Consider the following 72089-nt stretch of genomic DNA (forward strand, 5'->3'; position numbering starts at 1 on the left):
TATAAAATACATATACATTTTAAGTTATTAAAACATGTATAAAATCGTTCATCCAGCATAGAAAGCAAGTATTCAAATAATATACACACATACCACATAATTTATATAAAATACTTCATATCTATGTGTAAGATGAAAGTAACTATCTAGTCACCTGCAATGGTGGTGACTCGGTACTCGGACAGCACTTCGTTTACTTTAAAACGAATTTTCGTTGACAAAACCTAGTATCATTTCCACTAGAGTTTAGTCTAACGTTCAACGAGACTAATTAATAGTCTAACTATTATTACTATTATATAAGCGTTAAACAATACTCTTCACCCACTATGTACAGACAGGGGCCAGACATGAAACACCCGAGGGCAGGATCATTTTGGCATATTGCACTTTTGAAATCCAACAACCCAGGCGGCCCGTCAAACAGGATTCCCCGTACCGCGAGTGGTTAAAAATATATTATAACGACACTTATATAACCCGTAATAATAGCTCAAATAATTATTATAAGGTCCTAGTAAAGTTACTATATTTAAATAAAAGCTATATTAAAAATTAGGTAGGCGTATCTTACCTACGAGGGGGTTTGGCTAGAAGTCGCGCTCTGCAGGGGCAGAACTTCCGAGCCGAAAGCTCTTCTTCTCGGAGCCGTCGATCACTCCGGGGCTTCCGCCTCGTGCTAGGGAGGTTCCCTAGGCTTTTCGGGGGGTTTGGGGGGTTAGAGAGAGAAACTAGTGAGAGAAAGAAAGAATGGGAAATGTGTGAAGAAAATGAGGGTGTTGAGAGGTTCTATTTATAGGGTGAAAAATGTCTGAACTTGGTGCCACATGTCACCATCTAGTGGCAAGCCTTGGAGAGAGAGCAATGGCCAAGATTGTGCCACGTCACCCCTTTTGCAGCAGCACCCTGCCGACTTCTAAACCCCGTAACTTTCGCATACGAGCTCCGTTTTCGACGTTCTTTATATCCACGCGTAGGTAAAAATAATATCTACAACTTTAATTTTGACTCTGTCGGCTAATTCTCGACCGATGTTAAATTTAACAGTACGAGGAGATTATACTGTTAAATGTCAGCGTAAAATTCATAACTTCTACATACAGACTCCGTTTTCGTCTGTCCTTTTACCGTTGAGTTCTTATTAATGAGATATTCAATTCTCATTTAGGTCGCTTAGGCCAAAAACCGCTCGAACTAAAATTCGAGTTTGGGGTCGTGCACTACTAAGCCAAATCTTAGAAAATTCATAATTTCCTCATACGAAGTCAGATTTGGGCGTTCTTTTTTTGTATGTTCTCGGTTTAATGTATATTACAACTTTTGTTTAGTTCACTAAGGCTAAAAAGTCATCTATCGTAAATTCACTATTTACGTCTCCTGGTGCCGTGCCGGTTTTGTCGCGAAACTTCGACAGGTCATAACTCATTCGTTATAACTCGGATTTCGGCGTTCTTTATATGTACGAAACCCTTGTAACATATAATATAGCTTGGTTAAGATTAATCCTTCTAAATAATCTTCCATCAAAAAGTCATTTTTGACGCTCATTGTCTCTAAACTGACTAGCCCGAATCTGCGGGCGTTACAATTATCTCCCCCTTAGGATGATTACGTCCCGAAATCATCAACAAAACAGGGCTTGTATAATGACTACATATGTTATATCTTCATCCTAGGTAATAATCGTAACTTCTATGTTCTTTTGAATGAGTATCTAACTCTTGGACTCCTTGACTGCAGGCGGTGGTCGATCTTGCACTTGCTCCCTATCTCACGTTAGACTCCAAATTATGACCTTCAAGTCACAATCTTGATCCTCACTGGATACGAACTTAAGATAAGTTCTTTTACTACTACAATGGAACGATGTGTCATATTCTAATGACCTATCATCCTATGTTACAACGCTTAGACTCGAGTCTCTTAGAGTCTTCAAGAACAGACTATACTTTCCTTCATGTTCTAATCTCATCTTAAAAGGTAGTATTTATAGCTACAAACAACTTTTCGCGATACCTCTACTGATCGCTTTTTATTTCAATCTTCCGTCTTAAGTCAGATGCTACATCGAACTTGATTCTCTGAACCACATAACATACTCAGCGTAGTCGGAATCAATTTGATATGACAACTAGGGTCGGAATAACAATCATCTTCTTAGTCATTACCGAAACGATGGTAACGACATACATGAATAAAACAAAATCAATTACTAGCTCCTTGGTAACCTTGTAACTTTCCCTGATCCAAGCGTGATTCCTGTGCTTCCGGTAGTATAGGCCTCTACTACCATTCACACCTACTCATACTCGTCCCAAGTATTGACTCGCAGTTTTCCAAGTTATTATCACAAAAATAATTTTAACACATACCAATGTGTCCAAACAATCATATAATTTTCTCTAGACTCTACTAGGACTTCTTCTATGCGTATCTTCAATCATCAATTCTGTTTCAACCCGGTTGGTGGTGGAAATGTCAGACGATGGGATAACTTCATGGATTCTTCCAAAAATCTTTCTTTCTGCTAATCGAAAGTGTACTTCTCCCGTACTAGACGTATTATTTATTGGATGCGTTCTAAAGGTAAGATATCACTCTTACGATATCTTCCGATAGGTACCATTCAGTATCGTAAGCCTTCTCATTTCCTCCATTTGCTTAGTCTGCTATGAGTCCTTATCATGACAGTCTATACACCAAAGCAGGCATTCGGTGTATCGAGACGAGAATATAGATAGAGGAAGATTTAGACGCCTATTCCTCCGTATTACTCCAAAAAGTTACATGCCAGTTCTAATATCGTAATTAAACGTTTACAAACCTGAGCACATAAAATTTCCAGATCTGGACGGCAACAGACCATAGATCCGATCAAACGATAGCATAAAGCATCACAAATCATTTAGCACATAAAAGCATTTTAGGCATTTTCCCTAAATTAGCTAGTGATTGTGTCTATTCAGGTGTATTACCTAAATTTCATTAGACACACTCCTCATGATCATCGCTTAGCATTCTAAGTTTAAGTCTAGAAATAAATCCATATTCCTAGTTCGCTTAAACTAATGCTCTGATACCAACTGTGACATCCCCATTTTTCACGACCAGAAAAGACAGATTTTGTTTATGCTTTATAAAAACCAGATTACCTCTTTTAATAAAAATGTTGCGGAATTTGTTCCCAGAAAAACATGATAAATATGTTATCAAAGCATTTCCGAAGAAATGTATTTTTATCCATTTTAAAACATTTGAGATGTCATCGTCAATACCGAAACATAAGCATAAACAGAACTTACATTCATTTACACTAGTGATCTACATCTCTTTTAAATCCCTCAGTGTAAAGTAGCTTCATATCGACACCTGTGATAAAAATAAGCTTGAGTGGGTCAGGTTGGGAAACCTGGTGAGTACATAAGGTTTTCAACCCACAATAATTTAATTATTATGTTTAAACATCAAACAATCAACCCAATTACCCATCCCCATTATATTCCTTACTCTTAAGGATCTACCCTAAGAATCATCTATCCTGCATTCGTTCATTTCGAAGCCCATTGCTTCCAGGGTTTATATGATAGGCACTAAGTCCATAGCTGCCAATGCTTGTTCGTAAAGCACTAATTCCATAGCTGCTAAAGTTCATTCATCGGGTACTAAATCCATAGCTACCGGTGTTCAGCTAATAGGTACTAAATCCATAGCTACCAACGTTTATTTAACAAGTACTAAGTCCATAGCTAGCAATGTTTATTCTATAGGCACTAAGTCCATAGCTGCCGATGTTATTTGTTAGGCACTAAGTCTATAGCTGCCAATCTTCACTCATATCATCTTTCATCTCTCATCATTCATCTACCCATGTTTATCCAACATATTCGTAGATATAAAATACATATACATTTTAAATTATTTAAAACATGTATAAAATCGTTCATCCAGCATAGAAAGCAAGTATTCAAATAATATACACACATACCACGTAATTTATATAAAATACTTCATATCTATGTGTAAGATGAAAGTAACTATCTAGTCACCTGCAATGGTGGTGACTCGGTACTCGGACAGCACTTCGTTTACTTTAAAACGAATTTTCGTTGACAAAACCTAGTATCATTTCCACTAGAGTTTAGTCTAACGTTCAACGAGAGTAATTAATAGTCTAACTATTATTACTATTATATAAGCGTTAAACAATACTCTTCACCCACTATGTACAGACAGGGGCCAGACATGAAACACCCGAGGGCAGGATCATTTTGGCATATAGCACTTCTGAAATCCAATAACCCAGGCGGCCCTTCAAACCGGATTCCCCGTACCGCGAGTGGTTAAAAAGATATTATAACGACACTTATATAACCCGTAATAATAGCTCAAATAATTATTATAAGGTCCTAATAACGTTACTATATTTAAATAAAAGCTATATTAAAAATTAGGTAGGCGTATCTTACCTACGAGGGGGTTTGGCTAGAAGCCGCGCTCTACAGGGGCAGAACTTCCGAGCCGAAAGCTCTTCTTCTCGGAGTCGTCGAGCACTCCGGGGCTTCCGCCTCGTGCTAGGGAGGTTCCCTAGGCTTTTCGGGGGGTTTGGGGGGTTAGAGAGAGAAACTAGTGAGAGAAAGAAAGAATGGGAAATGTGTGAAGAAAATGAGGGTGTTGAGAGGTTCTATTTATAGGGTGAAAAATGGCTGAACTTGGTGCCACATGTCACCATCTAGTGGCAAGCCTTGGGGAGAAAGTAATGGCCAAGATTGTGCCACGTCACCCATTTTGCAGCAGCACCCTGCCGACTTCTAAACCCCGTAACTTTCGCATACGAGCTCCTTTTTCGACGTTATTTATATCCACGCGTAGGTAAAAATAATATCTACAATTTTAATTTTGACTCTGTCGGCTAATTCTCGACCGATGTTAAATTTAACAGTACGAGGAGATTATACTGTTAAATGTCAGCGTAAACTTCATAACTTCTACATACGGACTCCGTTTTCGTCTGTCTTTTTACCGTTGAGTTCCTATTAATGAGATCTTCAATTCTCATTTAGGTCGCGTAGGCCAAAAACCGCTCGAACTAAAATTCGAGTTTCGGGTCGTGCACTGCTAAGCAAAATCTTAGAAAATTCATAACTTCCTCATACGAAGTCAGATTTGGGCGTTCTTTTTTTGTATGTTCTCGGTTTAACGTATATTACAACTTTTGTTTAGATCACTAAGGCTAAAAAGTCCTCTATCGTAAATTCACTATTTACGTCTCCCGGTGTCGTGCCGATTCTGTCGCGAAACTTCGACAGGTCATAACTCCTTCGTTATAACTCGGATTTCGGCGTTCTTTATATGTACGGAACCCTTGTAACATATAATATAGCTTGGTTAAGATTAATCCTTCTAAATAATCTTCCATCAAAAAGTCATTTTTGACGCTCATTGTCTCTAAATTGACTAGCCCGAATCTGCGGGCGTTACATGAGCAGTTTGACGATGAATGGTATATTGATAGTGGCTGCTCGCGTCACATGACAGGAAGAAAGGAAGAGCTGAGAGAGTTTCGTGCTCTCAAAGATGGTGGATGTGTAAAGTATGGTAACAATTCCTTTGGAAAAATAAAAGGCTACGGTATGATCACAAATGGAGATTTTTCAATCTGAAAGGTGGCTTATATGGAAGGATTGCAACACAATCTAATTAGTGTTTCACAATTAGTTGGGGAACTGGCCTGAAAGTATCCTTTGATGATGAAGGATCAGAAGTTATAGAGAAAAAGACAAAAACAGTTTTATTGAAGTCACAACGAAAAGGGGAAATGCACCCCTTAAACCTAAATCCCATAAGAGGGAAGCCTGCTATATGTCTGCTAACGAAGGCTCACGTTGATGAAATTTGGCTATGGCACCGAAGGCTTTCGCACCTTAACTTCAAATACATCAACAAGCTAGTTCCTGGTGATGACGTGCGAGGGCTTCCTCTCTTAATGTTTGATAACGATCACCTGTGTGCAGCATGCGAAATGGGGAAGCAAAGCAGAAAGAGTCATCCAACTCTTGTAAACATCGAGCCTCTTGAGCTTCTTCATATTGATCTATGTGGACCGTCTGCAATCGAAAGTGTCGGTGGTAGTAAGTATATACTTGTTATTGTTGACGATTTTTGCCGTTTCACTTGGGTATATTTTCTTAAACAGAAATCAGAGGCTACTCCAAAGCTGAAGAACTTTATAAAGAAAATCGAAGTTTAGTTGCGAAAGTTGGTTCGTAACATCAGAAGCGACAGTGGGCTAGAATTTAAAAACAAAGAGTTTGAAGAATTCTTAGCTGAAAAGGGAGTAACTCACAACTTTTCTGCTTCCTACACTCCACAGAAGAATGGCGTAGTTGAAAGACGAAACTGTTCCTTATGTGAAGCGGCCCGAACCATGCTTAGTTTCGCTTTTTTACCTCTGTATTTCTGGGCTGATGCAATCTCCACAGCTTGCTACACTCAAAATAGACCCTTCTTGAATAAGCGATTTACCCTGACTCCATATGAAATCTTACATAATCGCAAACCTAACGCCAACTTTTTCCATGTCTCCGATTCCATGTGTTTCATCTTTAATTCTAAAGAAAACCGAAGCAAGTTCGATGTGAAGGCAGACGAAGGTATCTTTCTGGGTTATTCGCAGACCTCTAAGGCATATAGGGTCCTTAACAAACAATCGAACAAAATGGAAGAAACTTATTATGTCACGTTTGACAACAACTACCTGAAGAAGAATCAATCAAGCGAAAGTCAAATGGGAGACATCTTTCCAACACCAAGTCCAGTCACAATTCCAATAGCTGACCTTTATGAGGAATACATGCTACTTTTTGATGAGCCAGAAAAGGCTATCCACTCTGAAGCAAAAGCAGCAGATAATAAAGTCGATGAAATAAACAAGATAATCGATGATGCCAAAAAAGAAATGGAAAACGAACCTCCAATCTCAAGCGAACCTTCAAAAGAAAGCACTCCATTGCAGGGGAGGGTTCGTCTATAGCAAATAAATCCGATTTGCCTTTCCAGGGGGAGAACCCATCTCCAACCATAACCCATGAAAGTCCACTCGAGGGGGAGAATTTTGAACCTGAGGTTGAAACCGTCTCATCATTGGAGGGGGAGAATCAAAATAAAAATGTTGATTCGGATGTTCAATCAAAATTCGAAGAGGAAGTCAACGCTGAACTAGATCCTGCCTATGATCTATCCTACTCTCTGCTCACAAAATGGACAAGAGATCACCCAAAAAATCAAGTTATTGGTGAATCATCTGAGGGTGTTCTCACACGCTCTCAAATGAAAGCGAAGCAAACTGCTTTATTCTCTCAAGTGGAATATTGCATGTTTAATTCATTCCTCTCCAAAGTTGAACTGAAAACAGTTTATACTGCACTCGATCACTCTTATTGGGTTCAGGCTATGCAAGACGAACTCAATGAGTTCGAACGAAACAAGGTTTGGAGATTGATTCCCACGCCACCTGATGCATCTGTGGTCGGTCTAAAATGGGTGTTTCGCAACAAGATGGATAAAGAAGGCAACGTCATAAGGAACAAAGCGAGACTTGTGGTGAAAGGATATTGTCAGGAAGAAGGGGTCGACTATGAAGAAACTTTCGCTCCAGTAGCAAGGTTAGAATCAGTTCGAATCTTCTTGGCATATGCAACACACATAAACTTTGAGGTATTTCAGATGGATGTCAAGTGTGCTTTCCTGAATGGAGAAATATAAGAAATTGTATACGTTGAGCAACCACCGGGTTTCATGAATGAAAATTAACCCAACCATTGATACATTTTGGATAAAGCCGTTTATGGTCTGAAGCAAGCTCCTAGAGCCTGGTATGAAACTTTAACTCGTTTTCTAAAGATGTCCAAGTTTAAACAAGGTTCGGTTGACCCAACCTTGTTTCGAAAGAAAGAGGGTGACCATTTAATGATAGTCCAAATCTACGTCGATGACATCATCTTCGGTTCCATAAATTCTAGCCTAACAGCTGAATTCCGGAAGTTGATGGAGACTAAATTTGAGATGAGTTCAATGGGTCCAATTAACTTTTTCCTTGGATTGAACATAAGACAGGGACCAGAAGGCATTTTTATCAATGAGGAGGCTTACACAAAGACTTTACTAGCGAAGTTCGGCATGATGGGAGACTCAAGAGTGAAGGTTCCAATGGCTTTCGGGACGAAGCTAACATCATCTCTGGAAAAAGCGGTTGCTGATATGATGCTCTATTGCCAAATGATAGCGTCTCTAATGTATCTTACAGGCAGTAGACCAGATATTATGTTTTCTGTTTGTTACTGTGCCAGGTTTCAAGCCAATCCACGTGAACCTCACATGGTGGCAGTCAAGAACATCTTCCGATACCTGAAGCGAACCTCATCTCTCGGCATATGGTATCCAGCGAAAACAGGATTCTTCGTTCAAGCATTCTCTGATGCCGATCTAGGAGGATGTGGTCTAGATAGGAAAAGCACCACAGGCGGTTGTAAATTTATGGATGGAAAACTCATCAGTTAGCAGTCCAATAAACAAATGTGTGTATCATTGTCCACAGCCGAAGCTGAATATATAGCCGCTGCATCTTGTGCTTCGCATGTCATTTGGATTCAAAGTCAGTTAAGAGACTATGACCTAAACATGAAGCGAATCCAACTCTATTATGACTCTGAAACCGCAATCCGAATATGTCACAACCCAGTGCAACACTCAAAGACGAAACACATAGCACTGAGGTACCACTTTATCAAGGATCATGTGGAAGATGGAATCGTTGAAATTCATTTCGTGCGCTCCGCTGATCAATTGGCTGACATATTTACGAAAGCCTTGCCTGAAGCAACCTTCAACAGAATACTCCAAGGATTAGGAATGATGGAAGCCGAATCTATACCGAAACCCCTTTCGCCTCAATAAAATTTTAACAAGCGAAATAGAGCGAACGCTTGGTCTATTTCGGTTCCAATTTTTTCGGGCACCGAATTGTACCGAACGCTCGGTATGTTTCGCTTCATCCATAAAAAGGCGAACGTTCGGTTGATACTTTGTGTATACTTTTTGTATATTTTATTTTTTCCTTTCTGTTTTTATTTCTTTTTCAAAAAAATCTAAAATACAAAAATATTTTTCCTTTCTGTTTTTATTTATTTTTCAGAAAAATCTAAAATACAAAAATATTTTTCCCTTCTGTTTAGTCATATCGAAAATGCAAAAATATTTTTTTTAATTAATTTGTTTACACCAGATTGTTTTACAATTGCTGTTTGTCTCAACAATGTATCATAGGGAAGCTATCAACTCTTAATCTATATACTAGCTAAGTGTCCCTAGAAGCATGCTGCTGCATGTTGTCCAAAGCCTCTATGACTCTAGAGTGAAGCCTTACTGATTCGATATATACAAATCGGTTCTTCCCAATCAGGCTGTTAATTTCACTTAATTCATGAGCTACCTTACTCTTCTCACATTGAGTTAAGAGTTATCTGCTTGGTCATTTTTATATAGCAGAGGTACTTTCGGTTCTTTAACCACCTCACCATTTTTCTTCATTACTTTCGCATTCATACTTGTAACCCTTGAGACTCTCAGATATTACCACTGAGGTTTATGGTTACACAACATCTGTGTTCATGATCTTAGTTTCGTAAACAACGATCTAAGTGAAACCCACAATCCAATACCTTACATGAATTGACGGTGAATAATTGACTGTTCTAGTTTTTCACCCATGTATTAACGAAACCGCTCATGTGGTATGTACCAAGAAATCTCTTTTATTTTTCGAGATCTTTATGAAGTTGTCTAAAACTAAGACATTTCTTCCCAAAAGATCCTGTTTTATTTTTGTTTTTGAGATTTCTAAACTTTTCCAAAGTCACTAAAAAATTATCAAACCTACTTAGTGTTTAAAGCTACACTGGCTACACAAGTACTTCATCCCACTTTCGTTCTTATATCAAGTTCGTAGTTTGGTTGAAGCGAATGCCACCCTTAAAGCCGCAATTAAAAGATGCCTTTCAATGTTTCTTAACAAACATTTGATCGTACTTCAACGGGAAACCACACAGACATTTCTAAGTCTCTCTTGACTTTGAAAGAAGAGATTCGTGCCCGGGATCCTCAGTTTCATGTCTCGAATGACATCACTTAAATCCCATAGATATAACCTGATTTATTTCTTCTTCTTTGGCACACCCTTGCACGAAAGTTTATTGACTTTCCAAAAGTCTTGTTCGTGGTAACTATGGATTATTCCTCTTACAGGATGTTAAGGTATCTCGCTTCCACATGGGATTATTCAGTCGAAAGGAGCTTCGTTTATTAACTTAGAATATGATGCGTTAAAGGAAAATATGAAGAGGTGGGGAATGGATAAGATTTCAAATTAAAGGCGCGTGAATTTGAAACGTCACCAATTGATCACGCCGCCTGACACGCTTTTGAGGGTAACAGTTGTCAAATCACGTCTAATCAGACGTCGTTTCAGAAATTCACGCTTACGATATCGTTAAGGATTTTCTCTCTCCTGGTAATCGTATAAAGGGATTTATCATAATTATTTTCTCCTTCACCACTTACAAAATCTCTCGAGCATTCAAAAGGCAAATACTCTCTCTAATGTTCATCTTCCTCACCAAGCTTCAGCAATGGCAGAATCATCTTCAGTTCACGAACACACCGCTCAATCCACTCTCCTCACGAATAAGCCTAATCAGAACATGATCATCGACTTGGATCCATTCCATTATGATGCTTTTATATTGCAGATCATTGAATGCCTTAAGTACTCACCACTGGTACATGCTCTTACCAAAGTTGAACACGTGCCAATGTCTCTCCTATCTCAAGTTTACTCTTTAGCAAAGTACATCAAGGCTGAGGAGCGTATTATGTTCGAGATTTTCGATAAGAAAACTTATGTCTCCAAAATTAGGTTTTGCTCTCTTTTAGGGCTAACCCATGTGGACTCAATGGTGCATCCTGACTCGATCACTAATGCTCAGATCTTCGAGATGTTCTACAACATGGGGTACACTGATCTTCTCTCCACCATCACAAAAGTCAAGAAATCTTGCGTACCTCCTCAATGGAATGGGTTGTTTACCCTTATCTTTAAGGGTTTTTCTGAACGGGTAGCTGGATCCGATGGTGCAAGCAAAGCTTTCATGACCATTATCTATGGTCTATACCATGGAATCAATCTTGATTATGTGTCTATTCCCTGGATTCAATTGGTTTAAAGTTTGAATTCATCTTCTCGTCACACCGAGATTTTATGTGGGTGATTCTGGACCATCGTTACCAAAAAGGCTATGGAGAAATTTCAAGTCCCACTCATGGCGGATTCTTTAATCTCTGTAATTTCTACTTTCCACACCACAAAGATCATCATGGCAGACCCTTCCATGTTTCCGTTCATCGGTACAATCCCTGAGATGATGTACATGTGTGTTTCCGGGGCTAGTAAAATTATTTCTGAATACAAGAAAAAATCCTTTTTAGGACCAAGGGTATTCACTCCCGAGATGCAACGTTCCCTCGATGAGGCTGACAAGTCAAAGAAAGGAGGTAAGAAAGGGGACAAAAAGAAGGAAGTTCAACAGGGACCCTCCTTTAAACCTATCACTCCTAAGAAGCGAAAGGGTCAAACCGCTGAACCTTCGGTTCCTAAGAAGCGAAAGCTGCGAAAGATGACTATCACGTCAAAAGTTTCTTCAACAAGCGATTCTGATTATGTACCTTCGGATCACCTAGTAGTAGAGTCAAGCGACGACGAAGATGATCTATCTGAGGGTTCGCCTCGAGGTGATTCGCCTCCACCTACACCAAATCGTGAAGTACATGTTTCTGAAACCATTCAATATCCACCTCATTCTTCTATTCCTATTTCGATAGCTCCTTGCCCACCTCCAGTTTCATCTCCACCACTGTAAGTCCCTAATCTGCTTGTGTATCAATCAGATCTATTTGATGGTGCGGAATCCTAATCAAACGGATGATGTCAGATCAAATAGAAGAGAATGAGAAGAAGAATAATATGAATCTTGGATGTATTGATGATATGAATTAAGTTCCTTACACAAGATTCACACACTTACACACACTAAAACTCCTTTCTCTCTCTTGGCCGTACACTCTCTTCTGTTCATCAATCCTTCCTCAACCACCTAACACCTATATATATACTTGGGTAATATGGGCCATAAATGGGTTTACGGCCGTAAATGGGTTTACGGCCGTAAACACCCATTGGGCCGTAAACAGGGTTTACGGTCGTAAACCTGTTTACGGCCGTAAACACCCACCTGGCCGTAAACCTGACCGTAAACTCATAAAATATTACATAAAAATACAATTGCTCAGAAAAGCAAAGTATAAACCATAATTTTGACCCAACAATCTCCCCCTTGGTTTATAGCTTTCTTTTCTTAATTGACCCAACAAGCTCCCCCTAAAAAGTAGCTGGCTTTTCTTGTCAATCTTCATCGAGAGCTTGGCTTCAACATTAATCTTCAAATTCTTCATAACTTCAAGATGAACTTGATGAATCTTCAATGAATGACTTCATCTTGAGCAGTTGGGCTTTTCTTCAGAATTTGACATTGAACGAACATTGGGTGAGGAGGCTTCTTGTATTGATTCTTGAAAGATAGTGCTTTCAGCTTGAGAATCTTCAGAGAGAACATCAGAGAGAACTAATCTTCTGGATCACTTCAGCAGGTTTAAGATAGCAACAGACTGATTGAGGAGACTTCAATGCAATCTGTCACATAATCTTCAATTTCAGCTTCACCTTGCTTCTGGGGTTGAAAGATTGAATGTCGAAAGAATAATCTTCATTTCTTGCTCCTTCGAATGAGAATTCTTCGATGATCACGGATGAAGCCTTGGCTCAGAAATCTTCGACACAAACTCCATGAGTTTCATCTTCACCTGAATTCACTTTTCAAGACAAAACAAAACTAAAAGAAAATTTAGCACACAATATTTTTGGATTTTTTTTTATATTTTCTGAAAAAGAAATAAAACATAAATAACACTTTGGATTTTTAATTTTTTTGATTTTTGTTTGGTTTTCAAAATTTTTAATTCTCCCCTAATATTTAAATTAGAAGAAAACTATGAACAAATTTAACAAAAATAAAAATGATATCTAACTTTAAGAGTGATTTGGGATCAAAGTTTTTAGACAACCTTTATCCGTTTATCAGTACCTCTCCCTTCATGAATAGATCTGGTCAATCGCCGGTATTGTGGTCCACATAAACACGAGAGATTGTGACAAAATTAGGACATACTATAAGTGACAAGACAATGTGATACTAAGTTCCTAGATAATATTCCTTAAGGACCATTCAGCTGACGACGACCAAAGATATTGTTGTCCACCTAAATTGAGCAGCGAGATCTACAGACAACGTAGTGATTGTTCAATTTTAAATGTACTAGAACATGTTTCCCGCTTCCTGACATACCCCAATAATTAGGAACTTCCAAAGTACTCCTTACTTTAGGTGAGCAGACAATTATTATGAGAGAAGTTAGATTTAGAATGCATATGATATACACACAGGTCGGATCTCTTCCAATCTCGCAGAGGGTGAAACATATGCTAACCAGATTTAGAGAGATTGAGAAGTAGAATGGTGCATATGCTGTGTACCAGGTCGGATGGTTAATCACGCAAAGGAGACATCATATGACTAACAGACAGGAATAATTGCATAGATAGAAGATGTAGAGAAATAGAATTGCATATGTTGCAGTCCAGGTCAGATGTATTTCAATCACGCAGAGGAGGCAACATATGACTAACAGAAAGAAAGAAAGAAAATAATTTTCTACAGACCTACTTTATCGGAATTCCCCAGTCTCCCCATCAATACCGGAATGAAGGACAAAGTCCGTACATCGAGGAAGAGTTAAACCACAGTTCTAGATACAGATTATTTTAGTGTGACCGGTGGATTATCATGTATATCTCCCTGCTCAACCTATCTGAGCGTCGTATTGTCAAGCTAAATGGATCTATCTAGGTCAATATTTTTCAAGTCTCTAGATTCCTTAAGTTCATTAATGCCTAGACAAGTCTATTTTAATATGTCGTGCCTACCAGCGCATCGAACACAGAGCCTAGACAATTCAGATTCAGTCCCTTACATAGAGTTAGATTGCCTGTTATCACATGATTATATCACTTCCCAAAACATCATCTACAAACAAAAACTATCAACAACATATTTTTTTGATTTTTTGATTTTCTAATGTTTTTGGATTTTTTTTATTTTTTAAATATTCTAATTTTTGTTTTGTTTTTATTTCTCCCCCTAAATTTGTGCATAGGAGAGAAACGAAAGTAGATGCGCAAATTTAAACTATCCTAAAACAAAACAATTAGTCTTTAAAGCGAATCGGCTTAAGAAACACTCAGGAGTATAGAGAAGAAAACTCAAACCGTAAGTCACTAATTGAATTTGCATATAGAAGGTCTGAGAATAGCATGCCTAATTTCAGAACAGATCCGAAAATTCTTCATGTCATTAAGCACTAACCCCGTGTGTGATCCATTCTTTTCTTCCTTTCCCGCAAAGGACACATACTCCCAAACAAGGTTATGAATGTTGTACAGTTGAGAGATGTCCCCTATCATGTGCCTAGAACAGCCACTACCAACAAACCGAAGTCTGATGATATGTCTCAATAGCTGCTCCGACACACAGCGGGATTAGTTGGTCTTTCGAACCCAGTCCATTTTGAAACTGGGTTGACCTTTATCATTCTTGCACGGTACTCTCTCCCATGACATGTCCTGCTTATCACAAACAGAAGATGTAGAAATATTAGAGTCATTAGTTGATTTGGGAGATTGAGCTTTCGGAACCCATTTGTAGTTGGGTTTGACCCATTTCTTTTTCGATCTGATGGGTGGCTCAACACTTGATTTTGAACTTGATGTCGGCCGTTGAGATGACTTTGATTTTGGCTTCACGGGAGCATATCTTGGATTTGGATTCTTGGCCGGCATTCCCTTCTTGACCTCTGGAGTTGGATTCTTGGCCTTGGGAGTTGAATTCTTGGCCTTCTTGGCATTCCAGTCGCCAATGTCTGTTCGTGACCTTGAGGGGTTTCTTTTGAAGTATCTCTCTCTTGGCGCGTTCTGCCAGCCTTGTGCATAGTAAGGAATGTATGCGCGATTTGGACAATTTCTGGCAATGTGTCCAGGTGTTCCACAGTGAAAACATGTCTTTTTCTTCACTGGGAAGTTGTTTCTTCCTGCCCCTGGTGGCGTATCCTTGCCTTGTCTCTTATTGTTCCCACAAGCACAATTACAACAGGCACTCTGTTTCACTGGAATTGGTGGCCTGTATTTCTGAACAGCAGGTTGATCAGAAGCAGCTGAGTTCGAAGCAACAGATTCAGAGCTCAAGCAGCTGGTGTTCTCCTTGTTCTCATCCTCTGCTACTTTACCTGCACATGAAGTAGATGTGCTAGAAACAGGAACATCGGTATTTTCAAACAAATAATCAAATATGTCAAAAAAATTTAACTCAACATGATCCGATGCAAAAGCATCACAAGATGTATCATCAACTTTAACATCAGAAACAATAGAGTTTTCATTTGAAACAGAAACAGCAGGTTCAGAAACAATTTTATTATCAAAAACATATCCTTCAACTTCTTGCTTTGATTGATTTAAGGATTGATCTGCAGGGGAAGTAGAAACATTAGTACTTTCAACATTAATAAATCCTCCTGAAACAAAACCAGATGGCTTGCCATAGACCATGAATGGTTCGTTGGCAATCTCCTCTTTAGACAAAGGTTGATACTGATATGTATGATTAAAAGGAGGAGGTACATTATCGTATCCTAAACCCTTTTGTTGGTTTCGTTTGAACTGCAGACAATGGTCAATCATGTTGGCAACTACCTCGCTTGATACATCAACCCTTTTAAAATCAAAATTTGCAGTTTCAAATTGTCTCTTTAAGGTATCAAGCTCAGTAATTAACTCATCATTCTGTCTCTTGATATAATCATAATTTTCACATTTTTCACTGTAGTCTTGCTGAATTCTCTTAAAGTCCTTTATTTTTGTTTCTAACTGGGCCTTAAGGGGTTTCTGTCCTTTCCTGAGTTGATATCCTTCATATCTCAGGTCCTCAACTTCTCTTTTTAATAAATCAATTTGTTCCCGAAGAAATTTAATCGTAGTTTCACAAGCTGGAGTACATGAAACTTCATTTACCGGAATGGACTCGGAATTCATTTTATTTTATTTTTTTTTGAAAAAAAAATTGTTTGACTAAAAACTCAAAAGTCAACCTTAAAAGTCAAATTTAAAGAGTCAAACTCAAAAGTCAAACTTGAAAAGTCAAACTTAAAAGTCAAACCGAAAAGCTAAATTTGAAAATTTAAAAGTTAAATGAGAAAGTCAAAGTTCAAATTTTAAAAGTCAAAGTCAAAATTTTAAGTAAAAAGTTAAAAATTAAAACTCAAAAATTAAAATCTAAAATTTTGTAGAAAATGGAATTTAAAAAATAAAAGAAATTTGAATTTTGGGCTGAAATTGACAAAAATGCGAAAGTTGGAACTGAGAGGGACACTTTATGAATTAAATTTCGAAGGAGTGAAGCAAGGTGTCAGCTAGACGAGTTGGTAAAGCGCTGAGTTTGATCAACCAGAGGTCCCGGGTTCGATACCAGGCACCCTCAATTTGGCTTCGTTTTTTTTAGTAAAGCGCTGATGCGAGCTTCGGATGTGCGAGGCCGAGATTGTGATGCGAGGACGTGCAAGGGCGAGACCGAGGCTGAGAAGCGATGCGAGGCCGGAAACGCTGACTGTACACGAGACCGAACACGTGCGAACCGTAAACTCCGGCGACCGTAAACTGTTTCCGGTCGTAAACTCCGGCCGTAAACCCTTCGCAGATTACGTGAAAAACAACGTTTTTCACCCCTTTTTGCTCCAAAACTCGATCAAAAACTCGTTTTTATCAAAAACGCGAAGAACAAACCCCCCTTAATTTTCAGAGATCTATCAAAAAACTCAAGAATCTTTCAAAAATAAGATCAACTAAGCTCCAGATCTGACAAAGTTGACCTATACAATCCAAGCTCTGATACCAATTGTAAGTCCCTAATCTGCTTGTGTATCAATCAGATCCATTTGATGGTGCGCAATCCCAATCAAAGGGATGATGTCAGATCAAATAGAAGAGAAGAAGAATAAGAATAATATGAATCTTGAATGTATTGATGATATGAATTAAGTTCCTTACACAAGATTCACACACTTACACACACTAAAACTCCTTTCTCTCTCTCTTGGCCGTACACTCTCTTCTGTTCATCAATCCCTCCTCAACCACCTAACACCTATATATATATATATATATATATATATATATATATATATATATATATATATATATATATATATATATATATATATATATACTTGGGTAATATGGGCCATAAATGGGTTTACGGCCGTAAATAGGTTTACGGCCGTAAACACCCATTGGGCCGTAAACAGGGTTTACGGTCATAAACCTATTTACGACCGTAAACACCCACCTGGCCGTAAACTCTTAAAATATTACATAAAAATACAATTGCTCAGAAAAGCAAAGTATAAACCATAATTTTGACCCAACAACCACCCACTTCTACACCATTACCACCACCCATCTTCACCGAAACAACTACCACCACCACTACCACAACAACCGAACCACCGGTTCATGTCAATGCATCTGATGCGGGGGCACAAACTTCTGGTTTTGAAATCCCTATTACTTCTAAACCACTTTCCCCACTTCACTCTGACGAGTCTGACACCATTCTTGGTGGCAACGATGTGGAGTTTGACACATTCCACTATAACCCCTTTACCGTTCAAAGTGACTGTGATGATGATACCCCATTCACTAAACGACATCTAAAAGCCATGAACGAGAAGCTCGATACTTTGCTTGTCTCTGCATCTTCCTCTTCTACTACTAAATACTCCGAAGCAGCGGTCAAGGACCTGTTCTCTACTATGGTCAAAGAGCATCAGGAATCAATTGATAAGGCCACCAAAGTTATGGAAGCTTCTACCACTTCTTGTAAGCAAGCGACCGAAAATGTCGAAAAACTAATCTCAGATGCTCGATTATTTTTGGAATCTCTCCAGGCAGCTGCCGAAAATAATGCTAATACGGTGAACGCTACTATTGAGAAACTCACCACTTCGCTCCAGGCTGAGAAGGAGCATTTTCAAAGCATTTTTACAGGGCTTAAAGCTGATCATACAAAGTTCCAAACTTCAGTCAATTCTCGTCTTGACCAACTCCAGACTGAGTTAGCCGTGGAAAACAAAATCATTGACGAACTGGCTCTTCGCACTACTCAGCTCAAAACTCAGACTCTAAAGCTCAACCAAGCGAACAAGGTTATGGATGCGCTCAAGTCTGAAAAGACAGTCATGAAGATATGTGTGGGTGATGTCAGTATCCTACTCACCAATCTGCTTGATGCTCATGACTCAATCCTTACCATCAGTGTCCGCCGACACTTAGCAGAAAAACTTCGTCCAACACTTGAGATCCTGCACTGCCTTGAGGGTATTTCCGAGACGGGTGCTCCTCCGAAACAAGGGGGAGAAGTAACACAACAACCTCCTACACAACCTCCTCCTACTCAACCTCTAACAACCGAAACAACTCAGACTCCTCCGAAACCGAAAGTCACCAATGAACCGAAGGGTAATGCATCTTCGAGTTCTAAAGGAAAGAAAATCACCGGCGAAAGTCAATAAGAAGATGAAACTGAAGAATAGTTGTTAAAGCGAAAGCAGCCTGATCGAACTCTAGATGAAAATCTCAAAATTGCACGGGAAGCCGAAGAGAGGGAACGAAAAGAGAAAGAATTCCATGACATGTTGGAAAGCAGAAAAACTCTCTTTCCATTGTGGACATTGGAAAAGTTACTGAAAGAAGCAATCGAGTCTCCATGCACTCATTGGCTTGAGCCGGTCTTTTCTTTTGACTTGGATAATTCTAAAGACTCACAGTTTGATATGCCAATCACCCGAAGGGTATTTGTTTTTCACAGCTTCAAGTCGACAGCATCAATTCCCTCTCCTGACGCGAAAATTGATCGTTCTTTAATTGATTACTATCTTGCTTTTTCTCAACCTCAATACTTGACCTGGGGTGCACAGAAGATTACATCGGTCAAAGTTCTAAAGCCAGTCACTGCAGGAAGCTTTATCAATGTGAGGTTTTGGGTGACTCAAGGTTCTGAAAACTCGGTTCATGAGATCTCTCTTGCTGATCTTCCGAAACTTAACCCCCACGATTGGATCCTGCTCACAAATTTTATGTTAACCGAAGAACAGAAGTATGACCCCATTCTTGCTCACATAAAGCGAATCCTGGTCTCGTACATACATGAAGTCGCGAAGCTGGATCAGGAATTCGCCTCTGCCTTGAGGAAAAATGTAACGCCCGCAGATTCGGGCTAGTCAATTTAGAGACAATAAGAATCAAAAATGAGTTATTGATGGAATATTATTTAGAAGGATTAATCTTAACCAAGTGGTAGTATATGTTACAAGTGTTCCGTACATATAAAGAACGCCGAAATCCGAGTTATAACGAAGAAGTTATGGCTCATCGAAGTTTTACGGCAAAACCAGCACGGCACCGGGAGACATAAATAGTGAATTTACGATAGAGGAATTTTTGGCCTTAGTGATCTAAACAAAATTTGTAGTATACGTTAAACCAAGAGTGTGCATAAAAAGAACGCCCAAATCTGACTTCGTATGAGGAAGTTATGAATTTTCTAAAATTTGGCATAACATTGCACGACCCGAAACTTGAATTTTAGATCGAGCCGTTTTTGGCCTACGCGACCTAAATGAGAGTTAACTATCTCATTAATAGGAAGTCAAGGATAAAAAGACAGACGAAAACGGAGTCTGTATGAAAGAGTTACGAATTTTTCGCGGTCATTTGACAGTATAATCTCCTCCTACTATTAAATTTTAAATCGGCCGATTATTAGCCGACGAAGTCCAAATGAAAGTTGTATATCTTATTTTTACCTACGCGTGGATATAAAGAATGTCGAAAACGGAGCTCGTATGTAAAAGTTACGGGGTTTAGAAGTCGGAAGGGTGCTGCTGCAAAAGGGTGACGTGGCACAAGCTTGGCCATTGTTTTCTCCCCAAGGCTTGCCACTAGATGGTGACATGTGGAACCAACTTCAGCCATACTTCACCCTATAAATACAACCCCTTCCACCCTCATTTCTTCACACCTCCACCCTTCTCTCTCTACTCTCTCTCTAAACCTCCCAAAACTCCCCTAGCGCTAGAAGAAAGCCCCGGAGCGCTCGACGGCTCCGAGCAGAAGAGCTTTCGGCTCGGAAGTTCTGCCTCTGCATAACCAAAATGGGTCTTTTCTGGCCGTGAAAATGGGGATGTCACAGTTGGTAGTAGAGCATTAGTTTAAGCGAACTAGGAATAAAGATTTATTTCTAAACTTAAACTTAGAATGCTAAGCGATGATTGTGAGAAGTGTGTCTAATATATTTTTGGTAGTACACCTGAATAGACACAAGCACTAGCTTAATTAGGGAAGATGCGTAAAATGCTTTTATGTGCTAAGTGATTTGTGATGCTTTATGCTATGTTTGATCGGATCTATGGTCTGTTGCCGACCAGATCTAAAAATTTTATGTGCTCAGGTTTCTAAACGTTTAATTACGATATTAGAACTAGCATGTAACTTTTTGGAGTAATAAGCAGGAATACGCGTCTAAATCTTCCCCTATCTATATTCTCGTCTCGATACACCGAACGTCTGCTTTGGTGTATAGAATGTCATGATAAGGACTCATAGCAGACTGAGCAAATGGAGGAAATGAGAAGGCTTACGATATTGAATGATACCTATCGGAAGATATTTTAAGAGTGATATCATGCCTTTAGAATGCATGTAATAAATAATACGTCTAGTACCGTAGAAGTGCACTTTCGATTAGTAGAAAGAAAGATTTTTGGTATAATCCATGAAGTTATCCCATCGTATGGAATTTTCACCACCAACCGAGTTGAAACAGAATTGATGATTGAAGATACGCATGGAGGAAGTCCTAGTAGAGTCTAGGGGAAATTTTATGATTATTTGGACACATTTTTATGTGTTAAAATTGTTTTTGTGATAGTAACTTGGAAAGTTGCGAGACAATACTTGGGACGAGTATGAGTAGGTGTGAATGGTAGTAAAGGCCTATACTACCGGAAGCACAGGACTCACACTTGGATCAGGGAAAGTCACAAGGTTACCAAGAAGCTAGTAATTGATTTCGTTTTATTCAAGTATGTCGTTACCATCGTTTCGGTAATGATTAAGAAGATGATTGTTGTTTCGACCCTAGTGGTCATATAAAATTTAGTCCGACTAAGATGAGTATGTTACGTGGTTCAGACAACCAAGTTCGATGTAGCATCTAACTTAAGCCAGAAGATTGAAGTGAAAGATAATCGAAGCGGTCAATAGAAGTATCGCGCTAGTTAAAGAAGTTGGTAGGTAGAAATGATACATGTTAAAATGTGATTATATCACATTAGAACATGAAGGAAAGTATATTCCATTCCGGAATTTGACACTAAGAGACCTGCGTCTGAGCGTTGCAACATACGATGAAAGTTCATTAGAACGTGACCCATCAGTCTATCGTGGAAATCAAATAAATTTATCTTAAGTTTCTTAAGAAGAAGAAGGAGTCTCTGATAAAGAGCGAGTTTTTGACATGAAGGTCATGATTGAAAGTGTAACAAGACATAGAGAACGGGTGAAAGATCAAGCACCGCTTCCAGTCAAGAAGACCAGGAGTTAGATACGTATTCGAAGAAACATAGAAGTTACGATTATTACCTAGGATGAAGAGATAACGTATGGAGTCATTATACAACCCTGTTTTGTTGATGATTCTGGGACGTAATCATCCTAAAGGGGAGATAATTGTAACGCCCGCAGATTTGGGCTAGCCAATTTAGAGACAATAAGTATCAAAAATGAGTTATTGATGGAATATTATTTAGAAGGAGTAATCTTAACCAAGTGGTAGTAAATGTTACAAGTGTTCCGTACATATAAAGAACGCCGAAATCCGAGTTATAACGAATAAGTTATGGCTCGTCGAAGTTTTACGGCAAAACCGGCACGGCACCGGGAGATGTAAATAGTGAATTTACGATAGAGGACTTTTCGGACTTAGTGATCTAAACAAAAGTTGTAGTATACGTTAAACCGAGAGCATGCATAAAAAGGACGCCCAAATCTGACTTCGTATGAGGAAGTTATGAATTTTCTAAGATTTGGCATAGCAGTGCACGACCCGAAACTCGAATTTTAGATCGAGCGGTTTTTGGCCTACACGACCTAAATGAGAATTGAATATCTCATTAATAGGAAGTCAAAGATAAAAAGACAGACGAAAACGGAGTCCGTATGAAAGAGTTACGGATTTTTCGCGGTCATTTAACAATATAATCTCCTCCTACTGTTATATTTAATATAGGCCGAGAATTAGCTGACGAAGTCAAAATGAAAGTTGTAGATCTTATTTATACCTACACGTGGATTTAAAGAACATCGAAAACGGAGCTCGTATACGAAAGTTATGGGGTTTAGAAGTCGGCAGGGTGCTGCTGCAAAAGGGGTGACGTGGCACAATCTTGGCCATTGCTTTCTCCCCAAGGCTTGCCACTAGATGGTGACATGTGGCACCAACCTCAACCATACTTCACCCTATAAATACAACCCCTTCCACCCTCATTTCTTCACACCTCCACCCTTCTCTCTTTACTCTCTCTCTAAACCTCCCAAATCTCCCCTAGCGCTAGAAGAAAGCCCCGGAGCGCTCGACGGCTCCAAGAAGAAGAGCTTTCGGCTCGGAAGTTCTGGCCCTGCAGAGCCCAGCTTCTAGCCAAAACCCCTCGTAGGTAAGATACGCCTACGCTATTTTAAATATAGTTTTTATTTAAATATAGTGATGTTATTATGACCTTATAATAAATATTTGGGCTATTATTATGAGTTATATAAGTGTCGTTATAATATCTTTTTAACCACTCGCAGTACGGGGAATCTGGTTAGGAGGGCCGCTTGGGTTGTTGGATTTCAGAAGTGCTATATGCCAAAATGATCCTGCCCTCCGGTATTCCATGTCTGGCCCTGCCTGTACATAGTGGGTGAAAAGTATTGTGTTAACGCTTATATAATAGTAATAATAGTTAGACTATTAATTAGTCTCGTCGATCATTAGACTAAACTCTAGTGGTAATGATACTAGGTTCTGTCAAAGGAGTTGTTTAAAGTAAACGAAGTGCCGTCCGAGTACCGAGTCACCACTTTATCAGGTCAGTGCATAGTCCCTTTCATGAACATGATTTTAATACAAGTATTGATTGAAGTATTAATTATATGTTTATGTGCGAGTTAATTGATGTTGCCTGAAATATGTGTTAAAGAACATACCTGATTATATATGATGATTTAGGATAAAGAGTAAACCTAAATCAATTATGAGGAATATTGGGCAGTATTTTCTTACGAGTACGAGTGAGTTATACTCAGAGAATAGAACTTTAGTATATGTCATTGATCCGGGAGCATGGATTAGACATAGTCATTGTCCCTAGTCCGAGAGTATGGATTGGACATAGCCAACTGTCATTAATCCGGGAGTATGGATTAAGACATAGTCAGTTGTCCTTAGTCCGGGAGTATGGATTAAGACACGGTCAGTCGTCCTCAGTCCGGGAGTATGGATAGGACATAGTCATTCGTCGTTAATCCGGGAGAATAGATTTCACATAGACACTTGTCCCTAATCCGAGAGTATGGAATGGGCACAATTATTGATCCGAGAGCATGAATTAGATCCGAGAGTATGGGTTAAGTAAGAGGTAAAATTTAAGGTCCGAGAGTATGGATAGTCTCGCTGTAAGGATTAACGTGGTGGGGTAAGAGTTGCTTATATATATATATATATATATATATATATATATATATATATATATATATATATATATATGGTGCAATTGTATATTTTGTGAGTTCTAAATTATATATATATATATATATATATATATATATATATGATATAACATTGTGGGATTGAAATCCCTATGTACTCACCAGGTTTCCCAACCTGACCCACTCAAGCTTATTTGTATCACAGGTGTCGATACGAAGTTATATTACACTGAGAGATTAGAGTGTTGTAGATCACTAGTGTAAATGAATGTAAGTTCTTGTTTATGCTTATGTTTCTGTATTGACGATGACATGCCAAATGTTTTAAAATGAATAAAAATATATTTCTTCGGAAATGCTTTGTTAACGTATTTATCATGTTTTACTGGGAACAAATTCCGCAACATTTTCACTAAAAGAGGTACTCTGATTTTTATAAAGCATAAACAAAATCGGTCTTTTCTGGCCGTGAAAATGGGGATGTCACAAAAAAGCCAACTGTCAAACCAATTGGTAAAGCAAGTGATGTGAACAAGATGCAATTGGGCAAAATAGACACGAAATATCTCACTGTGATGTTCACTCGTGGAGAAAACCAAAAGTGTATGTTCGCCTTACCCGACAAACACCTGTTCTCCACTACCTGTTTGGAGCACATATTTAATATTATAAATAGGTGCAAACAAAATGACGATGATATTAAGAAGAACTTTAATGACATGCTTCGCTGGTATATCAGTTTTCGTCATACTCTACTAGCTATCATATCGAAGCTGTTCAAGACAGTGAAGAAGACAAAACAGGTACAGTAGTAAATTTCTCTCGCCTCAATTGACGCAAAGGGGGAGATTATTGGGTATAGAAGATTGTGTCATTGGGATTTTCGCTTTAGTCCATTTTATATACGGTTTTGGGCCTGTCCAGCCGTCATTTATTAGGGTTATAGTATCTATATATAGTGCATGCATGCACCGTGTATGAAGTAGTCGTTGATATTATCATTGTAACCCTACCACACCTCTACAATAGCAATTCTTAATAGAGTTCTTCTGAGGTTGTGGCTTATTAATCATTTGACATCAGTTTGATTCATCTCGTGTTATTATTTACTTTGTGTTCATGTGTTGCTTGTTAAGAATCTTATCGATCTTAAAGAGTTTTAGTCTCATCAGTAGGTTGATAAAAAAAGGAGTCAGTTAGAGAATAACGACTAGGGTTATGACACCTCGGCAGTGACAGACTGTCAAAAAATTATGCACATGTCACTCCGAAACCTAACATATACAGACTCTATCAAAATCAGACACAACATATACAGACTCTGAGACCTAATGATCTCCCCCTTTGTGTGGAGTCGCGAAAATAAGTCCTCGTGTACTCTCATCGAAAATCTGAGGAGCGAAGCCAATCATTATTGTCTGAACTATAATCCAACATCTTAGCATGTCAGACACAAGTTTAATTTCATTCTTCATGTCAATTCTGTAGATTTCAACCTTGAAAAGAATGCCATTTAGTGTTGCAATATTGTAGCAATGCGTGTCTTGAAAATAAAACATTATATTCTTTAAAACACTTTTCAACAATGTTTTATATACCACTTCCCATGCCTCATTATGAATATGCTTATCCTTCATATTCTGAATGCCATCAAATTGATCACAAGGGCCGTATAAGTCTTATTCTTTAGAAATTCAGCCAACTCAACAGCCATCTTGCTAATCTACAGAAAGTAAACTTTGTTAATCTTCTTCAAATGAATAATTCTTATATTTTGTTTTCTCTCTGGTAAAAAATGAACCAATCATGAAGGTTCATGATTGGTAGATCAGCAAATGAAAACACAAATACCTCATTGTCACTTCCCCCTACAGCCTTGAACTTGTAATTAACAGAAGCTTTATTCTGACATGTTTCAACTTGACAATCACGAATTGAATAAATTTTCTTTAATCTCCAAACTTCATATTCTGGCTTTGATTGTGAAGAGTAAAACTCAAAGAGATTTTGGTTCATACTTCCATTCAAAAACGGAACCCCATATGTACTTGGAAAACGTCTCCACAAAAATGCCACCGAAGTCATTGGAAAATCCACCTGACAATCATTTTTGTTATCAAGTACAATAGATGATCTTGAATAAAGCCAATGTTGTTGAACATGTTTGATTGCCAAATCTATTATACTTTCCACAGTCCACTCTAGCCATAAAGCTTTTCAATGTGAAATGTACAGCCTTTTTCTCTCTTTCCCCAACTTCCATCTGCCTAATCTCAATCTCCAACTGTTTCAACCTTTCCTATTCCTCATCATTCTTGGTGTCATTACCTCCATCATTCTCTTTTGGTGGATTCACAATCATAATAGGACTACAACCTGTTGGTTTAACAGGAGCCACATTCTTTAACATATTTTCCAATGGTTGAAAACCAATAGTTAATTTCTTATAAGCATTAGACCTCTTAGTCATCGGAGGCACAAAATAAGGATTATTAATCTTAACCCCTTCTCATCCTTGCTGCAAACTAGAACCACTAGTCGAAACACCTTTAAGTAATGGACAATTTAGAAAAGAAGGGATGAAGCTTCGTATTGAACAAGGCAAAAATGTAATCAACATAAGGAACATCCTTTCTTCAAAAAATGTCTCAACATCTGATTAATCTCAAACTTACAAGCTTTGACCAAAAGAAACTCATCGCCCTTCTTCGTAATATCCTCCATCACCAATGAAGTTCTTTTTTCAGTAAAGTTATATTCTCATTTTTACTTTCAAGCTGCACCGCCATCGAAATTTCAGATTCAAAATTATGAACTAAAGTTTGAATTGAAATCGTAATTGTTGAATTATGGAAAAATTTATCATCGAATATAAGCCTATAAAGCTCCTTGATCTCATTAAGAGTAGCCTCCATCTTCTTAGCATGCTCCATTACCAAACGCTTGTTCTACGAAACCAACTTTTCATTCTTTGAAAGCAATGTCTTAATAGTTGCTTTATGAATAGAAATCATTGTTGTAAAATTATTAGAAGAAAAAGATTCTCCATGAAAAACGAACATATTGAGCTTTCGATTAAGCACCTTGTAATCCATGCTCTTCATTGGAAAACACTCTGTTTCCTAATTTAATTCACTTTCGCCATCTAAAATTGAAGGCACTAAGACAGGAGTAGCAAAATATTCAAAATTATTACTACCAATATTCATATCCATCTCATCATCAAGAGAGGCATCAACAACACACACACTATCGTCATCAATTGGATTTTCAACAACTGGATTCGTAACAGCTGAAGTGGTGATAGTTGTGGCAGGTGGAGTAGTAAAGGTGATTAAAATTAGATTGGTTTATGGTAGAGGAACAATTTATGGTTGAGTTGTGGGAGGAACAACATGTGATTGAGACTAAGAGAGATTGAGAACTGGATTCTCAAGAGCAATTTTAAAAATCTCATTATGTGTTTGAGTGTGAATTAAAGAAGTGGTAGTCGTCAGTGTAGCACACCAAAAATCGTAGTAAAACTTTTCATTTTCAAAAGACGTTTTCATAAAAATCATAAGTTATCCAATTCATAGTTTCAAAACATAACCATAAACTCAGAGTATCAAGTAACATGTTTGACGCCTAAATCCACAGGATGATGTGTACGATCACACCTTTGCCTTCTCCCGATCCTCTAAAGTACCCGAAACATTAAAATTGACAATTGTAAGCCAAATCTTAATGAGTTCTCGCACAACACCCCACACAACAATACACATACAATACATGCACACACGAACCTACAATCTGATTGGACCGCCCATGTATCTTAGCCTACAGCACAAAACATGACCACTTTAACCCATCCACAACATGTCAACATATGCAAACAGACAATAACCAGTAACACAGGTAATCAAAACAAATCTACCAACTAACAGATCACTAAACCATAACAACATCTTACACATAAGGATACATACTACATAATAAAGTATAGTGAGAAAACTCAGCTCGTAGGCATGCAGACTATCAACACAGCTCACACAAAACAAAGACAGGTGCTACAAAGCACCTATACAGCAATCAGAGGTACCTCTTCAATCAATGGCCCCAAACCCTCAAGTTTGCTAAAACACAATATTAGTCAAAAGTCAATGGTTAACGGTCAAAGTCAATGGTCAAAAATCAACCCGACTGGTCAATACTTCGTGGCAATCCTTTGGCCACATCTTGGCAACTCAACGAAAACAGTTGTTATCAGACTAGTGACCATGTTGTGGAAAGCAGACCACCACGCCGTGGCAACAATCCAAGCAATTCAGTCACAAGAAATCCTCTTAACCATGACGTGTTGAGCATGTTGTCACTTCCTAAACTATTCGTGGACAACTTAAAGGATTAAGCCCTTAATTCGTTTAGCCACACTCTCATCTCTTCCAGAGGACTTCCTCACATCCATAAGCTTCATAAAAACCCTTTCTTTTATGGACATGCATGTCCAATGCATGTCTTTAACTCTAGTTAGATCAAAATGGTGAAAATGAGCTGAAAACCTTATACATGGAATCAAAACTTAACCAAACTTCATATCTAGATCATTAAACCCCAAAAGGGTCTCAAGGATCTATAATGTTGCCAACTTTATCGAATCTAATCAATCAACTTATCCCAAACATGGACAAAAATGCATTAAAGTCCTAGATCTAGAAGAATATCACACAAAGATATGAACTTCAAGACTTACAAAAGTCCAGAATGAAAGCAACAAGATAGTGGGAGAACTTGATTACTAAAATTTTCGCCAAACACACCTTCGTTTTTAAAGCACCAAAAATCCATCACAAGAGCTCAAAATGTCAACAATGGAGGCTAGTGTTTGTTTAGGTCGAAAGGGAGGTGATGGAGGATGAGGGTGAGAAAATCCTAGCCATAACATCCCTTAAATACGACCTTAAGCCCGAAAAATTAGGGTTTTGCATGTTGGCCGCCACCATCCCATGGCCACTACTATGCCACATCGTGGTGCCCAAAATAAAAGGCGCGCTTCTTCAGGTACGGACACGTCGTGGTAACCTACCCATCACGTCGTGGCCACCAAAAATCGTATATTTAGAATTCTAAGTGACATAACCACAAAGAAGTACATACTTGAAACTTGGTGTTACAATTCTCCACAACTTAAAGTAGATTTCATCCTCGAAATCTTTGGCCAAAATAGATATAGGAAGTGCTCTCACATATCCACCTTAGGCTCCTAAGTCCACTAGGAGCCCTTCCGGTGCTACCAAAACACCATGACAAAGGGTACCACCTTGTTACACAAAGCCTTCGTCTTCCTATCAATAATTTCCACTGGTCTCTCCACGTAGTTTAGATGCTCGTCATCCGAGATATCGTCCAAAGGGACTACTGCTAAATCATCTACTAAACATTTTTTTAGCTGAGAGACATGGAATGTGATATGAATCTGGGACCCAACTTATCCCGCTTCCTGAAGCGTATAACATCTTTCCAAGGTGATACCTTCAGCAACACCATATCCCTAACCTGTAACTCCAGCTCCGATCATTGCCTGTTGGCATAACTCTTCTGTCTACTTTGTGATGTCTACAATCTTTGTCTGATCTGTTCGATGACTTCCATCATCTACTACCTCAGTGATTCCCATGACTCTATAACCAACCTCTCTCCAACAAGCTAGAGTCCGCCACCTACTCCCATAAAGAAGCTCATAAAGAAGTGCACCGATGATAGAATGATAGCTTTTGATATATAAAAACTTAGCTAAGGGAAGGTAGGAGTTCCAGCTCCCACCAAAATTGTTGATGCAGGCTCTCAACATTTCCTCGATCGTTGAAATAGTCTAATCGCTCTACCCATTTGTATGCGGAAGATAAGTAGTCCTGAAATTCAACCGAGTACCAATCTCATCTTGAATCCTCTTCCAAAACTTGGAAGTAAATTGAACATCCTGATCAGATACAATAGAGATAGGTACATTGTGGTGAGTAATGACCTATCGACCATAGATATTGTCCAATTTCTCGACCGAAAAACTCTCTCGAATGGCAAGGAATATGTCACTCTTGGTCAAATGGTCGACAATCACCCATATAATATTAAATCTCTTAGTCGTCCTTGACATTTTTGTGATAAAACCAATGGTGATTTGTACCCATTCCACAAGGGATTATCTAAAAGTTGTAACTTGTCATGCGTTCTCTGATGTTTGGCCTTGACCTGCGGACAAGTCAGGCTCATCTCAACAAACTAATTTATCTCTCTTCATGCACGGACACCAGTAACTAAGCCTCATAGAGTCTATTCATGAGGTGCCCCAATAACTGGGCCTATCACAACCAAAACTCACACTTGGAGAACTTTTCATATAACATCTCCTTCCTCAATAATCCAAGTAACTCTCACAGATGCTCCTCATGCTGCTCCCTGGTCTTGGAGTTGACCAAAATATCATCAATGAACACAATGACCAACCGATCAAGCATCATCCTGAATACCCACTTCATCATATCCATGAATTTTGCAAGTGCATTGGTAAGCCCAAATGGCATCACCATAAACACATAATGACCATATCGAGTTTGGAAAATTGTCTTCTCAAAATCCCGCTCTCTGATTCTCATCTGGTGGTATCCCGACCTTGGTTCAATCTTGGATAATGAAGATGCACCTTCCAACTGATCAAAGAGGTCATCAATCCTCAAAATTAGATAATGGTTTTTCAATCTCAAATTTTTCTACTCCGGGTATTCTATGCAGTTTCGATGAGAACCGTCCTTCTTTTGCACAAAAAAAATCGGTGCACCACAAGGTGAACTGCTCGGTCGAATAAATTGTTTGCCCAACAGCTCCTGCATCTCTAGTGGTGCGAGACGATAGGACTTCATAGTAATCAGGGCCGCACCAGGGATCAGATTGATCCTGAACTCCACCTGCCTCACGGGAGGCACGCCAAGTAAATATTCTGGGAAAACGTCCAGGAACTCCCTAACCATTGGCACATCAGAAGCTAACTTCTTTGATAGTTTCATTTTTATTACTTCTTTTTATAGTTTATTTTTAGTTAAAACCATCTCATTTTAGTTAGTCTTCATGCATATTTTCTCTTTTTGTTATTTTTCTCCTTTACCGGGTGCTTTCCAGTCTTTTGAGCTTATTAGCAGGATATACCGAAGACTATTTGTTATTGGAGGTATGGAAGGAGTGCGGGACTATTGGAAGCCTGCAATTTGTTCGTGGACGTGAAGTGGTGCAATTGGGCTTGGTGTCAACATAAACAAGAAAACGAATTGGACTTAATTTTTGGGCGAGAATGATGACGAGGCGACGAGGACTCGTGCAATGGAAGATTAAAGGAGCATTGGAGCATCTTTGAAGGATTTGGAAGGAATAAGTAGGCTCTCAAGAGTTTGTGCATATGGGTTGAAACATTAATGAGAAGATTAGGCTGGTTTGTAAATAAAATGGGCCAAGACATATAATCAGCGAGACCCACGCGGTCCGTGTGGATCCACAAACGGTCCGCGTGGATCGTTTTGTGAAGAATCCGGGTTTTTGGCTTTTGTCTCTACTTTGGGAAGATTGGTGGATTGCTGTTGGCCAACTTTTAGAACAAGAAATGGGCTCCTTTTTACTGAGGATTTTGAATAGAGTTCAATATAAACACTTTGAAGAACCACTTATTTTTCTCTCAAGAATATTTTGGGAAGAATTTGAAGATTTAGAAGAGTGGTGTAATTTCTTTTCATCTTACAACTAGAATAATGTTTGGTACCTCTAAACTATCTTGTATTTCATTTATTTTGGCAGTGATTGGCTAGACTCACATTTGGTTGATTAGGGTTTAACCCATGGATGACTAGTTGCTTTGAAGACTTCATATTATCTTGTGTTTGAAATTTATGGAAATGTTTTCTAGTCAAACATCTTCTTGTGTTTATTTATCATTGATCATGAGCTTTGATGAATGAATGCTTATTTTTGTTGTCGAATTTCTTGGTTAAGTAATGGACCCTCAAATTAGTAAGCAACAAATAGTTTATATGTTTGTTTTCATTTCATTTAAACCATGGAAATGTTTCCTCCATAATGATAATGTAATCATTTGATTATCTTTTGGACTTGGTAACTCTTAGAACTTAAACCTAATTGATTTTCACAAGATGATATGCTTCATTGATTTTGTGACATTATTTAAGGAAATGTGTTAAGAGCTCCTCTAACCATTTTAATAACAATGAAGAGTTGAGGTAGTTTGTGCTTATGAATTGCTATAGCCAAGTTAAACTTATTCACAAGTGTTATTCCATTTAGTCTAATGATAAGTCAACTATGTCATCCATGTGGTGTATCCCAAAATCAACCAACTTCACTTCATTGAATTTAATCAAATCTTTTACTTGTTTACTTATCATATTTACATTCTAGCATAACTTTAATTTTCTAAAACAATCAAAAAAGAATTAACCCCCCCATCTTACTTTTACTCTTGTTTTACAGTACTTCAACAAGTGATTTACATAGAGATTTAAATTGAACCAATCTCCATGGATATGATCCCTTTACCACTATACACTATTTTAGTGTGTAATATTTAGGGTATTTATTTTGTTGGCCTCGACAACCACTAAATTTTGGCACCATTGTCGGGGATTGGTTTATTTTTAATCAATTTGTTTCTCTATGCCTAGATCTCAACGTACAGGTGACTTGATTTATAACCCGGAAATTGAAAAAGAAGCAAGGCGTTTGGCGAAAGAAAAGAGAATAGAACGTGGTCAAACTTCAAATCCTCACGGGGATCCGGAGGTTGAAATCGCTTCATCAAGTGATACGGAACCCGATTCTAGTCCCGATCCTCACCAAGAAATTCCCGAAACACTACCCTTACAACAAAATCCACCCATTATTGAACTAATTGCAATGGGGGACAGCGGAGAGGCTCCCGAAAGAACCTTGAGGCAAATGATGGAAACCGATGTTACACAAACTCCAACCGGTATCAATTACCCCGTTTTGGAATGAGGTTCAGAATTGAAGTCAAGTTTAGTCCATCACCTTCCAACTTTTCATGGATTAGAGAATGAAGACCCTCATAAGCACTTGAAGATGTTCCACATTATTTGCACTAGTATGAAGCCACAAGGGTCAACTGATGACCAAATCAAATTAAGGGCATTCCCCTTTTCATTGGCCGATAGAGAAAAGAATTGGTTATTCTATCTTCCCCCGGGGTCAATCAACTCATGGACCGACATGGCAAGAGCTTTTATTGACAAGTTTTATCCCGCTTCAAGAGTCTCGAGTCTTAGAAATGAGATTTGTTTAATCCGCCAAGGTCAAAATGAGACTTTCCATGATTATTGGGAGAGGTTCAACAACTTGTGCTATAGTTGTCCACAACATCAAATTCCGGAACAACTCCTCATTCAACACTTCTATGAGGGATTGTTGCCAATGGAGAGAAGACTAGTTGATGCCTCAAGTGGTGGGGATGTCTTTAGCAAAACTCCATAACAAACAAGACAACTCTTCAACACAATCCGGAGTTCCGAAGAAGACTATTCCCCTAGTGACACCAATAGCCAATCAACCGCCATTCCCCTCCCGACTGGCAACTTCAAAGAAGAATATGGAGGAGAAAGAGATTTTGGACACCTTCCGAAAGGTGGAAGTAAACACCCCTTTACTTGATGCAATCAAACAAATTCTTAGATATGCAAAATTCTTGAAGGAACTTGGTACCAACAAGAGGAAATTGAAGGGAAATGAGAAAATTTCAGTGAATGAAAACGCATCCACGGTTTTACAAAGGAAAATTCCACCCAAGTGCAAAGATCCGGGAATGTTTACGGTTCCTTGCAATATTGGAGATGTCACTTTTAGTAATGGCATGCTTGATCTTGGTGCTTCTATCAATGTCATGCCCTATTTGATGTATGAATCATTGAATGTCGGACCTTTCAGTGAAACCGGTGTCATAATTTCACTTGCGGATAAATCGAGTGTCTTTCCTAGAGGTGTTTTAGAAGATGTTTTAGTGCAAGTGAACCAATTGGTCTTCCCGGCGGATTTCTATGTGATTGATCTAGAAGAACAAGTGTCCTCCAAGTCGGCTCTAATTTTGCTTGGGAGACCATTTTTGAAGACAGCTAGAACAAAGATTGATGTGTATGCAGGAAGCTTAACGATGGAGTTTGATGGGGAAACGATAAGCTTTAATATCTACGATGCTTTGAGATATCCTAGTGATGTTTCATCCTTGTATTTTATTGATGTTGTTGAACCATTAACCCAAGAGTTTTTTGAGTTTTCTAGTGGGGACATGTTGGAAATGATTTTGAGCAAAGGATTTGATTGTGGAAAATTAGCCAAGAAGTTGAAGCTCTACTCATTAGACCCGAAAGTTGAAATATTGGTTAACAATTTAGAGATCAAGAAAACTACTCAGTTCAGTGTGAAGCAAATTGAATTACCTCAAACTCACACAAGATTGCCACCCTCCCTTGTTCAACCAACGGAACTAGAATTGAAAGTCCTACCTCAACAGTTGAAGTATGCGTACTTGGAAAAAAAACAAGACTCTTCCCGTTATCATTTCAACGCATTTAACCGAATGTGAAGAAGAGCAACTCCTCACGGTATTGAACGAACATAAATAAGTAATGGGTTGGACAATTGCGGATATCAAGGGATTGAGCCTCTCCACTTGTATGCACAAGATTTTGATGGAGGATGAATGCAAACCAAGTCGGGATGCGGAAAGAAGGTTGAACCCGCCAACGATGGAAGTTGTAAAGAAAGAGATATTGAAGCTCCTTGATACGAGAATGATCTATCCAATATCGGATAGCAAATGGGTGAGCCCGGTGCAAGTTGTGCCAAAGAAGACGGGAATCGCGGTAGTCGAGAACAACAAAGGTATGATGGTCCCCACCCGCGCGCAAAACGGGTGGAGAGTATGTATTGACTACCGCAAACTCAATGCAAGCACAAGAAAAGATCATTTCCCATTACCTTTCATTAATCAAATGTTAGAAAGGTTGGTCGGGAAATCACATTATTGTTGTCTAGACGGGTATTCCGGTTTTCACCAAATTCTGGTGGCACTGGAAGACCAAGAAAAGACAACCTTTACATGTCCATTTGGTACGTCTGCATAACGGCGAATGCCATTTGGATTGTCTAATGCCCCGACCACTTTCCAACGTTATATGGTTAGTACTCTTTCAGAATATGTCGAGAATATAATCGAAATCTGTATGGATGATTTCACGGTATATGGGAACTCTTTTCAAGAATGTTTGACCAATCTCACCAAAATTTTAAAAAGATGCATTGAAACGAATTTGGTTCTAAATTTTAAAAAATATAATTTTATGGTGAATCAAGGTCTTATGTTGGGTCACATTGTGTCAAAGAAAGGAATCGAGGTTGATAAGGCTAAATTTGATGTTATTCAAAGCTTACCTTACCCGACTTGTGTTTGGGAAGTTCGTTCTTTTTTGGGCCATGCAGGTTTCTACCGAAGATTCATTAAGGATTTTTCAAAGATAACAAGACCAATGTGCCAACTCTTGAAAAAGGATGTTGATTTCGAGTTTAATGAAGCGTGCAAAGAAGCTTTTGACAAGCTCAAAGAGTTGCTTACATCCGCTCCTATCATGAAAGCACCAAATTGGGATCTCCCTTTTGAGATCATGTGTGATGCAAGCAACTATGTTATAGGCGCCGTTTTGGGTCAAAAGAATGGAAGAGCCTCCCATGTGATCTACTATGCATCAAGGACACTAGACAACACTCAAATCAACTACTCTACCATGGACAAGGAGCTATTGGCCATAGTGTTCGCTTTGGAGAAGTTTAGGCAATACCTACTTGGTGCCAAACTTATTGTGTACTCGGATTATGTGGCCCTCAAGTACTTGATGACGAAGAAATATGCAAAGCCAAGACTCATCCGGTGGATCTTACTATTTCAAGAATTTTATTTGTAGATTCGGGACAAGAGCGGGTGCGAAAACCTTGTTGCCGATCATCTAAGCCGGATCACTTCAAATGATACTCCTTTCCCGTTGCGGGATGACTTTTCGGATGAACATCTCTTTTCCCTTACAAAATCTACTCCTTGGTATGACGATATCACTAACTTTTTGGTCACGAAAAGGTATCCTGACACATTCACACACTCTCAAAAATATAAATTGAAAAGTGATGCAAAATACTATGCGTGGGATGAGCCTTATTTGTGGAAACATTGTCCCAATCAAATCATTAGGGGATGTGTGCCACAACAAGAACATCAATACATTTTACAATTTTGTCATGAATTTGCTTGTGGGGGACACTTCGGACCTAAGCGAACTTTGAGAAAAGTTCTTGAGTGTGGACTATTTTGGTCAACCATGTCACGCGATTGTTATTTGTTTTGTAAAGGTTGTGAACTGTGCCAAAGGATGGGGAACATTTCACAAAAGAATCAAAGGCCATAAAATCCCATCCTTGTTTGTGAAGTTTTTGACGTATGGGGAATTAATTTTATTGGCCTTTTTCCTGTCTCATTTGGAAACCTTTACATCTTGCTCGCGGTTAACTATGTCTCTAAATGGGTTGAAGCCAAAGCCACAACATCGGATGATGCCAAAACAGTTATCGAGTTTTTAAAGCTAATGTTTTTGTGAGATTTGGTGTGCCTATGGCTTTGATTAGTGATAGAGGGACACACTTTTGCAACAAAATGATGGAGGCTTTGCTAAGAAAGTACAACGTGAACCACCATGTCTCTACCGCCTACCACCCTCAAACGAATGGTTAATCAGAGGTTTCAAATCGTGAAGTGAAGTCTATTCTTGAGAAAACAGTGAATCCTACAAGAAAGGATTGGAGTTCGAGGCTTGATGATGCCTTGTGGGCCTACCAGACCGCTTACAAAACCCCGATAGAAATGTCTCCATTTAGGTTGGTTTTTGGAAAGCCATGTCATCTTCACGTGGAATTAGAGCACCGTGTATTTTGGGCGGTCAAGCAATGAAATTTCAATATTGATGAGGTGGGAAGACGTAGGAAGCTTCAACTTCAAGAGTTAGTAGAATTGAGAAATGACTCTTATGAAAACTATAGAATTTACAAGGAAAAACAAAGCTTTTCCATGACAAGTCCATCACCCAGAAGCATTTTGAATCGGGACGTAGGGTCTTACTTTACCATTCGCGTTTGAAGTTATTTCCGGGAAAGTTAAGATGAAGGTGGATTGGGCCTTTTGTTGTAATAAAAACTTTTGACCATGGAGCGGTGGAAATACAAAGTGAAGAAACGGGACAAATTTTCAACATCAATGGGCATCGTTTTAAGCAATTCTATGAAGTTTTTAATGCAAATGCCTCTGAAATCATCCATTTGGATGTCCCGAGGTCTTGAATCAAGCTGGAAGGACGTCTCACCAAAGACGTTAAAGAAGGGCATTTTTGGAAAACATAGTGTTTTCATCTTTTCTAATTCCGAATAAATGTTTTAGATAAATCCTTTTTGGATTTCACATTTCTTCTTCTTCCTTCATGCAGTAAAAGAGTGTTGAATTTTAAGCCCCCGATATTCGTTTTGGTCAAGAGCGAAGATTGGAGATTTTTCACGGCTCACAAATGGCCCGCGTGTACAATAAGTTTTGTCCGTGTGAGCCACAATGGTCCGAGTGTACCCGTCCAGAAGGTCCGCGTCATTGTGCAAATAAGAACCCTTACAAAATATTTTACGCGGACCACGTGTGGTCGTAGATCCGTCCGCGTGGAGCATACACGAACCGCGTGTACTCACCATAAGCTGGCCGAGTGAAGATACGAACAACAAACCGTTTTAGTGCACCTCACGCGGACCGCATGTACTCCAGAAAAAGTCTGCGTCAGTTGTTGACTTTTGTTGACCCGTGTATTGACCATGTTTGACCATGAATTAAACCAAATGAAACCACCAGCCGACCCTTCTTCCCCACTCTTCTTCTTCTTTTCCCTCTAAACTCCATTAAAACACCTCCCACGTCCAACACCAAAACTCGATTTCCCGTCAAACCACTGGTCGGAATTACGTGAAATCACTGCCATTCTCTCCCATTTTTCAAGCCCTACACACCCCACCCAAAAACCGGTCCGATTAGTTGCAGGAATTCTGGGCGCCACCACCACCATCTCGTTACTTTCCGGCCAACTCCGACAACCTCTCGCAATTCCGACACCACCATTGTGCTCCTTTTAGTCAAGGGTACAAACCCCACTAAACATATTCTTCAAAGCTCGCCGGAAAATTTTGTCGGAATCTCAAGCCGTTGCCGGATTTCTTGGGTTTTCGTGGTTAATTACTTCTCATGGGGTATTGAGCAAAGCTTCAAGCTTGGGGTAGAGTGTTGCAAGATTTTCAAATCCCAAATTTTCGCGTGCAAATGTTCAACTTTCAAAAGTCGTGGTCACCACCGGGTACATTCTTACATTAAATTTAATTGACCAATATGCATGTTTTAGAACAACAATTTATATGGTATTGCATCAAATGAGTCTAAGAAATATTTCTTGCTTTGATTGTTGAACCCTTTTAGAATTCCATAGGGAGTCGATTGGTGATTTGAATTGAAATATTACTTGTTAGGATTGGGGTCCATGTAGTTGTTAGTTTACTTACAGGTTGATCATGTCCATGTCTAGAAAGCGCTCGTCTGTCGCCCAAACCAAACATTCCAAGGTTCCGGGACGCAAAGGCGACTGAAAACTATAGAAAAAGTTTGCCTAGAAAAGTTGCCTCAACCAAATTTGTGTGCAGGCCCACGCTCATTTCATTAGGGGTTCTTGAGGGGGTCACTCAATTGTTCCGTAACATCGGGTGGGAAAACCTTCTCAATCTCATGGCACAAACTTACGAGCTCCCTACTAGAGAGTTTCTTACCGACTGCGGGTTAGACAGCAAGAGAAATAAAAAGTTGCATTCCAACTTGTGGGGGAGCTGACGTACATCAATTTTGCAAGGGTAAATGACATATTGGGCTTACCTTCCTCGAACACATTTGTGGCTTTCGACTCCCTGCATGCCGAGTTCAACCACGAGACTTTTTGGACGGAAATTACCGGTGGAATCTTTTCTTGTGTCGGCCGCGATAAAGCCACCTCCATCATTCACCCCTGCCTCTGCATTGCCCATCGTATCTTAGCGTGCACTGTTTTTGCCCGCAAAGAAGTCGTCCAAGTCACAAAAATTGAGCTCTTCTTTCTTTGGTGCATGACACGACGTGAAAACCCACCGATCCCGGATTTTTCCTCGTTCCTTTTCTACAAATTTGCACTCATGAAAACAAAAGAAACCGGTGATATTTGCATTGGAGGATTTGTCACCCTTTTAGCGCGCGGTCTTGACATTAAGCTCCTGGATGACTATACACCCGTAGACAACACAATTCTCTTGGATGAGCGGGTTCTAACAAACATGCATCACATCCGTCGTAGGGGAAGAGGCAGTTTTACATGGTATTGTCCTCAAGGGGTGAGATATCTTATTCTTCCCGACCCTTGAGTCTCCAACTTCACCTTCCACGATCGCACTCAGTGGAGACTCGAGAGGACCATCACTCAGTCATTCAATGAGGATGCGCTCCAAGCTCAAGATGATGACGGGATGCATGTGGATGACGAGTCCAACGATGAGCCCACCCATGGTCCACAACAAGCCCAACCCCAACCACTTCCTGTATATTATTCGATGCCTCCCAATTTTGCCGAACAGTTCGAGGCTCTTTGTGTTTCCAACCAAATCATGTCGCAGCAGATGCACCATATGTGGGTGTGGCACCAATCGCAAAACTACTTTGAGAACGTACCATTTCCACCTCCCTATCCATACCCTCCACTCACTCACCCTTATCAACCTCCACCTTACCCTTACCCTTACCCCCAATACCCATATCCTCCTCCTGATCCCCCGGTCTAGGTACTTTCGCCTCGCCCCAAGCCTTGAGGACAATGCTTATTTCTAAACTTCGGGTGTGTTATTTCCTTTTCTTTTTGCTTTCTTATGCATTTTAACTTAGGTTGCATAACATTTTAGCCTTAATTTACATTCATTTTTTTTACTTTATAAAACTCCAAAAATATTTTATTTTCTTCTTTTTCACTTTTTATTTTTGCATGACATTTAGCTTAGGGCATTAGCATTCATGCATTTTTGTTATCTCTTTATTCTCATCTCCGAACATCTTTACTTGAAAGACTCGACACACCTTAAATACAACTCTTTTGGAAACTCACATAACAAATAAGAATCACTCTTAGGGACCTTCAGTTGTTGCATCTTCTCTTATATTTACGTGGGGAGAGAGTGCAAGTAGTTATGCATATGAACCGACTCATGACAAGTGTGGAATAAGTAGGGGGACAACTTAGCCTCGCGGGTCCCGCACTTGCATTTTCCTCAAACGCCACAATCAAACCCCAAAGAAAGGAATAAAAACTAGATTTTGCTATTTTGATATCTTTAGTGTCTAACTGCTACATTTCACATCATATCTCATCACTTGATTTAGACACATTTTTCCCACTTGATCTCAAATTAGCCTTAGTTTAGTTGTGCTAGTTTGGCCTCTTGTTTGGGTTAGATTTTGATTCCACTTATAGTTGTATATAGTTATGTCTTGTATTCTTATATTTAGGCTATATTTGTAAAGCTCCTTTGGTAAACCAAAAAATGAGCCATAAAAAAAATTAAAAAAAAAAGAGACAACTACCCCTTTTCTCTAGTTTTGTTTTGTGTTTCGTTAGTCAAAACCAAGTTGTTTTAAGATGTCGTTCGAAAAATTTGCATTAATTTTTGAAAAAAAAATAAAAAAAAAAGTAAATTTTAGTAGAAGTCTAGTATTTAGTATGTGTATGTGAAGTTTCATATGTGTTTAATTTGATAGGAGAAGTCAAGTTTTGATCTTTTGTGAAGTTTGAATGTTATTGTTTTTAAAAGCCGGATATTATCGCAATCATAAAATGCGAATTTATATATATATATATATATATATATATATATATATATATATATATATATAGTGTTTCCTTCATTGTGTTTTTTTTAGTAGCTTAAGTATTTGTATTTGTAATTGTGTCTTTGGGGTTTTGTTGGGCAAAAAATAACAATAATAATAATAAAACGAAAAAAGTAACAGCGGTCGGGCCACGAAGTTGTATCCATTTGTTTTCTTTTGTACAGGTTTAGCCCTTTTTTGGGTTTTATTTCATGTAATTTATTTCTAGTTTGATGTTTTTCTAGTTAGATTTCATCTTTTGTTGGCAACTACAATGGCGCCCTTTACCCATTGCGTGCTCGATTCTTCGCTCTACATGGATCTTATTTTGGTGGAAGCACTTATACTTGTAGATGATTGTGGTTTGCCAACCTTTATACATAGCTCGTTCCTTTCCATTTTTGGCCCAAGTTATCTTCTTCTAGGTTTCATTTCTTGATGTGGGGTTGAAGTTGTGAGGAGTGAGGAACAATCAAACCGAGGGACGCTTTCTTATGGCTTGTGGGCTAGATCGGACCACGAAACAATGTCACATAAACCATAATAGTGAAGTATGCATGCTCGTTTTGCATCTTGATCAACATGTATCCCTTGTTAGAAAGGTAACAAAGGCTCGTCCCTTAAAGAGATTCTTATCTCTAAAAATGGATCGTATGTTTTTATTTTAAGGGTGTGTCGTGAATTTTTGCCTAAGATGTTCATTCTTTTTCTTTTAGGATAGTTCATCAAAAGTTCTTTTTAGTCTTCTCTTACTTGAGGACAAGTAAGGTTCAAGCTTGGGGTGATTTGATAGTTTCATTTTTATTACTTCTTTTCATAGTTTAATTTTAGTTAAAACCATCTCATTTTAGTTAATCTTCATGCATATTTTCTCTTTTTGTTATTTTTCTCCTTTACCGGGTGCTTTCCAGTCTTTTGACCTTATTTGCAGGATTTACCGAAGACTATTTGTTATTGGAGGTATGGAAGGAGTGTGAGACTATTGGAAGCCTGCAATTTGTTGGTGGACTTGAAGTGGTGCAATTGGGCTTGGTCTCAACATAAACAAGAAAACAAATTGGACTTAATTTTTGGGTGAGAATCATGACGAGGCGACGATGACTCGAGCTATGGAAGATTCAAGGAGCATTGGAGCATCTTTGAAGGATTTGGAAGGCATAATTGGGCTTTCAAGAGTTTGTGCATATGGGTTGAACCATTTATCAGAAGATTGGACTGGTTTATAAATTAAATGGGCGAAGACACATAATCAGCAAGACCCACGCGGTCCGCGTGGATCCACAAACAGTCCGCGTGGATCGTGTTGTGAAGAATCCGGGTTTTTGGATTTTGTCTATACTTTGGAAGGTTGGTGGATTGCTTTGGGCCACCTTTTAGATCCGAAAATGGGCTCCTTTTTACTGAGGATTTTTAATAGAGTTCATTATAAACACTTTGAAGAACCACTTATTTTGTTCTCCAGAAGATTTTGGGAAGAATTTGAAGATTTAGAAGAGTGGTGTAATTTCTTTTCATATTACAACTAGAACAATGTTTGGTACCTCTAAACTATCTTGTATTTCTTTTATTTTGGCCATGCTTGGCTAGACTCACATTTGGTTGATTAGGGTTTAACCCATGGATGACTAGTTGCTTTGAAGACTTCATATTATCTTGTCTTTGAAATTTATGGAAATTTTTTCTAGTCAAACATCTTCTTGTGTTTATTTATCCTTGATCATGAGCTTTGATGAATGAATGCTTATTTTTGTTGACCAATTTCTTGGTTAAGTAATGGACCTTCAAATTAGTAAGCAACAAATGGTTTATATGTTTGTTTTCATTTCATTTAAACCATGGAAATGTTTCCTCCATAATGATAATGTAAGCATTTGATTATCTTTTGGACTTGGTAACTCATGGAACTTAAAGCTAATTGATTTTCACAAGATTATATGCTTCATTGATTTTGTGACTTCAATTAAGGAAATGTGTTAAGAGCTCCACTAACCATTTTAATAACAATGAAGAGTTGAGCTAATTTGTGCTTATGAATTGCTATAGCCATGTTAAACTAATTCACAAGTGTTGTTCCATTTAGTCTAATGATAAGTCAACTATGTCATCCATGTGGTGTATCCCAAAATCAACCAACTTCACTTCATTGAATTTAATCAAATCTTTTACTTTTTTACTTGTCATATTTACATTCTAGCTTAGCTTTAATTTTCTCAAACAATCAAAAAAGAATTAACCCCCACCCCCCCCCCCCCATTTTACTTTTACTCTTGTTTTAAAAGTATTTCAACAAGTGCTTTACATAGAGATTTAAATTGAACCAATCTTTGTGGATACGATCCCTTTACCACTATACACTATTTTAGTGTGTAATATTTAGGGTATTTATTTTATTGGCCTCGACAACCACCATTCTTCCCCTCAACTCGAGTGTTATCTACATACACGAGATAACCTAAACCTCCATGTTGGAGATACTGCCTTGCCTTGGTAGCATAACGAAAAGTTGAATCAACCATAGTACCCTCACCATAAATAGTTAATTCTCCCCCACTTCAAGTTCAAACCACTACTAGCTACCTCTCACAATCAATTAAAGCTTTAAACCGGCTCATCCAATCTATCCTCGCAATCACATAATCCCCCATAGGTATGGGAATCATATCATTCGCGTAAGGTACCCTGAATATCTCCAAGATACACTCATGGAAGAAGCTCGAAGTAGAAACCTTGTGCTTGTTTCCGATGGAAACTCGTAACGTACACTTTAACTCCCCAAGACGCATACTAAAACTCCCACCAAAAGACTAAGATACAAAATACCGACTCGCACCCGCGTAAAAAACCACTAGAGCAGGCAATGAGTTCACTAAGAAGGTACCTAACAGATATATAATTGTAAGCATATAGAAACTCAATTGAAAAAATTATGAAGGTACACATACTAGTAACAACATTGCGCTTCGACCTGGCCTCCTCCCCAGTCAACTGAAATGCATGACCTTTGTCCTTTGGGGCCTCATCCCTCCCCTAATGGCCATCCATGACCCGAAGAGTAGTCAGGGTTGGTTCTTGTACTGGCTTAACAGTAAGCAATGGAAAGTTAGCCTTCACGATGCCAGCCTATTCACAGTGGTAACAAACATGCATACTTGGCGGCGGAGCCGGCTGTTGCTGTCAGCACTCTCTCACTTAATGGCCCTCCTTTCAATATTTGTGGCACCCGGTCACTAAACGAAATACACCCTCATGCACCTTCTCGCACTTGCTGCAAGTGCAGCCTCTCTGTCATCTAAATAGGAATCAGCAGGCTTGAACCGCTTTGCTGTAGGCTGGGTCTAAAATGGGGTCTGCCTTTTCTCTTTCTCATGTGTCTTAAACTTAATCTCCCTCCTCCATGTAAATAACTGCAGCTCCGTTAGGGTCTCATACTGCTACGTCGACAGAAACTCCCGAATCTCAGTCTTTAGCATACTTAAGTATCGTTAAATTTGAAGTTGATCCGAAGAAGCATACTCCGGGCAGAAAAGGGCTCTCTTTGTGAACATCTTGGTGATATCTATCACCCACTATGTCATCTTCTCGAGCAACAGATACTCCTATGCCAACCTCTCTCTTTACCAGTAGAACATACTCGATTCGGAACATCTCTAAGAACTACTCCCATGTCACTACGACCATCTATGCATGAGAATAAACCTGAGTCACCAACTTCCACCTATCCTTCGCTCCCAAACGAAGAAGGTTCTGTGCAAACTTAACCTCCTGGTTCTCTAGAAATGAGTAGGTGAAGAAACAACCCTCAACATCAGATATCCACTTTATAGCAACAATCGAATCCTTGACCTCATCAGACTAATGGGGCTTCGTGTTACTAAAGTCCTGGTACTATATAGACCCTCCTCTATGTAGTCCCACAACAACAATTGTTCCATCAAACATTAATTTTAAAAGAAAATTCTATATTTTTTAACAATCCTCACGCAACAGAATATTATTCAAGATAAAATATATAGAGCGTAAATTTTTAGTTTGCTAAATATGAATTTCTTTCTCAGTGTCTAGAAAAAAAATGTGAAACTGAATTCCAGATATGTAATTATCCATGTAAAAAAGAGAGTGGTAAATTACAACATGGAAATATACATATATATATATATATATATATATATATATATATATATATATATATATATATATATACTTAGTGTTTCCTTCATTGTGTTTTTTTTAGTAGCTTAAGTATTTGTATTTGTAATTGTGTCTTTGGGGTTTTGTTGTCCAAAAAAAATAATAATAATAATAAAACGAAAAAAATAACATCGGTCGGGCCACGGAGTTGTATCCATTTGTTTTCTTTTGTACAGGTTTAGCCCTTTTTTGGGTTTCATTTCATGTAATTTATTTCTAGTTTGATGTTTTTCTACTTAGATTTTATCTTTTTTTGGCAACTACAATGGCGCCCTTTACCCATTGCGTGCTCGATTCTTCGCTCTACATGGATCTTATTTTGGTGGAAGCACTTATACTTGTAGATGATTGTGGTTTGCCAACCTTTGTACATAGCTCGTTCCTTTCCATTTTTGGCCCAAGTTATCTACTTCTAGGTTTCATTTCTTGATGTGGGGTTGAAGTTGTGAGGAGTGAGGAACATTCTAACCGAGGGACGCTTTCTTATGGCTTGTGGGCTAGATCGGACCACGAAACAATGTCACATAAACCATAATAGTGAAGTATGCATGCTCGTTTTGCATCTTGATCAACATGTATCCCTTGCTAGAAAGGTAACAAAGGCTCGTCCCTTAAAGCGATTCTTATTTCTAAAAATGGATCATATGTTTTTATTTTAAGGGAGTGTCGTGAATTTTTGCCTAAGATTTTCATTCTTTTTCTTTTAGGATAGTTCATCAAAAGTTCTTTTTAGTCTTGTCTTACTTGAGGACAAGTAAGTTTCAAGCTTGGGGTGATTTGATAGTTTCATTTTTATTACTTCTTTTCGTAGTTTAATTTTAGTTAAAACCATCTCATTTTAGTTAATCTTCATGCATATTTTCTCTTTTTGTTATTTTTCTCCTTTACCGAGTGCTTTCCAGTCTTTTGACCTTATTTGCAGGATTTACCGAAGATTATTTGTTATTGAAAGTATGGAAGGAGTGTGGGACTATTGGAAGCCTGCAATTTGTTGGTGGACTTGAAGTGGTGCAATTGGGCTTGGTCTCAACATAAACAAGAAAACGAATTGGACTTAATTTTTGGGTGAGAATCATGACGAGGCGACGATGACTCGAGCTATGGAAGATTAAAGGAGCATTGGAGCATCTTTGAAGGATTTGGAAGGCATAATTGGGCTTTCAAGAGTTTGTGCATATGGGTTGAAACATTAATCAGAAGATTGGGTTGGTTTGTAAATTAAATGGGCGAAGACACATAATAAGCGAGACCCACGCGGTCCGCGTGGATCCACAAACGTTCCGCGTGGATCGTGTTGCGAAGAATCCGGGTTTTTGGATTTTGTCTATACTTTGGAAGGTTGGTAGATTGCTTTGGCCCAACTTTTAGATCCGAAAATGGGCTCCTTTTTACTGAGGATTTTGAATAGAGTTCATTATAAACACTTTGAAGAACCACTTATTTTGCTCTGAAGAAGATTTTGGGAATAATTTGAAGATTTAGAAGAGTACTGTAATTTCTTTTCATATTACAACTAGAACAATGTTTGGTACCTCTAAACTATCTTGTATTTCTTTTATTTTGGCCATGCTTGGCTAGACTCACATTTGGTTGATTAGGGTTTAACCCATGGATGACTAGTTGCTTTGAAGACTTCATATTATCTTGTCTTTGAAATTTATGGAAATTTTTTCTAGTCAAACATCTTCTTGTGTTTATTTATCCTTGATCATGAGCTTTGATGAATGAAAGCTTATTTTTGTTGACTAATTTCTTGGTTAAGTAATGGACCTCAAATTAGTAAGCAACAAATGGTTTATATGTTTGTTTTCATTTCATTTAAACCATGAAAATGTTTCCTCCATAATGATAATGTAAGCATTTGATTATCTTTTGGACTTGGTAACTCATAGAACTTAAAGCTAATTGATTTTCACAAGATTATATGCTTCATTGATTTTGTGACTTCAATTAAGGAAATGTGTTAAGAGCTGCACTAACCATTTTAATAACAATGAAGAGTTGAGCTAATTTGTGCTTATGAATTGCTATAGCCATGTTAAACTAATTCACAAGTGTTGTTCCATTTAGTCTAATGATAAGTCAACTATGTCATCCATGTGGTGTATCCCAAAATCAACCAACTTCACTTCATTGAATTTAATCAAATATTTTACTTGTTTACTTGTCATATTTTCATTCTAGCTTAGCTTTAATTTTCTCAAACAATCAAAAAAGAATTAACCCCCACCCCCCCCCCCATTTTACTTTTACTCTTGTTTTAAAAGTATTTCAACAAGTGCTTTACATAGAGATTTAAATTGAACCAATCTTTGTGGATACGATCCCTTTACCACTATACACTATTTTAGTGTGTAATATTTAGGGTATTTATTTTATTGGCCTCGACAACCACCATTCTTCCCCTCAACTCGAGTGTTATCTACATACACGAGATAACCTAAACCTCCATGTTGGAGATACTGCCTTGCCTTGGTAGCATAACGAAAAGTTGAATCAACCATAGTACCCTCACCATAAATAGTTAATTCTCCCCCACTTCAAGTTCAAACCACTACTAGCTACCTCTCACAATCAATTAAGGCTTTGAACCGGCTCATCCAATCTATCCTCGCAATCACATAATCCCCCATAGGTATGGGAATCATATCATTCGCGTAAGGTACCCTGAATATCTCCAAGATACACTCATGGAAGAAGCTCGAAGTAGAAACCTTGTGCTCGTTTCCGATGGAAACTCGTAACATACACTTTAACTCCCCAAGACGCATACTAAAACTCCCACCAAAAGACTAAGATACAAAATACCGACTCGCACCAGCGTAAAAAACCACTACAGTAGGCAATGAGTTCACTAAGAAGGTACCTAACAGATATATAATTGTAAGCGTATAGACACTAAATTGAAAAAATTATGAAGGTACACATACTAGTAACAACATTGCGCGTCGACTTGGCCTCCTCCCCAGTCAACTGAAATGCATGACCTTTGTCCTTTGGGGCCTCATCCCTCCCCTAATGGCCATCCATGACCCGAAGAGTAGTCGGGGTTGGTTCTTGTAATGGCTTAACAGCAAGCAATGGAAAGTTGGCCTTCACGAGGCCAACCTATTCACAGTGGTAACAAACATGCATACTTGGCAGCGGAGCCGATTGTTGTTGTCAGCACTCTCTCACTTATTGGCCCTCCTTTCAATAAATGTGGCACCCGGTCGCTAAATGAAATACACCTTCATGCACCTTCTCGCACTTGCCGCAAGTGCGGCCTCTCTGTCATCTAAATAGGAATCAGCAGGCTTGAACCGCTTTGTTGTAGGCTGGGTCTGAAATGGGGTCTGCCTTTTCTCTTTCTCATGTGTCTCAAACTTAATCTCCTTCCTCCATGTAAATAACTGCAGCTCAGTTAGGGTCTGATACTGCTACGTCGACAGAAACTCCTGAATCTTAGTCTTTAGCATACTTAAGTATCGTTAAATTTGAACTTGATCTGAAGAAGCATACTCTGGGCAGAAAAGGGCTCTCTTTGTGAACATCTTGGTGATCTCTATCAGCCACTCTGTCATCTTCTCGAGCAACAGATACTCCTATGCCAACCTCTCTCTTTACCAGTAGAACATAATCGATTCGGAACATCTCTAAGAACTTCTCCCATGTCACTACGACCATCTATGCATGAGAATAAACCTGAGTCACCAACTTCCACCTATCCTTCGCTGCCAAACGAAGAAGGTTCTGTGCAAACTTAACCTTCTGGTTCTCTAGAAATGAGTAGGCGAAGAAACAACCCTCAACATCAGATATCCACTTTATAGCAACAATCGAATCCTTGACCTCATCAGACTAATGGGGCTTCGTGTTACTAAAGTCCTGGTACTATATAGACCCTCCTCTATGTAGTCCCACAACAACAATTGTTGCAGTAGTCACGATGGACACAACGTCGGTGACATCAACATAATGCTCGTTGAACATCTCAATCAGAGTAGTCTTGAAAGACCAAAACACCTCTGGAATCGCCACTCTAAAGGCCAAAGTCACCTTATCAATGATCATCTCACGGATCTTGTCATCACTCTAACTTATCCTCTCCGAACCATCAGCACCCGAACAAGAACCTCGCATAATCAACATACTAAAATTAAACCCTGGAAATCGTTACTTCCTTGATATATGTATGGGTCCTGTGTTTCCACTATTACAGGCCCATACTACCTTCCACATCTACCCATATTTGTCTTGAAGGATTTCTACGAAATTCCTATACCACTTGGCCTAAACATCTAGGATATGCATACACCTAACTTATAAAACCTTCAGTAACACGACAGTCGCTGTGCGTATGTTAATCATACATAACGCGAGATTCGATAGACAGTCAAATAATTGATTTTATGCTAATCCAACAACCAATTAAGGAACAGGAGATAAGGCAAAAGCAAGCATTTGCAAGATATAAAATCCAAGTTATATACAATCAAGATGTACAAGCTTAGTAACTACAACAATAATGTCAGTTCTATATAGCATAAACATGAAATCTACTAGGCTATCATGCATCACAAATTAGGCAATTCTATCATTCAATTCCTGAATATCCCTAGCCTATAAACTAGCATGTAGTTCTAAAACTTTACATATCACCAATATACAAATGAAAAGTATGGGTATATTGGGGAATAAATTTCTCTTGAGCTCCGGCTCACTGTACACATCGATCCTTCCCTTGTTCAATTTTTACCTTTTTAGAAGAATGTTGCGAAAAAGCTTTTGTAGATCCATAATTTGAGTCTGGAGTCACACGAATGTTCATCTAAATCCCTAAAACTAGGGCTTTGATACCAACTTGTAACGTACTAAAAACCATAGTAAAATTTTTCCTTTTCAAAAGACATTTTCATAAAAATCACAAGTTATCCAATTCATTGTTTCAAAACATAACCATAAATTCATGGGATGATGTGTATGATCACACCTTCGCCTTCTGTTGATCCTCTAAGGTACCTGAAACATTTAAATCCACAAGTGTAAACCAAAACTTATTGAGTTCCCCCCAAATACTTCATACAACAATACACATACAATGCATGCATACACGGGCCTACAGCCTGACTGGACTGCCTTGCAAGGCCTACCATACACCAAGACATATCTCCTTAGGCCTGCAGTTTCATTGGACCGCTTCGCAAGGCCTACAGTACATCTCGACCGCCCGGGTATCCTGGCCTACATCACAAAGAAGGACCGCCTCAACCCAAACTCAACATGTTGACATATGCAAATGGATAATAACCAACAACACATGTAATCATAATAGAACTACCATGAAACAGATCAGTATAACATAACAAAATACTACACAGAAGGTTACATATTGCAGTATGAAGTAATTGAGAAAAATCATGTCGTAGGCTACCAGACTATCAACACAGCTCACATGAAACAAAGACCGGTGCTACGAACCACCTATACAACAATCAGAGGTATCTCGTCAATTAATGGCCCAAAATCCTCAAATTGACTAAAACTCTCAATGTTCAAAAGTCAACCTAGTGGTCACTATGTCGTGGCCACCCTTTGGCCACATCGTGGCAACTCCATGACAAAAAAACATTATCAGACCAGCCACTACATCATGTAAAGTAGGCCACCAAGTCGTGGTAGTAATGCAAGCAAGTCAGTCATGAGAAATCCCTTTCACCATGACATGCTCAGCATGTCGCCACATCGTGGGAACTGTTCTTGAACAACTTAACGGATTAAACCCTTAATTCATTAAGCCACACTCTTATCTCTCCCTTAAGACTTCCTAGCGTCCATACCCTTCATTAGCCCTTGCTTTTGTTGGGTTTTGAGCATTCTAACACTTCCTAAGTGTACATGCAACCCTAATAAACCTTGGATCTATGTTTGTCTAAGGTACATGCAAAATATTAATTTCCAAGGTTTATAACCTATCTAGCATGGCATGGGGTACTTTTAAACATAAAAGGACTAGATGAATTACATACCTTTTGTTGATTGTTGATTCCTTGGAGTTTGAGAGCCAAGCACCAATAATGTGAATGCCTCAAATAGAAATCACAAATCACCACAAACTTGGAAAATGTATGAGAGAGTATACTAACACTTAGAAATCGGCCACCACTATTACACACACACTAGGGTGTTTTTCATGCAACATAAGCTTGTTTATATAGTGTGCATGGTTAGGGTGAAACCCTAATAACCCATGTCTTTTCCTCTTCCAAGGATCCATGGGTTAAAAGCTCCATGGATCATCCATGGACTTCCATATAAGCTTAGCCCATTAACAAATGAGCATTAGCCCGCAACATATAAATACAATAGCCCATGATTTAATTAGTCTTCCTTTTAATCACTAAATCAATTCATAATTAATTCAAGATTAAAACTAATTAAATAACATGACTTTATATTAATATATTATAACTTATAATATATTAATAAATCGTAAGTATACAATTCTCAAAAAATTATCCATAAACAGTTTGGGTGAAGTGCAACCCAAATGGACCATGCCGGGTCGGGTCAAGTATATACCAAATAAGTTATGGACTTAGACACCTTATCCAACAGTCTCCCACTTGGATAAGTCTAATAACTGTATTTGCATATGTTACTTCAGGAACCAACCAACAATCGTAGCTCTCGAAAACTCTGTTGAACTACGAAGCGCCATTTTAGATAAGTGATCATATAATCCTATGTTCTTATGATATCAGCCGGACAAATACATGGAACAACGTCGTACTTATTGTCTAGCAGTTTGTTTCCCGATTTCCGATTTGTTTGACAAAGAACTAAATTGAACACATCAATTAGGTTCTGACCGGGCCCGGTACATAGGTCAAAACAAAATCATCGAGGGGCCCATATATCGCTTCTAATCCTCCAAGGACTAGAAGGAACAGATAAACTTCGACTCATATACTTGTTTCTACTACTTGTTGAATTATACACAAAGGCACATTTTATAACATCAAGTTACTGATGTGTTTACGTGAAATCAATGCACAACCAACTCATAGGTAAAAACTCATATCTCTAGGTTTGAAGACTTATATGATATTACCGTCTCACGATCACTCTAGATAAATTCCATGAAGTGATACAAGTGAGCGTGGGTTAATTCCAATACTCATAACTTATGAGTACTCATGAATGTTGTAGCAACCATTGCTATGTCTAAACACGTTTAGCCATCTACAAACTCGATTCATGACAGTATTAATTCATACCTACTTCCAACATATGAACGACTGTGGAGTGTTTAAATAACTTAGTCATTCGGAAAGAATAACCTAGCTATTCTGGAAGTCAAAACATGCAAAGTGAAACACAATAATAATCGAATCCAATATGGTCTCAGAACCCTTTTGAATATAAATAAAACCACCTTTTATTTATCACCATATTGATTACACATTATTCATTGTATAATGTTTCAAATAATCAACTTAATACTTGAACAAAAACAACAGTCGTCCCATGCTCCTAGCATGTACACTTTGTTTTTCTAAACAATAGTTATGCCATACTCCAGGTATGCACACTATGTTTGTCTATGATCTTTACTTTGTGAAATAGATCAATTGAACATGATTCCAATGATGCTCATTTCACAATCCCAAATCCTTATTGTAAATGTAAGAATTCCTAATTCCTACCATTTACCAAAAAAAAACTGTTAGATTTTAAACTTATATGCACTGATCCTCTCGTAATGGTTATGCACAAGGTCACCAAAACCTTGTCATCAGTCATTACAGAGGATTCCAAAGGAGATCAACTCTATGGAAACGAACTCTCATATTCAAAGTACATTGCTTTGAACATCCTTCTTGCATAAAAGTTTCTAACTTTCTCATAGATTCTTAATATCCAACTCCCAATATGGAAAATTTCCATATTCCTATTTTGATTATCATATCTGAACAAGAGCTACCTCTTTTCAGAATATATCCATATGGTCCTTCCAAAATTTAACACTATACTTCCAACTGTCCCTGAGCAACCAATCTTTGGTGAGCCTTAGATAGTCCTCGACAATTGCTTAATCATTTTAGTCTTATCCAATTCTAGACTTTTCCCTTCTTAATGCTCTGAGCATTTGGAAAATTTAGAAAGGATGAATATTATAGCACATGTGACCGATCCTATACCCGAAGCATATGGGAAACGATTCACGATGTCTCACATAAAGACCTGATACTGGATCAGTCTTTTGCTACAATATTTTTTTATTTTCCATGTTTTCAAAAATCGACTATGAAGAGGGATGTCGTGATCATAATCGAATTTGAGAACGCAATATATATAGAATTTCCTTATGTTGAACCTTTCCAACATAAAATTCATATATGTTTCTAAAGTTTCTAACTTTAGAAAGTTTCTAACTTTCTCATAGATTCTTAATATCCAACTCCCAATATGGAAAATTTCCATATTCCTATTTTGATTATCATATCTGAACAAGAGCTACCTCTTTTCAGAATATATCCATATGGTCCTTCTAAAATTTAACACTATACTTCCAACTGTCCCTGAGCAACCAATCTTTGAACATCCTTCTTGCATAAAAGTTTCTAACTTTCTCATAGATTCTTAATATCCAACTCCCAATATGGAAAATTTCCATATTCCTATTTTGATTATCATATCTGAACAAGAGCTACCTCTTTTCAGAATATATCCATATGGTCCTTCCAAAATTTAACACTATACTTCCAACTGTCCCTGAGCAACCAATCTTTGGTGAGCCTTAGATAGTCCTCGACAATTGCTTAATCATTTTAGTCTTATCCAATTCTAGACTTTTCCCTTCTTAATGCTCTGAGCATTTGGAAAATTTAGAAAGGATGAATATTATAGCACATGTGACCGATCCTATACCCGAAGCATATGGGACACGATTCACGATGTCTCACATAAAGACCTGATACTGGATCAGTCTTTTGCTACAATATTTTTTTATTTTTGCATGTTTTCAAAAATCGACTATGAAAAGGGATGTCGTGATCATAATCGAATTTGAGAACGCAATATATATAGAATTTCCTTATGTTGAACCTTTCCAACATAAAATTCATATATATATCCTTGACTAAAGATGATTAAAACTAAATCTAAGCTTTTAGAATTGAAATGAAGTATAATTTCCTCTCCCTTAATTATAGCAAAACAACTTTTTCAACCCCTACAACTTTACGAATTGAAACTTTTGTTTTTCTATAATTAACATTGCTAACTTGCAACACTAAACATAATAATAATGCTCCCACTAACATGATGATTATCAGCATAACACTTATGCTCCCACTAGCTCTGAGATATTTCCAGAAATCAGCTGGACTTCTAAAATTTAGATTCGTACACCCTTTCTTAGATAGCTCACATGTGTGTCTAAACAATTACCAGAACTATGAAAAGGGATGCCGTAATCATAGTCTTAATTGTTTAGACCTTTGCCATTTCTTACAAGTCCATGTTAGTGTGCCGGTTAACCACACACGCTCCACTAACGACTTTGAGAATGCAAACATCACAATTGCTATCTACTTAAAATCTTCTTAGTGAAAGCATTTCCTCACCATCATTTTCATGAATCGGAGAGAAACCTTATGACACTTAGATTTTATGGTGTATGATTTCCTATCCATGTGAATTTGTCAAAACCATAATCACAAGACAAGGTTAGTAACAAATTCAGCCTTACATGGATTGAACTTGTTCAATCTTAATTTCTTGTCATCTGGTAGCACAAGGCCCACCAATGCTTCCAAGTTGTTATGCACACAGTTTAGAACTAACAGAACTCATATGCATAGTCAACTTAATAGGAACAGACACAGAAACAAGAATTATGTCAACTTAATAGGTTTCAAACCTTAAGTCGTGTGCTAGTGATAAAACTCAGGTTTTACTCTTGATTAAATCTTGAAATCCTTTCAGGATCTTTAAGACTCCCACTGTCCTCTTGACATATAAGTTTCCCTAGTCAAGGACCATTCCTTGACAAAACAAATATTCAAGGAATAGTGCGGACTCTTATCAAGATAAACACTTCACACAATTGGTCTTAGTTGGTCTTTATCTTATCCAAGACATCACAACTTACCAATTTCAAATGTACAGGAGTAGAAAACATTTTACACTACATTTGATAAGTGTTTTAAACCTTACTTTATGTCACTCAATGTTACAATCTTGGAGTATGACTCTAAGAGTTGTTTTTGGAACGAAGTATGATCCATCTTCTTGATTTTAACCATTCCAACAATTCACGACCCCTCATCTTAGTCATAACAATGCACTAAGATGTCCTTAGAGTATGAATTTGTGATATGGTTTCATAATCATTAAGATGATCATAAAACATGATACTAAAGTACTCTCCCATCTTTTCAGATTTGAGAAACTTTTTATGTCTCTGCCAAATTTGATTCTTCTCATCCGTTCTGCCATACATTGAAACTTTTCCAATGTTACAGAATTATACTTAACCTTATAAGTATAACCATATTTACTAATCTGTAGTAAATCATGACGAATCGATCTTTGTGGTGGACCTTGACCAGCACACACCCAGTGTGCCTAACTCCTTAGTCCTTCAATTGGCTCACATATGCATGTGATCAATGAATTAGTCTCAATTTTACAAAGATGAAAATTCTCATTCATCATACAATGCAACTTGTATGATTCCAAGTTTCTGTCTAACTGAAGCTTGGGTGATGAGAACCTTTCCTCATTTGGTAAATTCAGACACTACCACAAATGAGAGAATCAAACTCATATTTCCAATATTGCTAGAAACATACAAACATCAATTTTCCATAAATGCCATTGTAAGGGGATATAAAATAAACTAAACAAAACTTTTATTTCTTTATAAAATGCGGAAAAATATTCCTTACAATGCATCTTCAAATGAAAACTATGCTATTACATATTTCCTAGCAATCTATCACAACTTTTAAGTAGTAGCTCAAAAATCCGATCCTCGAACCATGCGATAGAAATCCATCTTCGTGATCAGATTCAGCACACTCTTCTTTTAACCTTCCTTTTGCTCGATCCTGCTAAACATCAAGATGCAACCTAGTCACATCATGTAATAAGAATCAACAATTAGGAACTTTAACAAAGTTAGATAGTGGACTTACCTGAAGCCGAGTCAAACATTTTGTCTCTACTTGCTTTCAAATATTTCAGGTATTCAGGGCAGCTTCGCTTCCAATGTCCCTTCTCATAACAATAAAAACATATAGACTCTTTGGGAATGGTACACGAGACAATCACAGACTTAGCCTTTCCCTTTACCTTTTGGTCAACCGGGTTGACCAAGGCCGATCCCCTTCCATTGGGACGAGAAAGCTTTTCTGGACTTCCAATGTTACCGTTGTCCATGTCCATGGAAGTTTAAGAAATAGATTTTCCATCAATGTTTGCTTGACCATTGCGCCAAATCATTGTTGATTCAGCAGCAACAAGCAAATAAGAAAGATCTATTAGGGTTATGTCAGGATCTGTCATATGATAGTCTTTAATAAACTCACCATACGACTCAGGAAGTGACTGAAGAACCCAGTCAACAGCGAACTTCCTTGAAATAACAGCACCCAACATTCTCAACCTGTCTATGTGTGACTTCATTCCTAAGACATGAGTGCACACATGTCTTCCATCTTTATGTTTCATTTCTAGTAGAGCTTGAGTGATCTTGAACCTTTCAAGTCTTTGGGCTTGTGGGTCATGGAGAATAAATGGAGGAGGTGGGGGGAGTGAAGCATGATGTTGAGGGACATCATCTTCAAGAGGAAAGCTTGTTTCAAGCGATTTGGGAAGATCATAGTTGTCTGAACCAGACATCTACAATGGGAGAAAATCAAGTTAGTTGATTCAAGTCCTTGATATAACACCCAATATGAAATATTAAGGCTAGGACCCAACACAATATTTTATAACTTGGAAGAGGGATGCCGTAATCCAAGCTACAGAATATTTGAAGGTAGGTGAATGACGATTCACCAATTTCCACCATGAAAAACGAAATAATTTATTAGGTTTTAATTGGATTTGAAACTCCTAGATCTTTTGAGATTCATTGAACTTTTCAATGGCATGTTTCAATCTCGATTGTGCGCTTCAGGTTTTGTGACTGGGATGCCGAGGATCACAAAACAAGGTGTGAATAACCATGCAAACTCACTTGGTACCCTTAATATTATCACCTAATCGATGTGCCGGTTAACCACACACGCTCCACCGATCTATGATAAACATTAAGTCACCCTTCGTGATCCTTACTAGTCCAAGTTAGTGTGCCGGTTAACCACACACGCTCCACCAACGACTTGGTAAGGTACAAAGTGTGAATTTCATGGGTTAGCACCATATTCACATTTTCCTAAAGTAACTAAGATTGGGAATTTATAAAAGGTTTAGTTACTTTATAATATTCATTATACTGAGAATTTAAAGTCATTGTCCTACCCGTTCGGCTAACGACCCTCCACCGATCAAGGAAGCGGTGGGTGAGAATGGACACCCATTAAGTTGCCATTTTATAGGCAACAACCTTATACCCCCCTTATAGACCGGCTTCGTGAATGAGGCCTACTAACGGTAAAACGACTTGATCTTATACATATATATAATAATTAACCATTAATGTTATAAATAGTATAAGGGTTGAATTTTAACTTTTAAAACTCTAAGGGTTTGGAATTAAAGTTTATTAAAGTGTGTGAAACTTTACAAATTCCAAAACTTGAGGGCAAGTTTTGTAACTATCCAAAACTTTTCATTTCATAACTTATGAATTAAAGGTTCATAAAAATGAAGACTCTTCATTTTATGTAACTTATGTGTTTTAAGTGTGTGTTTAAAAGAAGTGACCTTTGGATATCCATAACTTGAGGACAAATTATGGACTCCATTAAAACACATAAATGATCAAGAATTAATCCTAAACAATTCAGCAAATAATTCCTATCATCTTCTAAATTCATAAGAACATGTACATGATCATCAAAGTTTCAAGAATTATATGAACACATACAAAGCATGAAATTTTGATATAAGCTGTTGTAAATGGATTAGAACTACCATTACACCAACTAAAACAAGTTTTAAAACACCAAAACAGTTTAGGGTAATGTTTCTAGTCCATTTCCAGCAGCAAAAGTCGAAAATATGCATTCTGAGGCTCCTACTCGCCGAGTGCACGAACCTACTCGGCGAGTAGGATGAGTTTACACATGAACTCGGTGAGTCCCCCCATGGACTCGGCGAGTTCATCAGTCAGACAGCAAAAAATCGACTTTTTATCACCATTTTGCATCAAGTATCAAACAAACAAGCCTAGGCTCTGATACCACTGTTGGGTTTTGAGCATTCTAACACTTCCTAAGTGTACATGCAACCCTAATAAACCTTGGATCTATGTTTGTCTAAGGTACATGCAAAATATTAATTTCCAAGGTTTATAACCTATCTAGCATGGATGGGGTACTTTTAAACATAAAAGGACTAGATGAATTACATACCTTTTGTTGATTGTTGATTCCTTGAAGTTTGAGAGCCAAGCACCAATAATGTGAATGCCTCAAATGGAAATCACAAATCACCACAAACTTTGAAAAATGTATGAGAGAGTATACTAACACTTAGAAATCGGCCACCACTATTACACACACACTAGGGTGTTTTTCATGCAACATAAGCTTGTTTATATAGTGTGCATGGTTAGGGTGAAACCCTAATAACCCATGTCTTTTCCTCTTCCAAGGATCCATGGGTTAAAAGCTCCATGGATCATCCATGGACTTCCATATAAGCTTAGCCCATTAACAAATGAGCATTAGCCCACACCATATAAATACAATAGCCCATGATTTAATTAGTCTTCCTTTTAATCACTAAATCAATTCATAATTAATTCAAGATTAAAACTAATTAAATAACATGACTTTATATTAATATATTATAACTTATAATATATTAATAAATCGTAAGTATAGAATTCTCAAAAAATTATCCATAAACAGTTTGGGTGAAGTGCAACCCAAATGGACCATGCCGGGTCGGGTCAAGTATATACCAAATAAGTTATGGACTTAGACACCTTATCCAACAGCTTTATGGACATGCATGTCCAATGCATGTTTTGAACTCTAGTTAGGTCAAAATCGTGAAAATGAGGTCAAAACCTCATATATGGAACCCAAACTCAACCAAACTTCAGATCTAGATCACTAAACTTTAAAGGGGCCTCAAGGATCCATAAAGTTGCCAACTTTATAGAATCCAATCACTCAAGCTATCCAAAACATGGAGAAAAATACTTAAAATATTTAGATCTAGAAGAATTGCACACAAAGCTATGAACTTGAGGACTTAAAAAAGTCCAGAATTAAAGCAATGAGATGGTGGGAGAACTTGCTTGCTAAACATTTCTCCAAAGACACCTTTTTCTTTTTTAAAGAACCAAAAATCTACCGTAAGTGCTCAAAATGTCAACAATAAAGGCTAGGGTTTGTTTAGGTTGAAAGGGAGGTGATAGAGGCTGAGGGTGAGACAACCTTATCCATCACATCCCTTAAATATAGCCTTAAGACTGAAAAATTTAGGTTTTGCGTGATGGCATCCACCACGTTGTGGCCACTACCATGCCACGTCGTGGTGCCCAAAATGTAAGGTGTGCTTCTTTGGGTATGGTCGCATCGTGGTTTCTTACCTACCACATCACGGCTACCAAAAAACTTATTTTTAGAGTCTTAAATAAAATAACACAAAAAGTACATCAGCTTGAGGGGCATTATCAGCTGACAGCCAAGCGGTTCATGCCTGCCGACTCGAATTCAGGATCAATTGAGAGGAGGAGTTTCGAGTGTAGCAATTACATGAAGTTTCACAATGGAAGGTTTCAATCTTTTCCATGTTACAAGTGTGGGAAGGAAGGGCATTTCTGTAGGGATTGTGGGCATAGTATGCATGTTTGTTTCCATTATGGCCAAGAGGGCCACATCAGAGCTTATTATCCCTTTCTTATTATCGACGAGGTGTTGGACTGTACACCCCTAGCTTGGCAGTTACCCAACGGATGTCACAGGGCAGTGGGAGTTTTAGGGGCTGAGGTGTAAGTTATTAGTTCTTCGATTTAGTTGGTTACTATAGTATTGCTATCATCAGTATCTTTCTGTTTGTGTTTCGAAGTTCAGTTGTAAACTTGGATGACCGGTTGAATGGAATTGTTTTAATTAGTTATTGGATTATTTTGATCTATTAATTACGATTGGGTTGATTTTTTTTCCATGAAGTTTGTGCATAAGTGTTGGAATTTTTGAAAGTTGTGTGAGGATTGAGACTTTCCTGTGTATAACAGGGTTGGGGAAGAAGTAGTAAAGTTCAAGTTTTCAGGTTAATCTGGGATTTTGAAGGATGTTTGGAGCTGTCAAAGTCTAGCATATTCCAAGTGGGGGAGAGTGGAGACCTCACAGTAGGAAGACCTTTCTCCAGTTCAAGACTTTCGTGCAACCGTTCAATCTTCCAATTTGCACGTTGGGGTCATCGTCAGTTTTTGCAATTTGTTTCGAATTGTCTTGGATGCGGTTGTGTTAGAAATTCATAGGGTTTCTTCATGCTTAAAGGATCTAGGGAGTTATGAGATTGAGTTGAGGGTTGTGAGGAGGGCTTCCTTGTCTGTTATTGTTTAATTAAGACCTAGAAGTCTGAGTCACACCCTAAAGGCCTGGTAGGGTTTGTTAAGTCTTGTTGGTTTTGTGTACATTTATGTTAGGCTGCGAGTGCAGTTACTGGATAGCGGATAGAGGGTAAGCCTGAGTGTTGTTATTGGATAGTAGATCGGGGATAAGCCCAAGTGTTGTTAGTGGTTAGCGAGTCGGGGGTAAGCTCGAGTGCATTAGTGGTTAGTGGATCGGGGTAAGCCCGAGCGTAGTTGGTGGTTAGTGGATCGGGGGTAAGGCCGAGTGATGTTTGTTGTTAGTAGATCAGGTGTAAGACCGAGTGTTGTTAGCGGTTAGTGGATAGAGGGTAAGCCCGATTGTTATCCGTGGATAACAGAGCTATTGGAGACTAGTGAGTACTAGGTCTATTTTAGTATTTGATGGATTGATTTTCATTCAAGTTTCGTCGGTGCATGTTGACTCAGGGTTAGCAATGATGGCGGTCGGGCATGGGTTTTATGTTCTAGTTTACCGTAGGGAGAGGACTAGCCAGATCTCAGACCGATCAAATCTATGAATTATTGGTCATCGTAATTGATGTGAAATTTGGTTAGTCTAATATGGTGGGCATTTCTAGAAATTTCGTTGGTGCATCAGTGTGCGAGGTTGTTGGTTATGGCGTAGGTTGTAGTTTGCTTTTTCAGTTATTCAATGGGCGAAACAAGGACCGGAGGCAGGTGTGCAAGTATTGGTCAACATGGGTGACAATTGGGGAGACTCTGTCTACCTGGAGGTTGTTTAAGACTTTGGGATCTGTAGGTTAAAGATAAGGGAGTGGGTTCTTCCTGTCATGGTTTAAGGAGATAATGTGATGACGTTTTCTTCATGTCATGTGGTTTCACGAAAATATAAGGTTGTTCGCGTTTTTAGGTGATGATCGACTATTAAGAGATGTTGCAATAGATGTGATCCAGACCGTGGAGTCACTGCTCGAATTGGCTTACGAGCATGGGTTAAACTTGGTGATGGTTGTAGATATTGTCATTCTAGTGATCTTAGCTCGCATTGAAGGAGTTGAGTTTGGAGGACCTTCAAGGAGTTTGAAGAGTGTGCGAAAGTGGAAGCAAGAACTGATTTCAAGGAAGAAATCTAATTTATGTGGGCGAGAATTATGACACCCGTTTCGCGAAGAAGGTTGGTCAAGACTTAAGGAATAAAAAAGATAAGGTTTTCGGAGAAAACAATCTTCCACGATGTGAGGCATGGATGCATACGATGTGGCATGAGATTTAATGAAACACATGTTTTGGAAGATGCCACGATATGGCATAAAGATAACCAAGTTGTGGCAGCCACTACAATTCAAATCCAAGATATTTACGGGTTTCCGTTATATATAATCACTATAAATCTGATTCTAGGTCATCTTCTTTAGCCTCCTCCTCCCTATCTCCAAACCCTAGCCTCCATGCATGCTTTAGAGTCCATTTCCTTGATTTTGAACCTCTTTCTTGGGTTTAGTTGATCTTTGGAAGAGGGAAGTTCACAAGGAAGCAAGGAAACAAGAAGCAAGTTTGGATCCATCATTCTTTTCGGTTTTCTGAGTTTTTGAAGGTATAAACCTCATACCTTGACACCTTTTCTTCTGGATTCAAGTTCTAGGTCATATTCGGGTGGTTTTGGTCCCTATCTTGGATTGTCTTGGAGTTTGAAGAACTACAGAACTTGTGGTGGCTTTCCTAGGTCCTTGGACTTCTATTGATTTAGAAAAAAGACCATGTTTGGTGTAGTATGTGTCCATGCTCAAGTTGTAGCCTCATTAAGGACTTAATGGACTTAGAATGCTAGATCTAGCCTTGGTATGGAGTCCTAATGGATAAAGTTGGACAATATATCTATTAAGTCAGTGTGGAAGAGTAGATCTAGAAGTATGATAATTGATGTGAAAGTATTAATCTCTTAATGAGAGAAATGGCATTTTGCTACTTGCCACAACATGATAAAGGGTAGTCACGGCGTGGCGAGGTTTAGAATCATGACTGCCTTGTCTTGGAATTGCCAAGACGTGTCCCAGGAAGGCCCATGATGTGGCAATGTCCTAAATGTTAACCGTTTGACTTTGCATTCCCACGACGCGGCCAAGGAGGGCCAACGACGTGGCATTAACTTTAACCAAGTTGACTGTTGACTTTTTGACCAGTTTGACTTATGGTCAAACTTGAAGGTTTTGGGTTGTTGATTAACTTTCTACCATGTTTTGGTGCTAGTAGGTTCATGGAAGTAATCCGTGAATAAACGGAGAGTGTCGTAGTGTTTCTGGATTCTCCGATTTAGGTGATTTTTCCTCATTGTACCCGTTGGACGAAGGCACCAATGTCGGCCCACTAGATTTTGTTATATATCCTTACGTATAGGATATTACTATGTTGTAGTGATCTACTAGATTTTAATACGCGCTTAGACACTAATCTAACACATACCTCTACCCCTACATCCTAACACACTAGGATATATATATATATATATATATATATATATATATACATATATATCCTAGTGTGTTAGGATGTAGGGGTAGAGGTATGTGTTGGATTAGTGTCTAAGCTCGTATTAAAATCTAGTAGATCACTACAACATAATAATATTCTATATGTAAGGATATATAACAAAATCTAGTGTGTTAGGATGTAGCGGTAGAGGTATGTGTTGGATTAGTGTCTAAGCCCGTAACTATATTTGGTATGTACTTGACCTGGTTGTGCATGGTCCTTTTGGGTTGCCTTCACCAAAGTAACTTGATAGGATGATTTATGAAGAGAGAGGTTATTATGGTTTATTAATATTAATAATATATTAAAATAGAAATCATATAGTTTAATTAATATTAGACAAGAATTAATTAAGAATTAATTCTGTGGCTAAAAGACATTAATTAAATAAAGGGGTTTTAAACTGTCAAATGTTTGATAGTTGAATATTGGGCTGAGAAGCCTTATGGATTGGGCATGGACGAAATTAAGGATGTGTCCATCTTAATTTCGGCCAGAAGGGCCCTATTCCAGAAGGTTCCTTGCACTTCTTAAGGCCTAAGTTGTCCATTAGGGTTTTTTCTGAAACCCTTGCAGCACAAGTATAAATAGAACCCCTAGGGCATCAGTTTTCGGCCACTGGAAACCCTAGAAGAGTTCATAGCCGAAATTCTACCTCTCCCCTCTCTCCAATACCATCCTCTTGCTTGTGTGGTGTTTGTAAGCCATTAGAGGAGTGACATTTGTGACTCTAAGCTCCAAGACAAGAAGATTCCAGCCATTGTTGAAGAGGTAATCATCTAGATCTGATTTTATATGATATTTTTTCGAAATATGTATGATAGATTTAGGGTTCTTAAGTCTTGGATGAATTGCATGTATAATAGAGAAACCTAGATCCAAGCTTTAGGGTTTGCATGAGCACATATGATGTTCTTTTGTATAAAACCCATCAGTGTTATCAGAGCCTTGATTGGTTTCTATTGTATTGATGCCTTGTATGTTCATCTTGCTGAAAATCATTTTTTTCCCTCTGCCCGACCTGACTCGACGAGTCACTTGCTGAACTCGGCGAGTCGGCCCAACTTGGCGATTCGGGGAGTCAGACAGAGGGATAGTCGGGATTTCTTGTTGTTCTGTTGAAGGATAATTACCAAAACTGTTTTTGACTAATAAAATCCGAATTTTATTATTATTATATGATTATCCTTACCAAAACAAAATATAATTACCAATTATTTGAATAATAAATTCTTTATATGATAATATTTGATTATTTGAATTATTTGATGAATTATCTTGTGAATCAAAATGGAATAGGTCAAATTTAGATAACCATTAATTTAAATGTTTGATTTAAATTATTTGCGATTTGATCCTATGTGTTTTTGAAAAGTTCAAAACTTGCCCTCAAGTTTTGGAATTAAAATTTTTTAATTAAATGTTTAATTTAAATCTTTTAAATTTCAAACCCTAGAATTTTAGAAGTTTAAAATTCACCCTATACTATTATAATATTATAAGAATAATAATTATATATGTATAACTTAAATGCTAGTCTTACTGTTAGTAGGCCTCATTCACGAAGCCGATCTACAAGGGGGGTATAAGGTTATGGCATATAGAATGGCCGTTTAATGGGTGTCCACTCTCACCGACCGCATCCTTGATTGGTGGAGGGTCGTTAGCCGAACGGGTAGGATAGGGCAAACCTTTCCTCATTAAAAGTATAATGAATTTATAAAGTAACTACATATTTTTCAAAAATTCCCAATCTTAGTTACTTTAGACAAAATTGAATTGATGCAATTCCATGAAATTACACTTTGTACCCTTGCTAAGACGTTAGTGGAGCATGTGTGGTTAACCGGCACACTAATTGGGCTCTAAGAAAAGGTGGCAAAGGGTGAATCGATGTTTTTCATAGTTCGATGGAGCGTGTGTGGTTAATCGGAACGTCGAATAAGTGACTGTAACATTGAGGGCACCATGTACATTTGCATGGTTATTCACACCCGCTTTGGGATCCTCGGCATCCCAATCACAAACTTGAGGGGTATATCGAGATTTAAACATGCCATTGAAAAGTTCAATGAATCTCAAAAGATCTAGGAGTTTTAAATACATTTAAAACTTAGCTTTAATTTGTTTTTCTTGGTGGAAATTAGTGAATCGTCATTCACTTACCTTCAAATTATTTGCATATTAGATTACGGCATCCCTCTTCTAATTTGTAAATAATGTTGTTGGGTCCTAGCCCTAATTTCTCATTTGGGTTTTAATTGGGGATTCATTTCTAATCAAAGTTGTCTCTTTTCTATTTCAAATGTCGAACGTCAACAACAACGCTTCCGGCTCAAATTCCTCTGGCTCGTTCTCATTCATGAACTTGTGTGGGAGAGTGATCTTTGACGGGTCCAATTTCAATGATTGGATCCGCAACATCCGAATGGTCACTCGTTACGAGGACAAAGAGTAAGTCCTCGATGAGATGCTGAAGGAAATCAACATCAACACTGCCTCTGCTGAAGAGATCGTTGCCTTTGAGGCCCATGAGCGTGATGCTACGAAAGTCCATTGCATCATGCTGGCGACCATGACTGCAGAACTCCAAAAGTCCTATGAGGACATGTATCCCTATGAGATGCATCAAGATCTGCTGGACCGGTACCACCAAAGCGCTAGGCAAGAAAGGTACGAGATCATCACTTCGATAATCACTGCCAAAATGGGTTATGGAGAGTCCCTTACTACTCATCTACAAAAGATGCAGAGATATGTTGATCGCCTGCTAAAGCTAAATGTTAACTTTGATGAAGAGCTGGAAATTGACATCATCCTTCACTCCTTGCCTCCCTGCTACAACCAGTTCCGCATGACCTACCACATGAACAAGGAGGAGGTCACCTTGAGCAAGCTTCAAGGCTTGTTGAGGACTGCTGAGAGCAACCTCAAAGACAAATCTGTTGCATCAACTCCTACTCCTGCTGCTGCCCCAGTCTTGGCAATTGGACAAGGGAAGGGTAAGAAGAGGAAGGCTCCCTCAAAGAGCCACCATAACGGAAAGTCCCATGATGGCACCTCTTCTAGTGTAACCAAGGTTGCTTCTGCTAAACCCAACTCCAACCCCAAGAGGCAGAGTGCCACTACTACCCCGAAATAGGGCATTGGAAACGAAGCTGCTCGAAATATCTGCAAGACATCAAGGATGGAAAGATCAAGCCGTCCTACGCAGGTATTTACCCTATTAAATCTAATATTTCATAACATGCTATTTCTTGGGTTCTTGATACAGGATGTGGTTTTCACATTTGTTCTGATTTGCAGGGCCTAAGAAGAAATAGGGATGTGGAGCATGGGAAGATAAACTTGATCATGGGGAACAGAAGATCGTCGCATGTCACCAAGATTGGAGTTTACTCTTTAGTGCTTAGTAATGGATTAGGATTAGATTTAAATAATTGTTTCTATTCTCCAGATATAGCAAGAAACATCATTTCTTTTCATGGTTTGTATAGAAAAGGGTTTAGATATTCATTGGATAATGAAAAGGGTTCTATTATGCTTATCTTAATGGTGTTTTCTATTTTGAAGCATTGCCTTGTAATGGAATATATGAAACTGTGATGATTGTAGACAATTTAGGAAATGATGTGTTGCGTATTGATTCTTCCAATGGTTTGGATAAAGCATGCTTGTGGCATTGTCGTCTTGGACATGTCAACAAGAAATGCATAGCCCAACTCCAAAAGGATGGAGTTTTGGAGTCATTCGGCCTTAGGGACGATGACGTGTGCGAGTCTTGTTTGCTTGGAAAGATGACCAAGTCACCCTTCACTGGCTCTTGTGAAAGGGGTGAGGGTTTATTGGATCTCATACACACCGATGTGTGTGGGCCCTTTAGATCCACCACAAGGTATGCGAGCCGATTCTATGAGACTTTCACCGATGATTATAGTAGATATGGGTATATCTACTTAATCAAGCACAAGTCAGAAACCGTTGAAAACTTCAAAGAGTTTAAACAAGAAGTCGAGAATCAGTTGGGCAGGAAAATCAATATGCTTCAATCCGATCGAGGAGGAGAGTATCTAAGTCTTGAATTCCACGACTACCTCAAGGAATGCAGAATCGTTTCGTAATTGACGCCACCTAGGACACCGCAGTTGAATGGTGTGGCTGAGAGGCGTAATCGAACCTTGCTAGACATGGTTCGTTCCATGATGAGTCGTGCTTTGCTACCTATCTCATTCTGGGGGTATGCCTTAGAGATTTCCGCCCATATCTTGAACTTAGTCCCCACGAAGAAGGTTGCCAAAACACCTCACGAGATGTGGACATGGAAAGCTCCCTCGTTTGCACACATCAAGGTTTGGGGTTGCGAGGTTTTCGTAAGACAAGAGACTCACGACAAGCTTGAATCTTGTAGTGAGCGATGTATTTTCATCGGCTACCCGCAGAAGTCCTTTGGATATCTGTTCTATAGACCGAGTGACAATGTTGTCTTCGTTGCGAGGAATGGGGTTTTCCGTGAGCGAGAACTCATAAGCCAAGGAGACAGTGGGAGGTAAATCGATCTTGAAGAGATTCAAGAGTCGAGTGTTGAAGGAACCTCTAACACTGACACTCAACCCGAGGAAGAAACTCCGGTTGAACCGATTGACGAATCCTTACCTCTTAGACGTTCCAGTAGAGTTAGTGTTCCGCCTGTGTTGTATGGTTTTCATATAACAAGTGAAGGTGATACGTTTATTAGTGATAGTACACTAATAAATTTGGATGAACCTAATAGCTACAAGGAAGCCATGGCGGGCCCGGAGTCTGCGAAATGGAAAGAGGCTATGGACAGCGAGATTCAGTCCATGTATGACAACCAAGTTTGGAATTTGGTTGACAATGTGCCAGGTCGTAAGACGGGCGGGTGCAAATGGATCTTCAAGACGAAGACCGACATGGATGGGAAGGTACACACCTATAAGGCGCGATTGGTTGTGAAGGGTTTCACTCAAACTCCCGGAGTTGACTATGATGAGACCTTCTCACCAGTTGCGAAGATAAAGTCTATCAGGGTGATGCTAGCTATTGCTACATTTCATGACTATGACATATGGCAAATGGATGTCAAAATCGCTTTCCTTAATGGGAAGTTGGCTGAGGATGTTTACATGAGTCAGACAGAGGGTTTTGTCAATGTGAAGCATCCCAATAGAGTGTGTAAGCTTGAGAGGTCTATTTATGGACTGAAACAAGCATCTCGTAGATGGAATCTTTGTTTCGATGAGAAAGTCAAAGAGTTTGGTTTTCTGCGAAGCGGGGATGAATCATGTCTATATGTCAAATCTAGTGGGAGTATAGTAAGCTTCCTCGTATTGTATGTCGATGACATACTACTCATAGGAAACGACATCCCAACCCTGAAGGAAGTTAAATCCTGGCTTGGGAAGTGCTTCGCTATGAAGGACCTCAGAGAGGCTGCCTATAATCTGGGAATAAGGATAGTGAGAAACATAAGTAAAAGACTAATAGGACTTAGTCAGAATAGTTACTTGGACAAGGTACTAAAGCGTTTTAGTATGGAGAATTCTAATAAGGGGGAGTTACCAATCCAAAGTAATGCCAAGTTGAGTAAGACTCAAAGCCCGAGTAACGAAGTCGAGATAGAAGAGATGAGCCGAGTACGAGACGCTTCCGCAGTTGGCTCGATTATGTATGCTATGACTTGTACTCACCCTGATGTTGCCTTCGCTTTGAGCATGGTCAGCAGATATCAAGGGAACCCTGGAAAAGCACATTGGACCGCAGTCAAGAATATTCTTAAGTACCTTCGGAGGACCAAGGAATGGTTTCTGGTCCTCGGTGGGAGTGATGACTTAAGGGTGCGAGCGTATAATGACGCCAGTTTTCAAACCGACAGGGACAACTACCGTTCGCAGTCGGGCTGGGTCTTTACTCTAAATGGAGGAGCAGTGACTTGGAAAAGTTCCAAGCAAGAGACCGTAGCCGATTCAATGTGCAAATCAGAGTATATAGCGGCGAGCGAAGCATCAAAGGAGGCGATATGGTTGAAGAACTTCTTTGGAGACCTAGGAGTTGTGCCAGCCATAAAGGAGCACATGGAAATCGTCTGTGATAATGAAGGACCGGTTGCCTTGACCAAGGAACCGAGGGATCATGGCATATCTCGACATATCGACAGAAAATATCATTTTATTCGACATCGTGTGGAAGAAGGACTCCTCGTAGTGAAGAGGGTATTATCTGAGGATAACCCAACAGATCCCCTTAGGAAGGGACTGAGTAGGGTTAAGCTGTGACATCCCCAAAATCACGGCCAGATAAGACCGGTTTCATTTATGCTTTTAAATAATTTCATAGTAAATCCATTGATTTAAAAGAGTTGCGGAATTTGTCCCCAAAAACATTACATGATAAAATAAGGTTTATCAAAGCATTTATCAAAGAGAATGTATTTTCATTAAATAATAGAACCTCGGGATGTCATGTTCCGATACAGACCAAAAGCATAAACAATATAATATACACCTTACAACAGTTATTTATAACTACTGATCTATAATCCAAAATCTCTCGTCAAGTCCACCAACTTATACCCATGTGCCATTACCTGTAATGCAAAGAAAACTGAGCGGGTCAGGCTTGGGAGCCTGGTGAGCATATAGGGTTTTCAACCCACAATAATATATTTATTATATTCAATCATCAAACAATCAACCCAATTACCCATCCCCATATCTCCTTTATTTCTTAAGGGTTTACCCTAAGAACCAATTATCCTTCATTCATTCATTCCTAAGGATTTACCTAAGGAATTGGCACGAAATCCATTGCTGCCAAAGTTTATCTATCAGATACTAAATCCATAGCTATCAGGCGCTAACTCCATAGTCACGAAGGTTTACTCAACATGCACGAAGTCACATCGTCACCGAGGTTTATCAAATAGGCACGAAGTCGCATCGTCACCAAAGCTTATTCAATAGGCACGAAGTCGCATCGTCACCAAGGCTTACTCAATAGGCACGAAGTCGCATCGTCACCAAGGCTTACTCAATAGGCATGAAGTCACATCGTCACCAAAGCTTACTCAATGGGCACTACGTCTCATAGTCGCCGCTATTTCATCTACCCATGTTCTACCCAACATATTTGTAGATATAAAATACATATACAGTTTAAATCATTTAACACCCGTATAAAAACATTAATTCCAAGCCCATCTCAAAAAGACAAATAATATATAACACATAGCACATATTTCATAGCTAATACTTTATATTTATGTGTTAGAAGAAAGTAACTACACACTCACTTGATCAGAAGATGATCGGACAGCACACGACTTGTAGAAGTAGTATTCTTCGGTGAAACCGGGAGATCTTCACAAAAACCGGGCTTCTCGCGGGCAGATCTTCGGCTTGGAAATTTCACTTCTCGGGATCTTCGGGGCTACGGGACTTGCTTCGGGGCTCGGGAATGATAACGGGGCTTCGGGATATTTCTTGCACAAAAAACGAGGTAAAAATGAGAGTGCAGGAAAGAAAATTGGCAAAGAACTCGGCTGCCCTCGCACCCTTTAAATAGGGCTGGCTAACTCCTCGTACGCAGGGCGTACCTGCGAGGAACGCGGGCCGTTCCGGAGCGCAGGGCGTTCCCTGCTCGTACGCAGCGCGTTCAGCAGCTTCGGACGTCAGCGCTTACCTCAGCCTCGGACGGTGCACCGGATGGGACTAGTGGGCGACATGGACTAACCTAGACCCAGCATTTCCGAACGCGAAGCGTTCCCTCGGAACGCATGGCGTTCATTTCGGACCAATTCTCGAGATTTGAGCCCAAACCTTGTAAAATCCGTAACTTACGCGTACGATCTCCGTTTTCGAAGTTCTTTATATCTACGCGTAGGTGAGACTATGCTCTATAACTTTTGTTTGGACTCCGTCGGCTAATTTTGACTTTATTTTTAATAATATATTTTTAATAGGCCGGGACAGGAAAACTCCGTTAGAAATTCATAATTTCTTCATCTGACGTCCGTTTTCGTCTGTCTTTTTACTGTTGTACTATTATCGACGAGATATTCAATTCTTGTTTAGATTGTTTCGGCTAGAAATCACTCGATCTCAAATCCGAACTTCGGGTTGCATACTGCTAAGTTGAAACTTAGAAAAATCATAACTTCCTCATACGAAGTCAGGTTTGGACGTTCTTTTTATGCGCGCTCTCGGTTTAACGAACTCTACGACTTTCGTTTAGATCACTAAGGCCAAATATCGCTCTATCATAAATTCACTATTTACGTCGCGCTGTGTCATGCCGGTTCTGTCGCGAAACTTCGACAGGTCATAACTTCTTCGTTATAACTCGGATTTCGGAATTCTTTATATATTCGGAAACCTTGCCACGACCACCACAACTTAGATAAGATTATTCATTCTAAATAATCTTTTATCAAAAAGTCATTTTTGACGCTTATCGTCTCTAAATTGTCGTTACAATTATCTCCCCCTTAGGATGATTAC

General features: G+C 38.7%; 1 protein-coding gene across 1 annotated transcript; it reads left to right on the plus strand.

Moving 5' to 3' along the window:
- The first annotated feature begins 33563 nt into the window (after nt 1-33563).
- Nucleotides 33564-34709, plus strand: LOC145105360 (uncharacterized). The gene has a single exon (XM_079042481.1). The coding sequence runs from the start codon at nt 33564-33566 to the stop codon at nt 34707-34709; it is 1146 nt and encodes a 381-aa protein (XP_078898607.1).
- The last annotated feature ends 37380 nt before the right edge of the window (nt 34710-72089 follow it).

This window comes from Lactuca virosa, chromosome 4, assembly GCF_052849685.1.
Source record: "Lactuca virosa cultivar CGN04683 chromosome 4, Lactuca_virosa_CGN04683_v6, whole genome shotgun sequence".
In the NCBI taxonomy this organism is placed as follows: Eukaryota; Viridiplantae; Streptophyta; class Magnoliopsida; order Asterales; family Asteraceae; genus Lactuca; species Lactuca virosa.

Bases quoted from the DNA above. Each gene is read 5' to 3' on its own strand.
- LOC145105360 (XM_079042481.1), top strand. From the start codon at position 33,564: ATGCCTCAAGTGGTGGGGATGTCTTTAGCAAAACTCCATAACAAACAA.